This window comes from Oncorhynchus mykiss, chromosome 11 (genome assembly GCF_057628025.1).
Source record: "Oncorhynchus mykiss isolate SJ-2025 chromosome 11, ASM5762802v1, whole genome shotgun sequence".
In the NCBI taxonomy this organism is placed as follows: domain Eukaryota; kingdom Metazoa; phylum Chordata; class Actinopteri; order Salmoniformes; family Salmonidae; genus Oncorhynchus; species Oncorhynchus mykiss.
This window is the reverse complement of record NC_143032.1, coordinates 14,164,018-14,236,106: the sequence shown is the minus strand read 5'-3', so window position 1 is coordinate 14,236,106 and position 72,089 is coordinate 14,164,018. Positions and strand designations below refer to the sequence as shown.

General features: G+C 42.2%; 2 protein-coding genes and 1 long non-coding RNA gene across 4 annotated transcripts in view; 1 reads left to right on the top strand and 2 right to left on the bottom strand.

Moving 5' to 3' along the window:
• LOC110535304 (LIM zinc-binding domain-containing Nebulette) overlaps positions 1–11,832 on the bottom strand; it is a 77,847-nt gene extending 66,015 nt beyond the window's left edge. For both annotated transcript variants that reach the window (XR_016484379.1, XM_021620216.3), the window contains exons 1-2: positions 10,726–11,832; positions 9,097–9,191 (exon numbers count right to left, since the gene is read on the bottom strand). Coding sequence is in view for 1 of the 2 variants with exons in the window: in XM_021620216.3 (XP_021475891.2) it covers positions 9,097–9,191; positions 10,726–10,794 (164 nt within the window). In the remaining variant the exon portion in view is untranslated. The remainder of the gene's footprint in view (positions 1–9,096; positions 9,192–10,725) is intronic.
• Positions 11,833–19,641: 7,809 nt separating this feature from the next.
• On the bottom strand, positions 19,642–25,279 carry LOC149979499 (uncharacterized). Its single transcript, XR_016484378.1, has 2 exons — positions 25,125–25,279; positions 19,642–21,916 (listed from the first exon to the last, which is right to left on the bottom strand). It is a non-coding gene; the product is annotated as an uncharacterized LOC149979499 (long non-coding RNA).
• Positions 25,280–26,203: 924 nt separating this feature from the next.
• On the top strand, positions 26,204–61,012 carry LOC110535302 (receptor activity-modifying protein 3). The gene is made up of 4 exons (XM_021620214.3): positions 26,204–26,889; positions 51,407–51,436; positions 51,797–51,959; positions 59,638–61,012. Exons 1-4 carry the CDS (start codon positions 26,838–26,840, stop codon positions 59,891–59,893), a joined length of 501 nt encoding a protein of 166 aa, XP_021475889.3. The 5' UTR covers positions 26,204–26,837; the 3' UTR covers positions 59,894–61,012.
• The last annotated feature ends 11,077 nt before the right edge of the window (positions 61,013–72,089 follow it).

Genomic DNA, 72,089 nt, shown 5'->3' with positions numbered 1-72,089 from the left:
CAACAGAGCAGTTGAAGCTGGGCTTTATTCCCCCTGACAGGACAGGTCTACTCTGGAGCTATAGCTACTCTGTGCTGGTCCATATGTTCTACAACAGCATCTCATCCCGGCGATGACCGCCAAAACAGACACATCTCAGGACCTCCACTTATACAAATGAATAAGAAAGTTGCATACACTAATTTCTTCTTGATGTGGGTTTCTATTTGACCAAGTTGTTTGCTAAAGAGCCTTCATCAGGGTATGAACTTCCCCTTAAATATCCCTACTCCATCTATAGAGTAGATTTATGGCCATTTCAAAAACCATGTATTCCCACAGATAAAATGAGAACATGTGGTGCATAGACAGGCTCTCTTCTCGAGGCTAACCAGGTACAGTAACGTACCCAAAAGGATAAAAACAGTTGAATGTAATTACTTTACAGAAAAGCTTTGGGGAGCCAGAGAGACCTATTATTATCTACACGGCTGTCGAGGTGATTAAAAGCTGTTTTGGGATGATTTACTCTGAGATAAGAGGTTAAAATGAAGACTTTCACTGAATAATCCATCTTGCCCTTGGTGCCTGCTGAGTACATCCTTTCCCTTACAGCACATCACAACCTCAGCAGTTGCAGAGAGAGAGAGAAAGAGGGGGGGGGGTTCTAAATAGGGTTCTTATCACTTACACTGATGGAAATTATTTAAGAAATCTATTTTAAAAAGGGTCAACTTTTATTGAGTTGGTCTTTATCTGTGATTGAAATTCACTGTATACAAAATCGTGTACTGCACACGAAAAAATATATTTTCGTGTGCCTGTCACAAATTTCTAATAAGCAATTTGTGTCTATTTCACAATAATCTGTGATACTGGGTTGGCTATTCATTGTTAAGACTGCATCATCATCATCATCATTAAAGGCACCTTCGCTAATACTGTTAACTGAAACTTTGTTGATTTGAATAAATTAATATTAAACAAAAAATATGATATATACTTTCTATATGATGGGATTTAACATTCCAGATTCTGTACATGTTTGCCAGTGTTCCCCTTTGAAAGCCACAGAGAAGGATGTTTGCTATTCATATAGGCTTAGCCGAGAGGCTTATTCTAAATGACAGGCCTACTGGAGCAGCCAGTAAGGGTGGTGACATGACATTATCTTGGACATTCTGGGCCAAATCTAAAAATCAAATCAAATTTTATTGGTCACATACACATGGTTAGCAGATGTTAATGCAAGTGTAGCGAAATGCTTGTGCTTCTAGTTTCGACAGTGCAGTAATATCTAACAAGTAATCTAACACATTCAGAACGACTACCTGTAATGTAATTCTGATCACCTGTTCACACACCTGTATGTCATTATCACACACTATTTAGTTCAGTTCTTTGCACCCCATCATTGTGAGGAATTGTTTGTTTTGTGACACACTTCTATTCGGAGCTCTGGTTTCCCCGCAATTTATTCCTCCTGTGTATGATAGTTTTTGCCTGCCTCACTAACAACGCCTTTTGCCTATTTCCTGCCTGTACTTTATCAGATTTCCTGTTATCAACCTATTGCCTCCCGGATGACGTTACTAGCCTTTTCCCTGCCTCTACTGTTGCCTTTTTGGAACCCCTGTGTATGACCTTCCGCCTGCCCCTGGACCCAGCTACCTGCCTCCTCCTGTGTATGACCTTCTGCCTGCCCCTGGACCCAGCTACCTGCTTCCTCCTGTGTATGACCTTCTGCCTGCCCCTGGACCCAGCTACCTGCCTCCTCCTGTGTATGACCTTCTGCCTGCCCCTGGACCCAGCTACCTGCCTCCTCCTGTGATCCTTTACAATAAACACCTGCTGCGCCCTGTCTTGAAACCAGCTCTCTGTCTCCCATCGTGTTCATTACACTACCTTACACACACAAATGTAAAGGGATGAATAAGAATATGTACATATAAATACATGGATGAGCGATGGCCAGTGTGGCATAGGCAAGATGCAGTAGATGGTATAGAATACAATATATACTGTTGACATAAGTAATGTAGGATATGTAGACATTATTGTGGCGTTATTTAAAATGACTAGTGATAAATGTAATAAATTGATTTTAAAAAGGTATTTAAGTGGCCAGAGATTTGAATCTGCATGTTAGCAGCAGCCACTCAATGTTAGTGGTGGCTGTTTAACAGTCTGATGGCCTTGAGATAGAAGTTGTTTTTCAGTCTCTCGATCTGTGCTTTGATGCACCAGTACTGACCTTGCCTTCTGGATGATAGCGGGGTGAACAGGCAGTGGCTCGAGTGCTTGTTGTCCTTGATGATCTTTTTGGGCCTTCCTGTGACATCGGGTGCTGTGGGTGTCCTGGAGGGCAGTTAGTTTGCCCCCCCCCGGTGATGCGTTGTGCAGAACGCACAACCCTCTGGAGAGCATTGAGCTTGTGGGCGGAGCAGTTGCCGTACCAGGCGGTCATACAGCCAGACAGGATGCTCTCGATTGTGCATCTTTAAGGGTTTGTGAGTGTTTTAGGTGACAAGCCAAATTTATTCAGACTCCTGAGGTTGTCCTTCTTCATCACGCTGTCTGTGTGGGTGGACCATTACAGTTTGTCTGTGATATGTATGCTGAGGAACTTAAAACTTTCCACCTTCTTCACTACTGTCTCGTCGATGTGGATGGGGGGATGCTCCCTCTGATGTTTTCTGAAGTCCACAATCATCTCCTTTGTTTTGTTGATTTTGAGTGAGAGGTTATTTTCCTGACACCACCCTCCCCTCACCTCCTCCCTGTAGGCTGTCTCGTCGTTGTTGGTAATCAAGCCCACCACTGTAGTGTCGTCTGCAAACTCGATGATTGAGTCATCGAGTTGGAGGCGTGCATGGCCACAAAGTCATGGGTGAACAGGGAGTACAGGAGAGGGCTGAAAACACACCCTTGTGGGGTCCCAGTGTTGAGGATCAGTGGGGTGGAGATGTTGTTTCCTACCCTCACCACCTGGGGGCGGCCCGTCAGAAAGTCCAGGACCCAGTTGCATAGGGTGGGATCGAGGCCCAGGGTCTCGAGGTTAATTACGAGTTTGGAGGGTACTATGGTGTTAAATGCTGAGCTTTAGTCAATGAACAGCATTCTTACATAGTTATTCCTCTTGTCCAGATGGGATAGCGCAGTGTGCAGTGTGATGGCGATTGTGTCGTCTGTGGACCTATTGGGGCGATAATAAAATTGGAGTGGGTCTAGGGTGTCAGGTAGGGTGGAGGTGACATGGTCCTTGACTAGTCTCTCAAAGCACCTCATGATGACAGAAGTCCCTTCTACGAGGCGATAGTCATTTAGTTCAGTTACCTAAGCTATCTTGGGAATAGGAACAATGGTGGCCATCTTGAAACATGTGGGCACAGCAGACTGGGATAAGGATTGATTGAATATGTCCGTGAACACACCAGCCAGCTGGTCTGGGCATGCTCTGAGGACGCGGCCAGGGATGCCGTCTGGACCAGCAGCCTTGCGAGGGTGAGATCTGCACTTACTTAATTCATTGACACACAACTCTTACTGCCGGGGCCTCCCGAGTGGTGCAGTGGTCTAAGGCACTGCATCGCAGTGCTAACTGTGCCACTAGAGAGTTTGGGTTTGAGTCCAGGCTCTGTTGCAGCCGGCCGTGACCGGGAGACCCATGGGGCGGCACACAATTGGCCCAGCGTTGTCCGGGTTAGGGGAGGGTTTGGCTGGCAGGAATGTCCTTGTCCCATTGTGGCGGGCCGGGCACAGTGCACGCTGGCCAGGTGTAGAGAGTTTCCTCCGTCACATTGGTGCGGCTGGCTTCAGGGTTAAGTGGGCATTGTGTCAAGAAGCAGTGCGGCTTGGTTGGGTTGTGTTTTGGAGTATGCACAGCTCTCGACCTTCACCTCTCCCGAGTCCGTACGGGAGTTGCAGCAATGAGACAAGACTGTAACTATTAATTTGGATACCACGAAGTTGGGGAGAAAAGGGTAAAAAAAAAAGAAATATCATAAATAAAAACAACTCTCACTGCCATTAATGCAAGATTTACCTGCAAGTTTGACATTCGGTTCCTTCTCCCTTTTTAAGACATTAGTGTCACGGTCGTCCTCCTCTTCATCTGAAGAGGAGAGGCGAGAAGGATCGGAGGACCAAAATGTGGCATCATGTTCATCATGAATTTTAATAAAGAAAACACTGAACACTATCCAAAACAATAAACGAAATAACGACAGGGACGCTAATGAGAACTGTGCTGACACAAGCAATCACCATAGACAATCACCCACCAACAAACAGTGCAACCCAGGCTACCTAAGTATGATTCTCAATCAGAGACAACTAATGACACCTGCCTCTGATTGAGAATCATACTAGGCCGAAACATAGAAATCCCAAAATCATAGAAAAACAAACAGACTGCCCACCCCAACTCACACCCTGACCATACTAAATAATGACAAAAACAACAGAAATAAAGGCCAGAACGTGACAATTAGCTTAGACATTTAGACCAGCAGAATAAATTAACATAACATTAAATGAACTACGTAATCTTTCCCATCAGAAACAAGCTGCAATGTTAAATCCCATCATACAGTTGTAGTATCTTAATATGATCACCCTGTTGTTGAAGGAAATTTCCTGCACAGCAAGAAATGCAACCTTGTACTGTATTCAAGGTTCAAAACGGCTTCTAAATGTTTACATTTTATTTTACTAGGTAAGTCAGTTAAGAACAAATTCTTATTTTCAATGACAGCCTAGGAACAGTGGGTTAACTGGTCTAGGAACAGTGGGTTAACTGGTCTAGGAACAGTGGGTTAACTGGTCTAGGAACAGTGGGTTAACTGGTCTAGGAACAGTGGGTTAACTGGTCTAGGAACAGTGGGTTAACTGGTCTAGGAACAGTGGGTTAACTGGTCTAGGAACAGTGGGTTAACTGCCTTGTTCAGGGGTAGAACAAAATATTTTTTTTACCTTGTCAGCTCAGGGATTCAATCTTGCAACCTTCCAGTTACTAGTCCAACGCTCTAACCACTTGGCTACCTGCCGTTTGTAATTTCCACTTTTAAAATGTCAGACTTGATTTGCCCAAACAAAAAATATAATCAACCAATACAAAAATGTCCATTATTATCCACAAAATAATTCACATTTCCTGACACTGCAGGATTATTTTCATGCTGTGAGATACCGGTCAAATTAAGATTCTACATATGTAGATTAAAGAAACTCATTTTCAAACCGTTGCGGCAAAGCCCCTATGCCTTCCTTTTCAATGGCTCGCTAGTCACCTGTTTTCTCGAATTTCACACAGATAGGACAGCGCTGAGCCTGAGTCTCTGATGTTTTCTGGGCTGTTGGATGGTTTTGCGTTAGGTGTTGCTTTAATGAGCTCAGGCCTCAGTAATCCAAATGAACACGATACAGCACTCTATTATATAGACTCTCTGATCATTGAGCTCAGCCATCAAGTGAGCCACTTCACTGGTACTTCTTTTAGTCCCCAGGTGTTTCTCAATTGTCTTAAGTGGCTTTCTCTCCTCGTCTCCTTTCCTTCATCTTTGCTGATCTGAAAAGATAGTTGTATAGCAATATGGAGGATGCTAGAATGGAATGACCTGGAAATCGCTTTCACCTGTCTCATTCTTTGATGTTATAATATATAATAATAATATATATTCAATTTAGCAGCATGTTAGTTTAATAAGTAGAGGAAAAGAGATGAGGTGAGGATGACTCTTTTGACTATTGAGATGCACCCCTTGTGTAGCAGGAAAGCTTTGTAACAGAGATTGGGGGGATAATATCAAATAAATAAAGAGCAACTTGGCTGTATTTGATCAAATACCTAATTGGGTCAAAATCACATACTTTGATGCAACAAAGAACTAATGGCTTTGCTTTCATTTGTTCAACTATTCATGCATAACATTCTGGAGCGTATCTTCTCTAAAAGATACTCAGATCTCTGCCTTTTCACAGCTTTTCAGTTCTGGGTTCTCTCATAAAAGATTAGTCAGAGAGTTACATAAGTTTCCCTCATATCTCTTGTCTGCATGACAAATGGCATTGTCAACTCCTGTATGTCTGGTGAACAATGAAATTTGAAATGCTACTTTTGGGGCATTTGTCATATCCCTCAATGGCAGTAGTTGAAAATCACTAATGTCATCATCACCATTCTCATACAATTGATATTCAATTATCACTGGCTCATATGGTAGAGTTATGGTGTACTGTAGGCATTCAATAAAAATACATTATGGAAATACAATATTTGCTTTGATTTAAAAGTATAAGGCACAGTACACAAGACAGACTCGGAAATGGGATTCATCTTTCCATCCCCACTTTCTATTGAGAAGTCAGATGACATAACATGATCTAATTATTCTAACTTAAAAAGAGATGTTAATTAAATATAAATATTTTATAGAGAAATTTGCATTTAAAAGATGGAATTGGCATGACTGAACATAAGCCTTCCTCTACACTGCAATAATGCTATGCAGGAGTGGATGCTTAAATATGAATGATGAACTGGGAACTCAGTGTCACACAGCTTCATTTAAAAGAGCCAGGAATGGCAGATGATATATTTTCTCATCCCCTGACATGTAATTAACCTCGCAGTATTCCTTGACCTACGCTTAAGCGGAGGTGAACGCTGGAGTGAGTGACTCCTGGGTCTCATACCAACCCAGGACTGACTGTTAGTCACTCGGTATGAGACTAAAATATGCCGAAAATGTACATGCAATGCACAACCTGTAAGATTTGAGAGTTTATTACAACCCATCATGACCTAAAACGCGACAAACATATGCATGCATATAGGGAGATACTAGAGAAACCAAGGGCGTATAATACCTAGACACAGAGGAAGCCAGTGGGAAAAGCATCCATTCTTGCAATTTAGTAGATTATGTCCCGAGACTCTGGAAGAGAAGCTTTACCCTGGACGTCAAAGGCTAAGTAGCATTACTTTTTCCCAAAAGTTTGAGAGAGAGTGAAAGAGTGAGTAAAAGAGAAAGAGAGCGAGAGAGAGAGAGAGAGAGAGAGAGAGAGAAAGAGAGAGAGAGAGAGTCCCAAGAACCTTGGCTATTATAAGAACCTTTAAGGTACTGACCCAAGGTTTGGAAACCGTGGGGGTGATGCTTAAAAGAGTGAACCACTACAACATATTGAGTAACAGCTTCATTTCACTGACACTAATCACCATGGCAAAGTGTGTCATGCACAGACATACACAACATTTGTTTGTTTTCAGGCACAGTTCAACATCCGTTGCTATGATCTTTCTATTGGCCCTGTCACGTAAGGAATATAGTCAGAACACTAAAGGCTTCTAGAGGCTATGGTGAGGTATAGTATCATAATTAAATAGGTGGGCTTGGGTGAAACAAAGTATTAGTCTCCCCCACTGGGAGAAGAAACAGCTTTATGGCCCTAAAAGTCAGAGTCATTTTCACCCAAAGCAGCCATAAAGTAAATGCTATTGGGTGTGTGAGGAGGGTAGGACAAAGTGTGTTCTATTTGCAGACTTAGAGGCTGTGTTTCGGTACACTCACCTGTATGGCTCTATAACACAGTATTTTCTTGGGGACTTCTCTAAACAAATATGTTGAAATGACATAAAACAAGACTTTGATGAAAAACAGTTTGGGCATTTCTAATGCAGCAAATATATATTGTCTATGCCGTATATATTGTTCAAATGAAGGCTACAATGAATCTGCTCATTGGCAAGAGTGGTATGGACCACCTTTACACACAACCCTATCAATAACAATACAAGGATAGCAGATTAAATTCACTTTAAAATGTTATTATTGAAATGCTGGAGGTGTTCCTCTTGAACAAACTGCACTATACATCCACACTTCCACACTAGCACCAGAATCTGACCCTTAATCTCACCCACACTTGTTCAGCTAAGTGGGCGTGCATACTCCCCTTCCCTGCAGTTCTGAACAAGACCTTGGTAGAGGTAACCCTGCAGTTCTGAACAAGAGCTTGGTAGAGGTAACCCTGCAGTTCTGAACCACAGCTTGGTAGAGGTAACCCTGCAGTTCTGAACAAGAGCTTGGTAGAGGTAACCCTGCAGTTCTAAACCACAGCTTGGTAGAGGTAACCCTGCAGTTCTGAACCACAGCTTGGTAGAGGTTACCCTGCAGTTCTGAACAAGAGCTTGGTAGAGGTAACCAAGCACATGGGCTGTGCTTTATATAGAAAGAAGAAACAGTAATTGCACTCCTGTAATTGTGTGTATATCCATCCATCCCTTTTTCCCTCCCTACCATCCATCTATCCCTCCTTCCTTCCCTCCCTCCATCTATCCCTCCCTTTCTTGCCTCCATCCCTCCCTCCATCCTTCCATCCATCCATCCCTCTCTCCCTCCCTGTGTATGAATCGTGTGCTACAAGAGCCTGTTATAAGCCAAGGGCTGTTTTTCTGAATGGTAAAGAGAAACACAAAGCAGAAAACTAGGCAGAAGCATTGGCTCTCCATCTCCTTTCATGCTGGGGGACTGAAATAGACTTGTTGTGCTCTCTGATAGAAGGACCTAGTTTCCATGTTGTTCTATGCAACAGGCCAGTCTCCAGCCTACTCTTTTATTTCTCATCTGAGAGCTTTGCCCTAAAGAAGAGCCAGGGAAAACCAGACACATAATGTGTGTGTTTCAGATGTAACAAGCCTGAGATTACTGGTAGATCACCCAGGCTTTTGGAGACGAGGACAGGGCCTTTTCTCTCACATGCATGAACTATCTCTCCTGTACTGTAAAACTGACTTTTTTAGGAAATTCTCATCTTGACTCACCTCCATTTTCTATGTTCATGTGTAACCGGTGGGAATTGAACCTGGGTTTCAAGCTCACCAACCCAATGCCTTAACTATTAGAGGACACCCTCAGCATCTGAGGGCGACAAAGTGTCAGGCAGGCCCACCTCATTCCGAGAGCATGATTCCAAATCACCTACACTATACATGCATTGCCCATGAATTCCCATGTGTCCATACGCTACATCTACCACTTAATCAACAAAATAATTTAAGACCCCTGACAAGCCCTAAAACCAAAGCAAATAATCAGCTATAGCAACGACACTCACGCATTGCAGTAGGGCTTCTTATCGTAGCCTTTGTAGTTCTTCATGTTCAGAGTCATCTTACAAACCTCGCAGTGGAAGCATCCTTTATGCCAATTCTGGAAAAGAAAACACAAATGATATTTCAAGTCAGTTTGACCTTGCACTGGTGCTCAAATCTGATCATTGTGAATGAATAATGGCTTTTATTTTAACTAGGCAAGTCAGTTAAGAACAAATTATTATTTACAAAGACCACCTAGGAACAGTGGGTTAACTGCCTTGTTCAAGGGCAGAACGACAGATTTGTACCTTGTCAGCTCGGGATTTGATCTAGAAACCTTTTGGTTATCGGCCCAACGCTCTAACCACTAGGCTACCTGCCACCCCTCAATTAGTTGGGAGGCGCAGAGATGACCGATATTCCAGATTTCTATTATCACAACCAAGTGGTTCTAAACAGAAACGACCAGTTTGTGAATTAATAAGGTCCTCAAGAAGAAAGGTTTATTAACTAAACAAAGGTTATCTATTTCAACTAATTCTGAGGAAATTACTGATTCTAAATTGAGTAAATAATTTTACTAAGAATATATGTCTCTGATGTATAGGGTTCTGAGCTGTCGGCCTACAATAGGACATGCATTTGGTTGCAGATATACCGGTGCTACGACTGTCCACTGGCGTTTCCGCCATGGATTCGTTTGGATGGGTGCCCTACAGTATTCAGTGCCCATGATGTGTTCACGTGGATTGCATGTGCGTGATGTAATGTGTGTGTGACGTCCTCAGAAAGTGGGCCACATGGGTTCCATAGGGCCATATGGCCAGGACAAGGTAATGGTTTTAGGTAATGGGTAATGGGCAGGCCTGCGGAAAGAGTAGAGCCAAGGGTTGATGGTTTACAAAAGGGGTCAAGATAAAGGGGTTGGGTTTGACAACTTCGACATAAGACGCTCACTCCTAAAGGACCTTTTTATTATTAAACTGTAATAATAGTAGTAGTAGTATAGACCTAGGTCTGACATAGACAAAAATAATGCAAAGTGGCTATTAAATCGATCATTAACTAGTTGTAGGCCACATTCAACCATAAACCAGAATTCATATTTTGTTCAAGTGCACAAAAAGGAAGAGCAGGTACAAATAAATTAAAGGATCAGATGCAAGAAAATGCCAGTCATTCCCTATTGAGCAAATCTGAGAATATGTCCTTCGGGGGATAAAGGGTAAACTTGTAGGCTATCCCATCCCCTTGTCATGTCAATATGATGCTCAATATCCTCCAACACTCTTAGGGGGAAAAAGGTGCTATCTAGAACCTAAAATGGTTCTTCAGCTTTCCCCATAGGAGATGGAACCCTTTTTCTGAGAGTGTATACTACAATAGATATGCTATTATAATACACATATCATGAGAGTAACACAAGCTAAGCAAAACCACACTAAAAAACTTTTGGTATAGTCAAACGTAGGCTATTCTGGTTTCGTGCTTAGCAGTGCACTCGCTGTTCTGTATAATTAGACTATGTGGCCAAAGAGAAGTTTGAATCAAAGTTTGAAAAAATCCACCAACAGGCTGCTGAAATACACTGTAGTCAATTCTGATATAGACATTATCACAATTTCAATGCACTCATATGATTATCTTACCTTATCAAGGCAGTTGACTTTCTCCGTCGGATAGACAATTTTCCCACAGCGCGCACACGGAGGGTTCATTTTCAAATATGCGTCTTATTCCCCGCGACAATAAATCAAATGTATTAGTGTGAAAATAGTTATTTGAAATCTGGTAACAGTTTTACTTCACATCCCGAGGTCAAGTCGGTAGAAATAAACAAAGTAGCGCGTCTCTCAGAGTTCGCACAGTCACTATCCTGTCCTGAGTGGATGCCGCATTACAATTGAACAGACGTAAACTGTGGCTGCTTGTGTGACACAGCACCTTCCACGATCCAAGCTGCTTGATTCAGCGACAGCGCCAAGCCAGGACCACATGATGTTCCTGCGTTCCTTATGAGAGAGAGAGAGAGAGAGAGAGAGAGAGAGAGAGAGAGAGAGAGAGAGAGAGAGAGAGAGAGAGAGAGAGAGAGAGAGAGAGAGAGAGAGACCAAACTAGGCAGCAAATGAAATTCAACATAAGCCTATTCAATTTAATGTACTGTTGAAAGCTGATGGGTAGGCTAAAATTGTTGTCGTAGGCAACCAAAGATAAGCAATTTTGACTTGTTTATGTTGTGTCAATGACCAAGCATCACATGAACGGTTATCTTTACAATCCTTCATTCTATATATTTTACTTTGCAATCTTTTCATTTAAAAAAGACTCATAATTCTCTGTAGAACCATCCTTTTTTTGTTTACATCATCCATGACAATCCTAAATCTGTGGACCAGCAGCACGACTGAAAGATGAGCACAGGCAGAAAATGTCCCATGGTAATTTGTGTGAAGACAAAGAGACTGGCAGCATTACATAACAAATTCAGTGGGAAGAAGATCAAAGGATCCCATACTGAGGCTTTTGTTTGTATGAGTGCAAGTTAGTCACGAAATATACGCACGACCACATACACAACAGATCTAGAAATCCCATTCACAACAAACCACTTGAAAAAGTGGGTGTGCATCCCCATGTGCATTTGTAATTTGCAATAATTTCCCATTTTAAAAACATTTTCAGTACAATACCCATACCAAGTTACTCACTCTCTCATTATGGTCGACTGCAAACCATTTCCACCCCACAGGTCTGTCCTGAAGTGACATAACAGCAGCAGTCAATCAATGAAGTGTTATGGGAAATAGAGGTTCTTGAGGAATAGAGAGGCCCATTGATTGTAACAGGCTGACCTGTGTTTCAATCATTTGGGGAGTGCATGCCAGGCACACTGGACCCACTCCAATTTCCCTACCGCTCCAACAGATCCACGGAAGATGCCATTTCCATCACTATTCACACAGCAGTAACACATCTGGGCAAGAGGAACACCCACAGTGGCTTCGGAAAGTATTCACAACCCTTGACTTTCCCCACAATTTGTTACAGCCTTATTCTGAAATTGATTAAATTTGTTTTTTTTTGCTCATCAATCTACACACAATACCCCATAGCAAAAAAGCAAAAATAGGTTTTTAAAAATAAATCAAATAAAAATATGGAAATATTACATTTATATAAGTATTCAGACCCTTTACTCAGTACTTTGTTGAAGCACCTTTGGCAGCGATTACAGCATCAAGTCCTCTTGGGTATGACGCTACAAGCTTGGTACATGTGTATTTGGGGAGTTTCTCCCATTATTCTCTGCAAATCCTCTCAAGCTCTGTCAGGTTGGATGGGGAGTGTTGCTGCACATCCAACCTTGGTTTCATCAGGCCAGAGAATCTTGTTTCTCATGGTCTGAGAGTCTTTAGGTGCCTTGGTGGTTCCAAACTTTTTCCATTTAAGAATGATGGAGGCCCCTGTGTTCTTGAGGACCTTCAATGCTGCAGAAATGTTTTGGTACCCTTCCCCAGATCTGTGACTCGACACAATCATGTCCAATCAATTGAATTTACCCCAGGTGGACTCCAATCAAGTTGGAGTCCACCTGTGCACATGAGCTCAATTTCGAGTCTCATAGCAAAGCATCTGAATACTATCAGTACCAGTCAAAAGTTTGGACACACCTACTCATTCAAGGGTTTTTCTTTATTTTACTATTTTCTACATTGTATAATAATAGTGAAGACATCAAAACTATGAAATAACAGAATCACGAAGTACCAAAAAAAGTGTTAAACAAATCAAAAAAATATTATATATGAGATTCTTCTAAGCAGCCACCTTTTGCCTTGATGACAGCTTTGCACACTATTGGCATTCTCTCAACCAGCTTCTTGAGGTAGTCGCCAGGAATGGATTTCAATGCACAGGTGTGCCTTGTTAAAAATTAATTTGTGGAATTTCTTTCCTTCTTAATGCATTTGAGCCAATGGGTTGTGTTGTGACAAGGTAGGGGTGGTATACACACACACACACAAACTGCAGCAAAAAAAGAAACGTCTTCTCACTGTCAACTGCGTTTATTTTCAGGAAACTTAACATGTGTAAATATTTGTATGAACATAACAAGATTCAACAACTGAGACATAAACTGAACAAGTTCCACAGACATGTGACTAACAGAAATGGAATAATGTGTCCCTGAACAAACGGGGGGGGGGGGGGGGGGGTCAAAATCAAAAGTAACAGTCAGTATCTGGTGTAACCACCAGCTGCATTAAGTACTGCAGTGCATCTCCTCCTCATGGACTGCACCAGATCTTGCTGTGAGATGTTACCCCACTCTTCCACCAAGGCACCTGCAAGTTCCTGGACATTTCTGGGGGGGGGGGGGTGGCCCTCACCCTCTGATCCAACAGGTCCCAGACGTGCTCAATGGGATTGAGATCCGGGTTCTTCGCTGGCCATGGCAGAACACTGACATTCCTGTCTTGCAGGAAATCACACACAGAACGAGCAGTATGGCAGGTAGCATTATGCTGGAGGGTCATGTCAGGATGAGCCTGCAGGAAGGGTACCACATGAGGAAGGAGGATGTCTTCCCTATAATGCACAGCGTTGAGATTGCCTGCAATGACAACACGTTCAGTCAGATGATGCTGTTACACACCACCCCAGACCATGACGGACCCTCCACCTCCAAATCAAACCCTCTCCAGAGTACAGGCCTCAGTGTAATGCTCATTCCTTCGATGATAAACGCGAATCCGACCATCACCCCTGGTGAGACAAATCTGCGACTCGTCAGTAAAGAGCACTTTTTGCCAGTCCTGTCTGGTCCAGCGAAGGTGGGTTTGTGCCCATAGGCGACGTTGTTTGCCAGTGATGTCTGGTGAGGACCTGCCTTCCAACAGGCCCACAAGCCCTCAGTCCAGCCTTTCTCAGCCTATTGTGGACAGTCTGAGCACTGATGGATGGATTGTGCGTTCCTGATGTAACTCGGGCAGTTGTTGTTACCATCCTGTACCTGTCCCGCAGGTGTGACGTTCAGATGTACCGATCCTGTGCAGGTGTTGATCAGCTGTTCGTCCTGTCTCCCTGTAGCGCTGTCTCACAGTACGGACATTGTAATTTATTGCCCTGGCCACATCTGCAGTCCTCATGCCTCCTTGCAGCATGCCTAAGGCATGTTCAAGCAGATGAGCAGGGACCCTGGGCATCTTTCTTTTGGTGTTTTTCAGAGTCAGTAGAAAGGGCTCTTTAGTGTCCTAAGTTTTCATAACTGTGACCTTAATCGCCTACCATCTGTAAGCAGTTAGTGTCTTAATGAGCGTTCCAAAGGTGAATGTTCTTTAATTGTTTATGGTTCATTGAACAAGCATGGGAAACAGTGTTTAAACCCTTTACAATGAAGAAATGTGAAGTTATTTGGATTTTTACAAATTATCTTTGAAAGACAGGGTCCTGAAAACGGGACGTTTCTTTTTTTTACTGACTTTTTTTTATATATATATCCCTATTTGGTAAAAGACCAATTCCATATTATGGTAAGAACAGCTCAAATAAGCAAAGAGAAATGACAGTCCATTATTAGTTTAAGACATAGAAGCTCAGTCAATCCAGAAAATGTTATGAACTTTGAAAGTTTCTTCAAGTGCAGTCACAAAACCAAAAGGTGTTAGTTATGATGAAACTGGCTCTCATGAGGACCGCCACAGGAAAGGAAGACCCAGAGTTACCTCTGATGCAGAGGAGAAGTTCATTAGAGTTACCAGCCTCAGACATCACCAATTAACTGCAACTCAGATTGCAGCCCAAATAAATGCTTCACAGAGTAACTGAACAGTTGATGTTGCAATGTGTCTGAGGAGACCCCGTGAAATCAGGCCTTCATGGTCGAATTGTTACAAAAAGGACATCAATTAGAAGAAGAGACGAGCTTGGGTCAAGAAACAGGAGCAATGGACATTAGACCGGTGGAAATCTGTCCTTTGGTCTGATGAGTCCAAATTTGAGACAGCCATGTCTTTCTGAGACGTAGAGTAGGTGAACGAACGGATGATCTCCGCATGTGTGGTTCCCAGCGTGAAGCATGGAGGAGGTGGTGTGATGGTGTAAGGGGTGCTTTGCTGGTGACACTGTCAGTGATTTATTTAGAATTCAAGGCACACTTAACAAGCATGGCTACCACAGAATGCTGCAGCAATATGCCATCCGATCTGATTTGTGATTAGTGGGACTATCACTTGTTTTCAACAGGAAAATGACCCAAAACATACCTCCGGGCTGTGTAAGGACTATTTGACCAAGAAGGAGAGTGATTGAGTGCTGGCCTCCACAATCACCCAACCTCAACCCAATTGAGATGGTTTGGGATGACTTGGACCGCAGAGTGAAGGAAAAGCAGCCAACAAGTGCTCAGCATATGTGGGAACTCCTTCAAGACTGTTGGAAAAGCATTCCAGGTGACTAACTCATGAAGATGGTTGAGAGAATACCAAGAGTGTGCAAAGCTGTCATCAAGGCAAAGGGTGGCTACTTTGAAAAATCTCAAATATAAAATATATTTTGATTAGCTTTTTTCCCCCATAGTTTTGATGTCTTCACTATTATTATACAATGTAGAAAATAGTAAAAATAAAGAAAAACCCTAGAATAAGTAGGTGCATCCACACATTTGACTGGTACTGTGTATGTATATAAATAAAATAAAAATCTATACATGTATAAAAATGATTCTAATAGCAAAGGTATAGTTTGGCAGTTGAAAACATCATTGGCATTGTTGAATTTTATTTTTATAACGGGTTTGTTAGCTAAACTAGCAAGTCTATTTCTTGGGGCCCTGTGCGTTATTTGGAAAATAATGTAACTCTGTGGAAGGTCAGTTCCACTCCGCTAGCAAGTCGTGGGGCACACCTTCCACGTTGTTCATTATTTTCCATAGAACGAATAGCCCCTCGTTGATTATCCCTTATCATAACGCACTAGACATATAGGGAGGTGTTATTTAAGCTTGTCTAAAGTGTCATTTTCCTTCAATCTCCCTCCTCTATTGCCATATACATTGACTTGTTTAACCAATTTTTCACTAGAAATCACACAAGATATCTACAAGGAGAATATATATTTTTTATAGCCTATATCTGGAGAAAAGTTATTGTCAAATGAAAACAACGTACTGTGTGTACAAAGGCAGGGCATGAAGCTAGCTACATCTCGAGTGGAATTATTAAACTATGTATCCTACAGCAAAACAGCAATAGAGTAGCAACGTACATAGAAGTTTATAACCATATTAAATAAAAGAGTAAACTATAAAGAATATACAAACTTTGTTCCAGGTCTAAATTCCACGTTCACGTGTTATCGGAAGCTCGTAGTTCACTGGGATGTCTCAACTCCAACCCTAAACCTAACCTTAATCATAACCCGTACTTAACCATTTTCAATTTCTACTTCAATGGGGTAGGGATGTCCCAAGAATCCCAGATAGCAAGGACTGTTCCCAGCGGATAATTTCACTTGAACGACCCTCCAAGTGAGAACCTCTGAGAAAATGTTGTTACCCTGCTTAAGTTGCAGAGTTGTGTTACCCTTTAAACCAAAAGATGACAACAAATCATTTTTTTGACAATTGCAACCTTATCAATGTGGAGAATGTTGCTAGTTTAAGCAAGATAGCTAACTTTAGTATTAGCTATCTAGCTACAATCTTATTTTTCGGACTTCAATGGAAGGTGAACACATTCATGTCGGACTTCCCACTTCCCCATTTCCCACGAGCAGATGAAGTCACCCTTATCTTTAAGCATGAAATTCATTAGCTTCCACTGAGAAAATAAATCACAGTGATTAGTTAGGACTTGCATGAAAGTGGTGTCGATTTATAAGATTTGAACACCTTTTCATATAATCTTAATAAGCCTACACCACAACTTCTCAGATGAAGGAAATGTGTAGTCTAGGTTTACCCATCCCTCCTTCTGAAGAGGTACCCTCCTGCAAGCTTTCTCCCCAACCCTTAGCAAGGACACATGATTCTACTGCTCATTAGAACCTTGATTAACATTAACGAGGTGTGTAATGATGGGGTTGAAGCAAAAGCTTACCTACCCAGTAGCTCTCCAGCAGGATCCAAAAGAAAAACAAACTCCATCGCTGGGATGAAGCATTGCAGGGACACGTCTTCGTGCAGCAGAATCAAATTAATGATCCTTTTGTGGACAGTGTCTGGTGGGGATAATAAAATGCTCATCAGTGATCTGCAATCATGGAATTTACATTGGATCTTTCTTATGACACTAGTCCAACCATACAATGTCACACAACTCCAATTTATGTCCACGTCACAGCTCATAATATAGTGATGCATCCAATAAAGCATCACAGAAGATGAGGTCACCGTAACTCACTGGTACAGTAAAAGCTCGCTGTTTGTCATCAGATGGTATAATCCAGTCTTCTCCAACCCTGGTCCTACAGAAATATGTGACATGCAGGCCTTTTTGCGGAAAATCAGTTATTTTAGGGCTGGAAAAAAAAGCCTTCAACACCTTGTGGGTCTCTGGGACCAGAGCTGATTGATTGGTCAACATGGTTAATAGTAGTGGAGAAACCAGACAGTTCGACAGAGAGAGCTGTACGAGATTAATCCTGTGAGGTCCTAAAGTGATATAAGAGCAGAAGTCAACCAATGAAGTGTTATGGTAAATAGAGGTTATTGAGGAATAGATAGGCCTATTGATTGTAACAGGCAGCAGGATCCAAGCCATGGAAGAGGATGCAGCATGGCAAGGGCCTACTAAGATGTTATATTATAACCTATTGAAAATCAAGGCAAAGCAAAGTCTATCCCTATATTATTTTAAGCCACCTGTTCCTAAAATGTTAATTTGTAATTTGACTCATCACTCACGACACAGCACTGTTGCCCATGATAGTGAAATGCCAGAGACGCTAGAAACCAGTGTTCTCAGAAATAACACAGTAATGGTGCGCTCCCGAGTGGCTGATAATGGTAAAATAATTGAGTCTGATACATCGTATACGTCAGTCGGTTACATTATCCGTTTCGTTCAACAACTCAAATACGGCACCTTCTTATTTATATATCTCGGGAAAACTGCAATAAAAAAGTTGAGAATTCATTGTGATAGTTCACGAAGTCTGTTCTGCTATTATATTCAACGTGTGCCTTGTGATGTCTCGGCTGTCTATGGTAGGGGCTTATTTCTAATGCACTGCCAAGTTCTCCAAATAATAGATCACAAATATTTCAAAACAATATTGTATCAATTTCAGCTAGCAATAATTGTGCTAAATGCAATGGTGGAACAAATATGTAGTTTCCATACTGGTTTTTACAATTTCACCAACCATGACGAAAAACGAACTATATGCGTCCCATGTCCATTTATAAATATGCATGGCAAAGCATTGGACTCTCAACTGGTCAGGTTGCAGTGGGTTCATACGATTGATAATTGTCAGTCAGGAGTGCTTGATAGTGACCCCAATCCGCTCTCTACAGAATTTGATTTGGTCTTTTGGAAAATAGAAGTAACCGGTTTCACGTAACTTGCATAGACGGATATGTATATTATCACACACCTTGTAATACTTAATAGTTGTAACCTCAGAAAACAATATATACTCAAATATTTGCCTGCATTAAATCTCCCAAAAACTAACTAAACCCAGAACCATATGTATAGGTCAAGCCGTCAATTTATCCCCACTAACAACGAAACCGAATTTGTATTTCGTTACTTTACTAGCCAATACAAACGCTTGTATTTTTTCAGCTCATGAATATTCAACTTCATTCCCAGCATGCAACGCGGCTGTATGGTTGTGTTTGCAAACGCATTCCTAACATGCAGTTAACCATAAATTACGTAAGAGCGTAAAAATAAAATGTGAAAATATCCAATTCTACACACAATGTGCGAAATGTACAGTCCCTACCCATTATCCAAAACGTGAACGCTGTAGAACGGTATAAATAGCATAAGATGACACCTATATCCTGGCTGGTCCGAACGCAGTGGGTATTACACTTGATTGGTTCAGTCAGTTACAGAAATCCTTGTTTCTTCTCTGCCCCCTCCCACTGTAGACCTTGACTAGCCTTTTGCTTGGGCAATAATTATTGTTACATTACCACTATAAAAACACATTAAATAGCGTATGAAAAGCATATTTAAGCATATTTACTCATACTAGGAGCATTCCAATATTTTGCCTTCTTTGTCTCTTCTTCTATATCTAAGGTCCTTTGGTCTGTTCAGCACCAACTGTGCATACTAATTAAAAAGGATGTCTTTGCTATTACAAGATAACATGCATTTGACGGACAGGTAGCTCATCTTTTACAGGCGGCAAAGTGTCCTTATCCCCCAATCTCCCTCTATTACCATATATAATGAGTTGAACCAATGTTTCACTACATTTAACACAACAAGTGATCAACAATACATACATAACAAGACAAAAGTTATTGTCAAATGAAAAACAACGTACTGTGTGTACAAAGGCGAAGCATGTACAGTGCCTTGCAAATGTATTCATAACACTTGGATTGTCACATTTTATTGTTACAAAGCGGGATTAAACTTTATTTAATTGTCAACAATCTTCATAAAATACTCTTTAATGTTAAAGTGGAAGACTTTTTTTAAATTTATTTTTTAAAAGATGAATAGAATTAAATAACTAACATATAGTTAGTTGAATAAGTCGTTGAATAAGTAATCAGGTCCCTGAGTCAATACATGTCAGAAACATCTTTGGCAGCAATTACAGCTGTGAGCCTTCTTAGGCAAATCTCTAAGGGTGGGTTGCACCAACATGGATTAACTCTTAAACTAGGTTAAATCAAGGTTAATCTATTAATCATGTTGCACCAAATGTTAAACTTAGTTTTAAATTAATCATAGTTAAATTAAATCCTTCCTCTAATATAAGTTGTTTTCACTTTAAACCTAGATAGATTTTACACCTAATGTTCAATAAAAAAAAAATGAATATACATTTAGAATGGAGATGAATTCTAAACTGCCACTTGATATGGTTTAACTGCTAAAATGGCAGCATATCTACTGCAGAGAGACCAAAACGACAGAGTTCCTCAGAGAATATTTAGAAACAAGTTCAATCCTGTTGAATTTTATGATAATGATGAGTTTTCAAGGAGATACTGCTTCTCCAAGGACTCTGTAATGCAACTGGAGAGAAAGGTTGGATCAACCATTAAGCATGGGAGTGATAGGAACGCAGCTGTACCCCCACTACTTCAGCTCTTGGTGACCCTACGGTTCTATACAACTGGATGTTTCCAGATGGTGGATGTCGACCTTTTTGGATTCCACAAGTCAACTGTCTGGAGGATTGTAATCAGTGTCCAGTGCTATTGCCAGTCTGAAGAATCAGTATATACGGTTCAATCCTACAGAGAAAACAGCAGCTGGATTTTACAAGACAGCTAGATTCCCAGGTGTACTAGAGGCAATAGACTCTACACACATTCCTATTCCCAATCCTGGTGGCGAGAATGGAGAACTATTCCGTGACAATGGATATGCCTGTCGTGTGGTACATTTTTAAACCGCCAGACATCTGAAGAGAGAGAATACAACACATCTCATATCCTGGCAAGATGTCTCAGAGTTTTTGGAGTGTGGAATTTTTTTTCTTTATTACAGTGCCTACGGGAGGGGCTCCACACGAAGATGGACACTACACTGACAATCATTATTGCAGTAGCAGTTCTGTATAACTTTGGCAGGAGACTGAGGAGGACATACCTGAGGAATTTAAATTCATAAAAATTAAGTGGTACAACAAATCTCTGCTTAATTCTAAACCTAGATTTACAAAACCTACATTAGCTCTAATCATAGATTAATTTAAACCATGTGGGTGCAACCCACCCTAAAAGCTTTATACAACTGTGTTGTGCAACATTAGTTCATTACAGAAATATGTAACATGTAAAATGTTGGTCCCATGTTTCATGAGCTAAATTAAAAGATCCCAGAAATGTTCCATATGCACAAATATCTTATTTCTCAAAAATGTTGTGCATAAATGTGTTTACAACCCTGTTAGTGAGCATTTTACCTTTGCCAAGATAATCCATCCACCTGACAGGTGTGGCATATCAAGAAGCTGATTAAACAGCATGATCATTACAGAGGTGCACCTTGTGCTGGGGACAATAAAAGACCACTCTAAAATGTGCAGTTTTATCACACAACACACAATGCCACAGATATCTCAATTTATAAGGGAGTGTGAAATTGGCATGCTGTTGCCAGAGAATTTAATGTTAATTTATCTACCATAAACCGCCTCCAACGTCATTTTAGGCACAGTGTAACCACGACAGCCTAGGACCTCCACATCCAGCTTCCTCCCCTGCTGGATTGTCTGAGACCAGCCACCCAGACAGCTGATGAAACTGTGGGTTTGCACAACCAAATACTTTCTGCAGAAACTGTCAGAAACTGTCATAGAGAGACCGTTACAAGACCATGAGGCCCATTGTCATGCCATTCATCCATCACCAACACCTCACTTTTCAGCATGATAATGCAAGGCCCCATGTCACAAGGATCTGTCCACAATTCCTTGAAGCTAAAAATGTCCCAGCTCTTTCATGGCCTGCATACTCACCAGACATGTCACCCATTGAGCACGTTTGGGATGCTTTGGTTCGACGTGTACGACAGCGTGTTCCAGTTCCTACCAATATCCAGCAACTCCGCACAGCCATTGAAGAGGGGTGAGACAACATTCCACAGGCCACAATCAACAGCCTGATCAACTCTATGCGAAGGAGATGTCACACTGCAAAAGTCAAATTGTGGTCAAGTTTCAAGTTATATCACATGCACAAGTACAGTGAAATGCCTTTCTTGCAAACTCAAAACCCAACAATTCAATAATCAATAACGTAATACTAGAAGAAGAAAAAAAACACGAGAAATAAGAACACAATATGTAAGTAAGCATACTATATACAGGGTCAGTTCCAATACAATATTTACAATGTGCAGGGATACTGGAGTGATGGAGGTGGATATGTATAGGGGTAAGGTGACTAGGCAACAGGATTTAAGATAAACAGAGTGGCAGCAGCTTGAGTGTGTGTGTGTGTGTGTGTGTACAGTCGGTATAAATGTATGTGCATATTATGTGTGAGTGATCAGATGATTGTGTGTGTGCATAGAGACAGTGCAAAAAATAAAAAGGTCAATAAAGTTACAAGGTTAACACAGTCCATGTAGCTATTTTGTTAGCTATTAATCTGTCTCATTGCTGCTCAAGAGCCTGTTGGTGCCAGACTTGATGCACTGATATCGCTTGCCGTGCGGAAGCAGAGAGAAAAAAGTCTATGGCTTGGCTGGTTGGAGTCTTTAACGATTTTCCTACCACACCACCTCATATAGATGTCCTGGATGGCAGGGAGCTCAGCCCCAGTGATGTACTGAGCTGTCCGCACCACCCTCCGTAGCACCATGTGATCGAGGGCCATACCAGGCACTGATGTAGCCAGTCAAATTGCTCTCAATGGTACAGTTGTAGAACTTTGAGGATTTTTTATTTCACCTTTATTTAACCAGGTAGGCCAGTTGAGAACAAGTTCTCATTTACAACTGCGACCTGGCCAAGATAAAACATAGCAGTGCGACAAAAACAACACAGAGTTACACATGGGATAAACAAAAGGTATTTGAGGGCCCATGCCACACTTTTTTCCAACTTTTTCAGATTTTTTTTTTTTAAGGTATCTTTGCATATCTGCATTCCCAGTCATGTGAAATCCATAGATTTGGGCCTAATGGATTTATTTCAATTGACTGATTTCCTTATATGAACTGTAACTCAGTAAAATCTTTGACATTTTTGCATGTTGTGTTTATATTTTTGTTCAATGTATTTTCATAATTCTTCAAGCTCTGTCAAGGTGTTGGGGATCATGGTTAGATAATTTTCAAGTGTTTCCATGGATATTCAAGCAGATTTAAGTCAAAACTGTGACTTGGCCACTGAGGAACATTCACTGTCTTCTTGGTAAACAACTCCAGTGTAGATTTGGCCTTGTGTTGTAGGTTTTTGTCCTGCTGAAAGGTCAATTAATCTCCTAGTGTCTGGTGTAAAGCACACTGAAGAAAGGAATTCCTCTAGGATTTTGCCTGTGCTTATCTCCACCCCGTTTCTTTTTATCCTGAAAAAACTTCCCAGTATTTGCCGATGTCAAGCATACCCATACCATGATGCAACCATGACAAAGCCCCGCCTCATCTCAGCTCACTGGTCACCATAGCAGCACCCACCCGTAGCACGCGCTCCAGCAGGTATATTTCACTGGTCACCCCCAAAGCCAATTCCTCCTTTGGCCGCCTTTCCTTCCAGTTCTCTGCTGCCAATGACTGGAATGAATTGCAAAAATCGCTGAAGCTGGAGACTCATATCTCATTCACTAACTTTAAGCACCAGCTGTCAGAGCAGCTCACAAATCACTGCACCTCTACATAGCCCATCCCCCTAGCCCATCCCTATACAGTTATTTATTTTGTATTTATTTTTGCTCCTTTGCACCCTAGTATCTCTACCTGCACATTCATCATTCATCCATTGAACTCTGTAACTGTTTTAAAAATCACCAATGGCCTCATGGTAACATCTCTGAGCAGTTTCATTCCTGTCCTGCAGCTCAGTTCAGAAGGACGTCTATTGATGCAAAAGCCTGCCGGCTCACAATAATTGAACATTAATTAACATAAACACGTTTAGCATCTCCAGGCTCCAGGTATACAAGCCACATAGAAATCTCTGATGTGCACCTTTGGAACATCTACATTTACAAAAGTCTAATAAATCAATTGAATATACAACATCACAATAAATCCATTATTTATTTTAGGCAGGTCTAAAGAAACATGATATGAAGAACATGTATTTCTGAAGAACAGAATATGAGTTGGCCTACTGTATGTTATCTGGCTATGCGCCATGCCATAAGTTTGCTAATTTAGCGGAAAATATACCGTATCCTTGAGTGTCACATCTGTTCCTGCAACGCCCTCTACTGCTCATCCTGTGTCTCCTTGACCTGCCGCCACTCCCCCAGTACGCTCTCCCTCTCTCTCTGTGTGTGTGATTGTGTGGGTGGAGACAGGTGTACTGGAGTCAGAGCAGATCCCCACCAGCTGCAACCTGTTCCATAATCAAGACCTCTACAAATACTCAGCCCTGCCACTTCCACACTGCCAGATTGTAATCGCTGCTCAGTCAGTCTACGTGTCTAGCCGTTTGTTACGATTAGATCCTGTTATCCTTGCCTGATGCTGTTTTCCTCTCCGCTACAGTTCCGGCAGCTCTAGTAGGGCTGAAATTTTATGAACTGACTTGTTGGAAAGGTGGCATCCTATGACAGTGCCATGTTGAAAGTCATTGAGCTCTTCAGTAAGGCCATTATACTCCCAATGTTTGTTTATGGAGATTGCCTGGCTGTGTGCTTGATTTCATATACCTGTCAGCAACGGGTGTGGCTGAAATAGCCGAATCCACTCATTTGAATGGGTGTCCAAATACGTTTGTGTATATATAGTGTATATGGCCTGCATGATGTGACTATAGGCTATTGATGACTTGATAAAAGTCACAAAAAAGCTTGTGCTCTTAGTTTTAAATTTTGTAGAATCAATAGAAAAACAAAGGTGTATTCTGAATCAGCTGAGGATGGAGAACAATACACACTTTTATTTAAAAACAAATTGAAGATAGAAAAAAATTTGAAATTCACACAAAAAAAAGTGTGAATATTTTCCATCCTCCTCTGATTCAGAATATACACACTTGTTGTACAACCGACTAGGTATTCCCCTTTCCCTGTTTTGTTATGGAAGAGAGAAATCTGAATATCCAATATAAAATTAACTTTACCTTGGTGCCGAACCGAACCATATTTTGGGGGTGGATTATCCGTTTAACTATCTAGTTAGCTACACAAAAACAACCACATACAATAGCAACATTACAAATTACTTACGTGTGAAATGATTAAAGCAACCAAAATCATTCATTTTTGCTCGGAATCTCATCTTCAATGTTATTCTAACTGTCATAAATATTTAGCTGCGACGTTCAATTTGGCCCGCCAAACCGATGGTTCGTCTTCGTTATACGTCCCCTGAGAAACAAGTATTTAGCCTTTTTAGTTCTGCTTTCATTTGGCAGCACTGACATTCTCAGTAAATCCTCAAGATAGCGCCCGGGTTTGTTTTTCTTCCAGAAAGGAATCCATGAGTCAAATAAAGCATCTGCATGAAAAGGAATATATAAAATGTATACAATTTGATACCGTTCAGAGTACTTTTTTGGATATTCCAAATATGGATTTTATTTTGCACGCATTTCTTTGAATTGCAGCATTTGACAGGTTAAAATGTTTGGATAATAATGTAGAGAATGGCCTAGATTGAATACAATTTTGCTAGGCCTAAAATTTGTATCTATCCTACTTGTGGCTTGCCCACTTTTCCTCTGTCATGTTTTAGGTAGGTGGTAACACTTTATAATAACTTTCATGAAAAATCTAGGCATATTTATAGCCTAGAGTAGGCTTACATAATAGGCCTATTAATAAACAAGTATTTCATTCTTTGTTACAATTTATGGATATGTATAGGAATATTAAACCATTCAAAAATATTGCATAAGAATGAATAGTCCAACATAAAATGTAATAATCTATAACACATTTATAACATTTTACAATGGCTTATTCTTGAAAGCTGTTTAAAAAATGTAACAAATAGTTCTAGGTTATTTAGATTGTTTAATGCAAAATCTGTAAAGTAGACAGCTAAACAAATAGTCTAGTAGACATGTTAAGGACCAGTGCAAAAAAATAACGTGATTTTCCTTTATTATATATATATTTCCACACTATGAGGTTGAAATAACACTGAGACATTTAGAAAATGATGAAAATGCCCTTTTAGTGTAAGAGCTGTTTGAAAAGACCACCTGAAATTTCAGCCTGTTTGGGTGGGATGGAGTATTGGCCTGCCTGGTGACATCACCTGGTAGTAAATTAGTTAAGAGAACAATAAGAAAGAGAGTTCCAAACCTCTCTGCCAATATCAGCAAGTTTTCAGTCTTCCCCTCCCTACTCCCTGACTAGCACAATTCTTGCTTGAGAAATTGCTCTTTACTAAGATGCTACTTTTGGTTCTTTTTGGCAATTTGAATAGAAAACAATCACAGTAAGGTACTTAATTGTTACCCAGATATTATTTTATATTTTGATAAAAACGACTGCATTGGACCTTTAATATGCACGTGTCATTCAATAAAATTGTTATCATTCATATTAAATTGTCCATTTCATAATGGTTTCCTGCATATGGAAGGAGATAGGAACGAAGACGAAGGGGACGATCTATCTCCCCTCCTTTCTCCCCCCTCTGATAGGATGCTAGAGCGCAGAAGTCATTTTAGCAACGAGATGTGCAGGCAAGCTTGCACAAGGACAGTGAGGCAAGAACACCGAGGACGCGCATCCAATGTGGAGGTTCAGTGCCTGATTTGAGGACGTATTGCGGAGTTCTAAATTTGACTCATGAACTATGAAAGAAGTTGCGCGCGCGCGTGCTTTCATTGAGTTTGGATAATAATGGTTTGCTACAGACATTTATCACCCAGTTGAGATTTCATTGAAAGAATCCGAATCGTGTGGGGGATTGTTATTCTCAACGTGATGGATACAAATGTGTTGGCTGTGTTTAAACTTTTAGTGGTTGGAATTTTGGGTGAGTATTTTAGTGTTTTATTGTATAGGCTATTAGTTGTCGATTGGATAGTGTTCTAGATTATTCAAATATATTATTTATTCATGATTTAATAGCTATTTTTTGTGTTGCCACTGTCTGAAATTGAATCTTATAATCGAAAAAATGCATAACAACATATTAATAACACTCTCAATAATTCTCAGATCCTTTTGCTTCAAAACTGCTTTCAGTGTTTATTCCATAGCCAATAAGATATTTAAGTTGCATGGCCTATCATCTTTAAAAAGGCTTATAAAAAATATGAAATCAAATCCATCTTGATCAATGACTTCCACAATTTGATATGATTTCATAATATATTTGATAACATATAGTCAATCGCCAAATTAACACCACTGTCTCTTGACCCTGGTGGCTATGTAAAAGACTGTATGGTAAAATACCATAAGAATTCATAAAACAATGTAAGAATCTCCATACCAGTATGCTTTTCAGGTAAATTCATGAAAACATGGGTCTTTAAGGGATGATGATGTTGGATGTCCATTGAAATTAAATGTATTTACATTTTTATGTTTTATTTAACCTTTAACTAGGCAAGTCAGTTAAAAACAAATTCTTATTTACAATGATGGCCTACCTGTCATTGTAAGGGGGTATTCAGCGTTATGATTGTCTATAATGATATGCAATCGTTAGCATTTTTTATGATCTTTTCTAAATGATATCTTCACTCATCCCAAGTTCATATTTATTTTTGGTAACATATCATCTACATGGACTTGGACCCTATAGAAAGTGCAATGAAAAATCTGACTTTATTGTCCCGGACCCAAGATGATTTCTCTTTAGGGAGGATTTTTTCTGGTTCTCTCATCAGGAAGAGACAGGAACCCATCTCAGAATACCCAAGAGATTAAGAGAGAGCTGAGGCCCAAAGATTATGGATCAGGGATATACTTAAGTCCCCAAAACTGTCCAGAACTCTCCTGGATAACTGCCATGTAGGCTATGTGCCAGCGAAATAGCCAGTGGCCAGTGGAAAATGCAAAGGTTCTGAGATTTACAACCCAAATGGAACATCTTACATGCACACATAATATCCTCAACAACTGTCTGGAGCACAGGGGGGGGGGGGGGGGGGGGCTATGATTTATTTGTTGTAAAATGTATTTTAGGAAGATTATGTAATTAGATCAGAGCTGAAGCACAAGCAGCACTGCTCCACTGAGTAAGGTCGGTCTACTTGAATTAGTAGATAATAATGGTGATAAAGGGGCATCGGAATTCCATAACCAAGGAAAATGCCTTGGGCTCATCAGCCACAGCTGCTTCCAGTATAGTGCTCAAAAACATCTCTGTAATACAATTATACTGCTATACGTCTACATTTGGTTGGTACTAGCAACCAGACCAGTGGTAATAAAGACTTGCTAGTAGTTATATGTTTCAGAAGTCTTGTAAGTTTCCTTATGTGGATTCACTAAAAGGCCTCTTCTTTTAGCTGCCCTCTCAACAGCTGTGAAAACCCTGTACAAAGCTGTATTAATCTTTCAATGACCTCGTAACATTTTCATACACTCCGTGGGCTCATGAACTTGGCCCCTGGAAAGTTATGAAGTCCCCAGCTGGAGCTGTATATAGACTCATGCCTGTACTGAGGCAAAGTACCACATTGTCAACGTACTCTACCTAACTCTCAGTTCTGCAGGTTGTCCAGGTTTTCAAAATGGCTCCTGTATTTGCATGAGCAGTGTCTTCCATCTTGAGAAGGCACTCAATCAATATCATGCTCTGTTAGTGGGTCACTGCCTCCGATAATGTAATAGTGCTGAGATCGTGCATTGTTAATGGGTCACCGCCTCCGAGATAATGTAATAGTGCTGATGAGTGAAACCCCCAGTTGGAACTCAGGCCTCTGGCTTGGCTTCCCACTGTCACAGCAAGAGGGCAGAGTAGGAACCCAGGCCTCTGGCTTGGCTTCCCACTGTCACTGCAAGAGGGCAGAGTAGGAACCCAGGCCTCTGGCTTGGCTTCCCACTGTCACTGCAAGAGGGCAGAGTTTGAACAGTGTTGTAGATCAGCCAAGGATAGTGTAGAAAGCTGTGTGTGTGTGTGTGTTTTTGCCTACCTGCCTGTCTACGTGTGTGTGTGTATTTTTGCCTACATGCCTGTCTGCGTGTGTGTGTGTGTTTTTGCCTACCTACCTGCGTGTGTGTGTGTGTTTTTGCCTACCTGCCTGCGTGTGTGTGTGTGTTTTTGCCTACCTACCTGCGTGTGTGTGTGTGTTTTTGCCTACCTGCGTGTGTGTGTGTGTGTTTTTGCCTACCTACCTGCGTGTGTGTGTGTGTTTTTGCCTACCTGCGTGTGTGTGTGTGTTTTTGCCTACCTACCTGCGTGTATGTGTGTGTTTTTGCCTACCTGCGTGTGTGTGTGTGCGCAATAGCTCCGCCGTGGCTTTACTCTCGCACTCCTGAAAATAAGCAAGGAACACATACTGTTCTCATATCTCTCAATAAGCAGACATGTTTAGCATTATTGTTGTCTGCTTACTGATACAGTAGTTTAAATATGTAGGCCAGGAATAAATCCAGGTTTTGCTTAAATGGAGTGTGTCTGTGTAATGTGGTAGTGGGGTATGCTTTCTTGGATTGTGTGGGTGTCTGGAAGAGTACTGTCAGTGTGATTTGAAACTGAGGTGAACCCTCAATGCCATCTTTCACACCTCCAAATGGGTTTTAAGTACTTAAATGGGGTGCTGTGTTGAGTACGTTTTCATGCAAGCTGAACGTTAAGTTCCTATGGAAAGGCATGCAGTGTTTTCTCTGCCTGATTTCAAACTCTTCTCTCACGTTATCTCTCTGTCTCTCACTCTCTCACACACACACACACGCACACACTTCTATCTGTTTCTCTGCCTACACACAGCAGGTCACAGAGCCACTTTGGCAGTGGTCTTCCCTTCTGCATGGCAACGGTCATATTTGGCAGTGGGCTGCTCTCCTGCATGGCAAAGGTCATCTTTGGCAGTGGGCTGCTCTCCTGCATGGCAAAGGTCATCTTTGGCAGTGGGCTTCTCTCCTGCATGGCAAAGGTCATCTTTGGCAGTGGGCTTCTCTCCTGCATGGCAAAGGTCATCTTTGGCAGTGGGCTTCTCTCCTGCATGGCAAAGGTCATCTTTGGCAGTGGGCTTCTCTCCTGCATGGCAAAGGTCATCTTTGGCAGTGGGCTGCTCTCCTGCATGGCAAAGGTCATCTTTGGCAGTGGGCTTCTCTCCTGCATGGCAAAGGTCATCTTTGGCAGTGGGCTTCTCTCCTGCATGGCAAAGGTCATCTTTGGCAGTGGGCTGCTCTCCTGCATGGCAAAGGTCATCTTTGGCAGTGGGCTGCTCTCCTGCATGGCAAAGGTAATATTTGGCAGTGTGTCGCCCTCCTGTATGGCAAGGGTAATTGGCACTGAGACAGATTTGGCAAATGAGCAAGGTTGACAGAATCATGACTTTCCATTACTTAACTCTTGTGCTGTGATTTACTAGTTTCAAGTTCAAGTTTTAATGCCACGTGCTCAAATACAGTGAAATTCCTTTATTACAAGCTCCGCACCATGCCCTAATCAATAACAACGTAAAACAAAAAATAACAAGGTAGAACAAAATTATAAATAATAATATGTTTCTGGAATTGAATGTCTTAGAAATAAGATTGGGAGAAAATCAAAATAAAACCTTAATTTAACAAGAAATCCTAGCAACTTCAATTTGACACTACCCTAACAACAAATCCTATGAAACTGGTGTGAATGAATGCTTTTCACAGTCAGTGAAGCTTTATCCATGACTCTCCCCTCTTCTGAACTTATCCCAGATGCATTGCGAAAAGTAAGTATGAAAGCAGAAGTGCTGTGTTGACGATAGGTAGGCACTCAGCAATATGATGTCATCATTGACAGTGGGATGACTTCCTGCTCACAGAAACCAAGAACAACATTCAAATCAACCAGGATTTCCGCCTTCTTAATGTAGGCAATGCTAGGCATACCTCAAGTGCTGTTGTTGATGTTTGTAAGCAGGAAGTCAGTCACACCCTGATCTGGTTCACCTGTCCTTGTGATTGTCTCCACCCTCTCCAGGTGTCGCTTATTATCCCCGGTGTATATATCCCTGTTTCCTGTCTCTCTGTTCCAGTTCGTCTTGTTCGCCAAGTCAGCCAGCGTTTTTTCATTCTCCTATCTTTCCCAGTTTGTTTCTAGTACTCTGGTACTGTTTGGACTCTGACCTGGTTTATGCTGCCCGGGAGGGAGGCGGCTCAAACTACTGCAGGTACATCAGAACTCCCGTACTGTGGCACACTACACAGTAGATTTCCGCACATTGACCGCCGAGAGTTCCTGGAATCCGGGGGCTCTGTTCGACACCTTCCTCCATGGATTGTCGGAGGTGATAATGGACGAGCTCACTGCTCGGGAAATACTACTGGATCTCGATTCCCTTATCGCCCTTTCGATTAGGAGTGATGGCCGCTTACATGAACGCCGGTGTGAGAGGAGGTCGGGCCTTGGGAAAACTCGTTCGTCTGATGATGGCAGCCGTCCTAAGGAATACAGAAATTCCCGAAATGTGTATTTCTGAGGAGAGCCGAAACACCCGAGGTTCCCCGAGAATCATCAACGACGGGTGAGTTGAATACTCCTGAGCCTATGCAACTGGGAAGAGCTAGTTTATCGGTTGGGGAACGCTCACGTAAGCGGAGTTCAAACTGTTGTCTGTACTGTGGATGGGCAGGACATTATATAGCTACCTGCCCTGGTAGGAAAGCCTTATGGGTACACGTACTCTGGTGAGCCAGACTGGGAGTTCCCTAATTCCCATCACCCGCTTTTTTTGTGCTTTTGCTGTGGGGAGACCAATCTAAGTCTCTTCGAGTGCTCATTGACTCTGGGGCTGAAAGTTTTATGGATGCTACTATTGATCCTGAACTTAGCATTCCCACTCAACCCCTCTCTGTCCCCATGGATGCAGGGGCAGTGGACGGCCGTTCAATTGGAAGAGTCACCTATAGTACAGTGCCCGTTCATATATGGATTTCAGGAAACCACAGTGAGACCATACAGTTCCTCCTCATTGCATCTCCCCATGTTCCTGATGTCATGGGATTTTCCTGGCTCAAAAACACAACCCTGTTATTGACTGGACCATGAGCTCCATCCTGGGTTTGAGCCCATTTTGCCATTCCCACTGTCTTAAAGCAGCACAGCCGTCCCAGACGTCATCCTCAGGGCAGTAGCAAGGCTTTGGATGTCTCTGCCATTCCCACTGAATACCATGACCTCCTGGAAGTTTTCAGTAAGGCACATGCTACTTCTCTTCCCCCGCACCGTCCTTATGATTGGGCCATTGATCTACTCCCAGGCACCACACCACCTCATGGTCGGCTGTATTCTCTATCTGGGCCGGAGAACGAAGACCAAGGCCATGGAGGAGTACATTGAGGATTCTCTGGCTACTGGAGGCGTCTGTCCGTCTGCATCTCCTACCGGCGCAGGGTTTTTCTTTGTGGAGAAGGACAAGACCCTGCATCCATGCATTGACTACCGAGGTCTGAATGACCCCCTACCTCTCCTCAGCATTTGAACCTCTCCAGGGGCCACCATTTTTTACAAGCTGGATCTCCGGAATGCCTATCATCTGGTTCGGATACACGAACGAGATGAGTGGAAGACAGCATTCAGCACAGCCAGCGCACATTATGAGTACCAGGTCATGCCGTTTGGGCTCACCAACGCCCCTGCTGTCTTCCAGGCTCTGGTAAACAATGTGTTCCGAGGCATGCTAAACCGTTTTGTGTTTGTCTACCTTGACGACATCCTGTTTGTTTTCCCGGTCTGCCCAAGAACATGTTCTTCATGTCAGACAGGTCCTTCAGAACCTCCTGGAGAACCAATTGTTCATGAAAGCTGAGAAGTGTGAGTTCCACCGCTCGACAATCTCCTTTCTGGGATATGTCATCGCTGAGGGAAATGTCCAAATGATCCTGGAAAAGTGAAAGCAGTGGTAGATTGGCCTCAATCTATGTCCAGTGTGCAGTTACAATGTTTCCTGGGTTTCACTAACTTCTACTGCTGTTTCATTTGGGGCCCTGGTGACCCCTCTCTCTGCACTCACCTCTCCCAAAGTACCATTCACGTGGTCTCCAGCTGTCAACAGAGCCTTTCTGAAGCATCGGTTCACCACAGTACCCACCCTCATCCATCCGGACCTGTTCCGTCAATTTGTGATATAGGTTGACTCTTCTGACATTGGAGTGGGGGCCATCCTGTCCCAGCGATCTGCCCAGGACCAAAAGCTTCATCCATGTGCCTTCCTGCCCCATCGTCTAAATCCTGCAGAGAGGAACTACAACGTAGACAACCGAGAACTCCTGGTGGTCAAGATGGTGTTGGAAGAGTGGAGGCACTGGCTGGAAGGAGTAGAACAGCCATTCTTAGTCTGGATCAACCATAAAAATGTGGAATATCTCCGTCACCCTCTCCCGCCTATACAGTTCCTCTGCCACACCCTCGGTCTCCAAAAGCATTATCCCTACCTCATGCCTTGCAGCCTCAGTGAGACCCTGGTTTGCAAGGCACAATGTTCCCAGCATGGACCTGAAGGGGGCCCGACTAACCAGCTATTTGTCCCTAACTCGGTTCGTCCCCGGGTCCTGGAATGGGCTCATTCATCCAGGCTGACCTGTCATCCAGGTTCCCGCTGGACCCTAGCATTCCTCTGACAACGTTTCTGGTGGCCCACAATGGTTCCTGACGTCTCTGCCTTCATCACCGCGTGCACAGCGTGTGCTCAGAACAAGACTCCAAGGCAAGCTCTTTCTGGCCTTCTTCAGCCACTACCGGTACCTCATCGTCCCTGGTCCCATATATCTCTGGACTTTGTCACTCGGCTTCCACCGTCTGATGGCATCGATGGATCGGTTCACAAAGGTCGCTCATTTCATCCCTCTCCCCAAACTTCCCTCTGCCAAGAAAATTGCCCAGCTTATGGTGCAGCACGTCTTCTGGATCCTTGGACTCCCAGTGGATATGGTTTCTGACCGGGGTTCTCAGTTCTCGTCTCAGTTCTGGAAGATGTTCTGCACCCTTATTGGGGCGTCAGCCAGCCTATCCTATGGATTCCAACCCCAACTAACGGCCAGTCGAAGCGAGCTAACCAGGACCTGGAGACCACCCTAAGATGCCTGACCTCAACCAACCCTACTACCTGGAGCCGACAACTGGTCTGGGCGGAGTATGCCCGGAACACCCTTCCCTGTTCAGCCACGGGACTCTCCCCTTTTGAGTGCTCCATGGGGTACCAGCCTCCACTTTTCCCAGAACAAGAACCGGAAGTCAACGTACCCTCGGCCCAGATGTTCATCCGTCTTCATCCGGCCCAGATGTTCACTTCTTAAGACCAACTCTAGGTATCGTCAACAAGGGGACCGCCGCCGGACTCCAGCTCCCCGCTACCTCATTGGCTGTCCACACGGGACCTGCCCCTTTGGGTAGAATCACGCAAACTGTCCCCCTGTTTCATTGGTCCTTTTCCCAACTCTAGAGTCCTTAGTTCTACTGCTGTCCATCTCACTTTACACCGTACCCTCCGTATCCACCTTACTTTCCATGTGTCTAAGATTAAGCCCGTGTCTCACAGTCCTTTGTCTTCTGTCCCACTTTCCCTCCCCGTGTCATTGATGGCCATCCGGCATACACGGTAAAATGCCTCCTGGGTGTTCGACCATTGGGCAGGGGGGAGGGTTACTGCCCGGAGGAGAGGTGCTGGGTTCCCGCTTGAGACATCCTGGATCTAGCCCTCATCGCCGACTTCCACCGCCAACACCCCGGGGCGCCCCTGGGGGGGGGGGGGGGGGGGGGTTACTGTCACACCCTGATCTGGTTCACCTGTCCTTGTGATTGTCTCCACCCCCTCCAGGTGCCACCCCCTCCTGCCTCTCTGTGCCAGTTTGTCTTGTTTGACAAGTCAACCAGCGTTTTTCCTTGTGCCTATCTTTCCCAGTCTCCATTTGTTTCTAGTCCTCCTGGTTTTGACCCTGGCCTGTCCTGATTCCGAACCCGCCTGCCTGACCACTCTGCCTGTTCTGACTACCAACCTGCCTATCCCCTTGTACTGTTTTGGACTTGGATCTGGTTTCTGACCCCTGCCTGGCCTGATCTCGAGACTGCCTATCATCTGGTACTGTTTGGACTGGCCTGGTTTATGAATAATGAACTCTTGCCTGTCCCCGACCTGCCTTTGCCTACTCCGTTTGTTATAATAAATATTGGTGCTCTATCTGCCTCCTGTGTCTGCATTTGGGTCTCGCCTTGTGCCCTTATAAAGTCACCCTGTTATGTGTGATGATTTCATATAGGTGAGTCTACCCTTAGAACAAGGTTTGTGCAGAAGTTACTCCCTCATAGTTATCAACAATATAATGTAAGTCATGTAAGATGTTGCATTATTTTGATTTGTGCTTACAAAGTAGTGATTACTTCGCTTATGTATGGGGTGTTCGGTATTGTTTTTAAAGCCACCGTTGTATGTGACCTCATAAAATGGTTATTAGGTACACCCATCTAGTACCGGTCGGATCCCCTTGGCCTCCAGAACAGCCTGAATTCTCTGGGGAATGGAAACGTTGCTCAGTTGGTATCAAGGGACCTAACGTGTGCCAGGAAAACATTCCCCACACCATTACAGCACCGCCACCAACCTGTACCGTTGACTCCAGGCAGGGTGGGGACATGGACTCGCTTCTTGTTTCTAGCTGATAGGAGTGGAACCTGGTGTGGTCGTCTGCTGCAATAGACATCCGTGACCAAAACCGCAGAGTTGTGCGTTCCGAGATGTTGATCTGCACACCACTGTTGTACTGCGCTGTTTGTGGTCCGCCTGTTAGCTTGCACCATTCTTGCCATTCTCCTTTGACCTCTCATCAACGAGCTGTTTTTTCCCACAGAACTGCCGCTGATGTGATGTTTTTTGGTTGTCGCTCCATTCTCGGTAAACCCTAGACAATGTCCTGTATGAAAATCCCAGAGGCCGGCCGTTTCTGAGATACTGGAACCGGCGCGCCTGGCACCGACAATCATACCACGCTCAAAGTCGCTTAGGTCCATCGTTTTTCCCATTCTAACGTTCAATCGAATAGTAACTGAATCTTTCGATGCCTGTCCGCCTGCTTTATATTGCAAGCCACGGCCACGTGACTCACTGTCTGTAGGAGCTAACCATTTTTGTGAACTGGGTGGCGTACCTAATCAACTGCACAATGAGTGTATATTGATGCTGGTTCTCAGGGAAACCATAGCCTTGCCAAGCTAAACTGTTTTAATTATTAGTAGTTTCTTTCGGCCCCTTGTTGCTGGATTTAATGCAACTGCTAGAATGCCAATGGTATTAAATGTATTAATCAACTTACTGAAGATCATGTGCTAATAGACTGCCATGCCAGTGTTTGTAAAAATATCTGTCCTAAATTTTATGTGTTTTGAAAGAACTGAAGGAAGAAAGAGGCTGGAGGACATTCTTTCATTTTTTTTCATGAATTAAATAGTTGGCTTGAAGTTGTGAACAGCAGGGACAATCAACTAAGCCTCAGTGACTTTTCCCCACTGTTTTTTTTTCTTTCCCCCGTATTGGAATTTCATGGCTCAGACGCTTCAGCTCCAGCCAATTCACCATGTCGTCATCTTAAGATTCGTTATCTGTAACTAACAGTCTGCATTGGTAATATTGACTGATCCTAGTGATGACACATGCCCATTGTATCTTCAGCAGTGATTGTCCAGTATCATGTTCCAGAAATATCCTCATCACGTTCAAGCAACTTTGACAAATGCAACATTCTCAGAACACTTCCAACCTAGACAAGTACTAGATGTTAGAGGGAAATTATCATTATGAGAATCAAAACATGCTTTTAAGCTAAAATAGAGAAAAAACACATCAAATATTTTGTCAGATTTAGATTGAGACATCTGTTTAGACGTGTCCCGTTGTCCACACTCCCCACAGTAACTTTCCTCTCCGAACCGTTGGAATGGGTTAATGCTATAGCCTCTTTGGAAAGTCCCTCCATGGAGTGACCGTCCCTCACATGGTTTAATTCAGGTTCTCTCTTTCCTCAGGCTATGCAGCATTTATTTCTGTCTCTCTTCATCTTGGCCACCCATGACAACCCCTTCCTGCTTTTGTTTGCCAAGTGCAGAGTGCCTTGTCCGCTTTTCCTCAGTCGCCTTTTCCCCTGCTTTTTTTGTCCAATCCCCCAGGGCCAGTGTCACAATCCCACATGGAACCTTCCCCTCAGACCTCGGATTGAGAGTGTTGTGCCAAGTCACCACAACATCAATGTAATCTTGAGCTTTTGTCCATTGGTCCACTTAGTGTTTCATCCCCCCCAGTCTAAGCTGAAGTCAGGCACAAGGTGGGCAAATATTTCAGAGCTTCTGGGATAAATGGGATGTATGTATTAGCAGTTAGCAATTAAGAATTATATTTTAAAAATGTAATTCTTTTCATTATTTAGGTGACTGAGTTTTAGGCAAATGACTGGGGGCCTTCAAGGGAATTTGGTGTTAAGTCATTTCATGTGGTCACGTCTGCCCTGTTTCATTTCAGCAAATTTGATTGAGTTGACTTCAAAGATCACGCCCACTATGCTCAGAGGTACATTTTCTATTTGGGCTGATGCCTGTCTTCCCCCATATGAATTATGTTGTCGAAGGGATTTGTTGTGTCTGAGAAAAATAATCAAAGTGCTTTGATCCAATCCTGTTTTAGGTGTAAGATCATCTAAGAAGATGATGATCACATTGCCTGTTGGAGATTTTGTTTTACTGTTTGTCTTTAATTAGTTATATAATCTTTTGCAGCAATGGCTTTTGTATCTAATCAGTGGGCAAAACTGGTTGCAATTATGTATTTTCTGATGTCTTTTAAGGTCAGGTTATATACTGCTTGTATAAGGATAAAACAACATATGTATTTACCATGATGTCTTGATCTCACCATGGGTAAAGCATCTTTACCTGGTTGTAACAGAGACCAGTTTGTTCTAATCTAGTTATTGGGCATATAACCCGCAATTTAAAAAAACATCTTAGCATTTCAACGTTCTCTTGATAGACTAAATGACGGGATCCAGCCCTCATTCTCCCAAGTGCAATAACTAAGACAGGCCTGGTAACATTGCCACACCACTCTGGTAGCTTATTCTTTTTTTTTAATACTCCCCCATTAGGGCTCTGTACACAATACCGTGGCAACGAAAATGTATTGCTTTTTAAAGTACGTGACTTTAGACACAGAAAAGTACCTAAAGGGCAACTCCACCACTTTTCAATCTCATTTTCATTATCTCCAGCACAATACCAGTGTCACAATACCAGTGTCACAATACCAGTGTCTACATACAGATGTAGGATCTTAATTTGATCACCTTGCTGCAGGATATCTGTAGTGTATTTGAGTTTTAAAAAAGGCTTCTGAAGTTTGTAATTTCCACTTTGAAAATGTTCGACTTCAAAAATGTATCAACCTCATGATGATGATGATAATAATATTGTATGACACTTTAGCAGACCCTTTTATCCAAAGTATTCATCTTAGTAAGGCAACAGAAAGCTAAGTACCTAACAGAAATAAAATGTATTGCAATATTGGGCGAAAATATCAGAATTGGGCTGCCTGTGTAAACTGCCCACACGCAGTTTTACATGTGACCCTTATCAGATTTGCTTGACCACACTGATATAGCCTCTAAAATAGCCACACACAAAAAAAAACACTTCAGGATGGAGAACCACATGAGAAGAAAATTGGAACTTGCTTACATATTCTGGAAAAATCTGATAGGTATCAGATATGCCAAACGCAAGCTAGTGCCATTTGTTTTTTTCCCCCATCAGATCCCCCCTCATTCTCAGTAATGATTGATATATGGATTGCAAGAGATTCCAATCCTGATCCACAAAGGGTGCATTTACACAAGCAGCCCAATTCAGACTTTTTGCCACTAACTGGTATTTTGACCAATTAGATCAGATCTTTTGACAATAATTAATCAAAAGATCAGAATTGGGCTGCCTGTGTAAACACAGCAATATAGAGTTTCTCTATCTATCCCAACATGGCCAGCACTAGATGACTGCCTTTTTAACCTTTAGAGTACAGCTTTAGCAGGAAGTGGTTTGTACTTTAAGAAGTGACAGACAAGCTTCAAATAGATAGTGAAAGAACCTTGGGGAACCTTGGCCAGTTGTTAGTATCACACTTACATTCTCCAATTGCCGCTGTGACAAGTGGAAGATGCTTATTTCTGCCCTTGTGGTGAGAGTCAATTTATAAAATCACAGTTAATGACAGATATTTGGACAATAGCAATGTTGAGATCAGACTACTTCAGTTTTTCCTGCAGTAATGGCTTCTATGCTTTGGGTGAAGGATTTGAGGGCCACAATGTCAATATTACCAACCAAAATAAATCGCTAGACGTACCCTTTAATTATTATATACCCGGACCATCTGCATTCTAATATATCTGTTTAAATAAAGGCTCCCGTTTGAAATGGACTTCAATGAGCTCATTCTACTGCCCTCGTGTATTCATTGTGGAACCAGAAGACTGGTTTGAATGTGAAGGATTGTTAAAGAGAGAAGATTATAACCATGTAGTCCTACTATACACTCACATCTATCTTAAGAAAATAGGTCTACAGTATATGTCTCTCTTTCTCACACACACTCTCTCTCTCTCTCTCTCACTATGACATCTACCCATGTATCCCAGTAGACAATTTGTATTCATTGATCTTTAGATTTGTTGTTCAGCCGCAGAGCTTGAGCAAAAACAAATGCACAATTCTCCAGCTCAACTTCAGAGTAATAGAAAAGCGATAGGTCAACATTAGCAGTGATGTCGTTAAGCACCAACAGAAGCATACAGTGAGTTGAGATGGAGCCAAAGAGCCTTCCTCTCTGCAGACAAACAGCCATACAGCCAAGGGAAGGGGGAGCAGTGGTGTTGTCCTTTTTTTTAAAACAGCCGGAGCTGTACTTGGCAGGGTGAGTAAGTGTCCTCGACTCCAGGGCCCAGCGAAGAATGACGTCTTGACCCGTACAGATACAGTAGATGGCAGAATACAGACGGGTACTTTTCTGATTACATTCGGGGTCTGGCCCTGTGTTAACCTCAAGCAGCCTCAAGGAAGTGGCTGGGAGATTAGAACTATCACATTTGAGAAATTAGCACTTTTAATTAAGCCTGGTCATGGTCTCTGAGAAATGTCTCCAATTTAACGTTCCTCGGCTTTTAACAAGGAAGCTAATCAAGAAGGATGGAGACAAACATACCATAATGACGTCATGTCATGTCACAACCCCCCCCCCCCCCCCCCCTCCATCTGTAATGTGCCCATTACTGTTTTTCTAGATGTATAGTGTATTAGTGGTAACAAGGCAGGCAAATATTATGAGGTATTTCTAATGGGAACCCCTCTGGTTTGTCAGTCAACGTGAATGTGCTAGAATCTACAGTATCTGTTCTTTCCTTGCCTCCCATTTTCCGATCACAGACCCATTACATCATATTACTTCACATAAAGATGATCGGAAGCTCAAACAGTTAGCCTGCCTAAGCCCCACTACAGTGCGTACTCAATTTTTGCAGTAGCTACATTTTTCACCCCACTTCATCACACTCGTACACTCAGCTTTAAGTGGATATCTGTGTAAAGAATATGAATATGTATATGCCAGACAAGTTTGCCAAAGTTTGACAAATTCAGGAACATGGCAATGCGACAAGGTGAAGCCTTTGTATTTCCTGCTTTAGTCGACATTCTCTACCTTCAAGGTCTTAAGTGTTTCAACCACAGGACTATATTAGGCACACGGAGGGGTGAGGTGTAGGGAGGTGTTGACAAGACGTCGGAGTCTCAACAATGTCCCCATGAAGATGAAACCTAATGGGAAGTGTTATGCTTGATGGCCCTGCACTTGGCAGAATGCTGTATTCTATTTTTATTATCTGAGGTGTGGCTTCTATGGCTTCTCTTAGACTGCTGGTACTGTAAATGGATTATGTGGTTGCTAGGAAGAAACTAATTACGATACTGTTTCTACAATTTGAAAACAGCCTCTTCTTTTATAGCCCATATCTATTTTAGTTTTTCCTGCCCTAGAATAATGTTTATTTTCTTTCGAGACAGGATGCAAATGAATTTCTCAGCTTTCTGATATCCTTGTAGTGTGGAAGAGAGACAGACACGGCTTGCTAGCTGGAGGCTTATAAAAGCTGCATTTCTCCATTAATTAATGGATGTATTTGGCACTGTGACTGCTGTGGAAATGTAAACCATGAATATCAAGAGACGCCTATTATTTAGTGTGAGACTTCAGCTTTCTAGCTGCTGCTTCTCATAAACCATGTCATCCTATTGCCAAGTGAGACGATACAAGGCTACAGTAAAGATGAAGGCAGCCAAAGTAGCAAAAGGGTTATGCCACATTTGGAAAACACTAGACGTAAGGACCTTATATATCACCCTTTATGTAGTATGACTTGTCCTAATGTGAAACATCTATTTAATGGTCATGAAGTGCTTATGAATGCTCTATAAAGACTTTATAACTTGTTGGTTTAAAGTGGCACCATACGACTGTTTTTCTACTTTCCACAAGAACAGCCGTCAACGATTCAGTGTGGCAGTGTAGGTTTATCAGAGAGACTTCCTTTTCATGGTGTGTACTCAGAGCTACCTCGTACTGGATCGACTGTTGGATTGTATTTTGGTCCTGGCGTATCTTTGCAAAACCATCACTGAAGTGTGACACAGGAGAGAAAGAGTGAAATAGCACATCAATTCGGAAGGGTCTCGCTTTCCCAACCTTTAGGGATACAGTGGTTTCCATGACATTGAGTGTCATTCGTGTTTCCCTTCCAGACATTTCAGGTGAGGTGCAAAGGCCCCCAAAGCAATTTCCAGACCAATTGGAAACCAAATCTGTCAATTGAAATTCTTTCAGGTAGGGGAAAGAGAGCCGTGAGCCACCTATACAATGGTGGGGGGAGCACTGTGTAAGGGATGCACTGTGTAAGGGATGCCGAGTGCCCTTTTGTCTTTAGATGCCAACCTGGTCTCATGGGCAATTTGTATTATTCTGTAGGTAAATCTATACACTCCATTAGTATGATATGTTCCGTTCCGTTACGTTAGGCTACATTATGAGTGGAATAGTGGTCGTACAATATCATACGAATTAGAGGACATATAGTATCAAATAAAATTTCAAATCAAATGTTATTTGTGACAAACTTCATAAACTGACAGTTAAATGCTTACTTACAGGCCCTTTCCAACAATGCAGAAAGAAAGAAAATAGAGAAATAATAGAAAAGTAATAACATGTAATGATAATAAAGTAGTAATAAATAACTAATAACTGCACAATGAGTAATGATAACTTGGCTATATACACGGTGTACTTGTACCCCCTTGTGCAGGGGTACAAGGTAATTGAGGTACTGTAGATATGTACATACTGTATGCAGTGCATTCAGAAAGTATTCACACCCCTTGACTTCTTCCACATTTTGTTGTGTTACAGCTTGAATTTAAAATGGATCCAATTTAGTTTTTTTTATCACTGGCCTGCACACAATATCCCATAATGTCAAAGTGGAATCATGATTTTGAAATGTTTGCAAATGAATTAAACATTTAAAGCTGAAATGTCTTGTCAATAAGTATTCAACCCCTTTGTTATTGCAAGCCTAAATAAGTTCAGGAGTAAAGATTTGCTTAACAAGTCACATTAATAATAGTGTTTAGTATGATTTTTGAATGACTACCCCATCTCTGTAACCCACACATACAATTATCTGGCAGGTCCCTCAGTCAAGCACTGAATTTCTAACACAGATTCAACCACAAAGACCATGGAGGTTTTCCAATTCCTTGCACCTATTGGTAGATGGGTAAAAATAAAAAAAAGCATACATTGAATATCCCTTTGAGCATGGTGAAGTTATTACCTACACTTTGAATGGTGTATCAATACACCCAGCCACTACAAAGATACAGGCGTCCTTTCTCACTCAGTTGTCAGAGAAGAAGGAAACCACTCAGTGATTTCACCACGAGGTCAATGGTGACTTTAAAACAGTTACAGAGTTTAATTGCTGTGATAGGAGAAAACTGAGGATGGATCAACAACATTGCAGATACTCCAATACTAACCTAAATGACAGAGTGAAAAGAAGGAAACCTGTACAGAATAAAATATTTAAAAAAACATGCATCCGGTTTGCAGTAAGGCACTAAAGCAATACTGCAAAAAAAATGTGGCAAAGCAATTCCCTTTTTGTTCTGAATACAAAGTGTTATGTTTGGGGCAAATTCAATACAACACATTGCTGAGTATCACTCTCCATATTTTCAAGCACACTGGTAGCTGCATCATGTTATGGGTCTGCTTATAATTGTTAAGGACTGGGGAGTTTTTCAGCATAAAAATGAAACTGACTGGCGCTAAGCACAGGCAAAATCCTAGAGGAAAACAGGGTTCAGCTTTCCACCACTGGGAGATTAATGGGAGATTAATTTACCTTTCAGAAGGATAATAACCTAAAACACAAGGCCAAATCTACACTGGAGTTGCTTACCAAGAAGACAGTGAATATTCCTGAGTGGCCGAATTATAGTTTTGACTTAAATCTACTTGAAAATCTATGGCAAGACTTGAAAATGTTTGTCTAGCAATGCTCAACAACCAATTTGACAGATCTTGAAGAATTTTGAAAAGTATAATGGGCAAATGTTGCACAATCCAGGTGTGGAAGCTCTTAGACTTACCGAGAAAGACCCAATACTGTAATCACTGCCAAAGGTGCTTCTACAAATGACTGACTCAGGGTTGTGAATACTTATATTTCTGTACTTAAGTTTCAATAAATGCCCAACATTTTCTTTAAACATGTTTTCACCTTATCATTATGCGGTATTGTGCATAGATGGGTGAGAAAAAAACTATATTTAATCAATTTTGAATTCAGGCTGTAACAACAAAATGTGGAATAAGTCAAGGGGTATGAATACTTTATAAAGGCACTCTAACTAGGTATAATAAACAGTAGCAGCAGCGTATGTAATGAGTGCAAAAACGGTCAATGCAGATTGCTAAATAGTTAGTCGGGGTAGCTATTTAACTGTCTTATGGCTTGTGGGTAGAAGCTGTTCAGGGTCCTGTTGGTTCCAGACTTGGTCCATCGGTACAACTTGCCGTGCGGTAGCAGAGAGAAAAGTATATGATACGCCTTACCTGGTTGTACAATAGCATACGAATTGGATGAAATCATTTTTCATACGTTTTGGAGGCCTTCTTTGCGGACGTATAGTAGTGCACGTATTTATCTCAGACCAGGTTGACTCTTGCAGGAGAATTAAGGGGATAATTTACGGTGGCGGTTAGGGAAACTAACGACAAATGTTAGAAGATCTTAAACTACAAATGGTTAGATGACTTTATGTAGCAGGTTAGGTGAATTGGGTAATGTTTAGAATAATGGTTAGGGAAGGTAAGCTAAAATGCTACAGTTGTCCCCGACGCGACACGAAAAGCCTTTGGATTTCTAGATTGTTGCGGATTAGACCATGATGCGTCTTGGAGGTGCTCAGAAATACCGAAAGTATATTTAGCATGGCGTTGATGACAGGCTGGGAATGCAAATAGTATTAAAGGTTTGGCAGGGGGAAGGGGAAGGGAGGGGGGGGGGGGGGGGTAACATTGAAGGTTTGGCATTAAAAACAAATGTGACGCAACCCTGTATTCGCGTCATGCCCTGCTACTGTTTGAAGTTATCAGGCTTAGCAATCACAGACCTTTATGCTTTGAACACATATCCTGCAGGAAGAAATGGCTAAATTTAACTTGGCTGCTCAACAACAGTTATCCCCTGGTTGAGACTGAACTGAACAGGATGGTTTTCGTAATCACATATGAAGGAAAAATCAAAACTGTGTGTTCACTCAGAATACTTAGACTGTTTCTTATTAAGGACAGTTGTGGTTACGATTCAATATAGAACAATGACAAAGTCTACGAAGATATCTGTTTTAATGTGCTTAGCAGCTCTGGTACAACATAGATATTCTAAGTGAACCTGCAGTGAGGTTTACCATTATCTGTGATTGTTTGAATTGGGGCTTAAGACTGGAAAAAAACAAGGACAAACATTTTACTGCCTGGTATCATGAAGGTACTGTAATTATAATAGGGAGATAATGGTGGGAGAGTGAGACAAGGAAAGACTGAGGTGAAAATTAAACGAATGAGCGAGAGTGTGAGTGTGTGTGTGTTTACGTGTGTATTCTCTAGTAGGTCCTTCAGTGGTGCTTCAGTTTTGGACAGCTGTCCCACTTAACAGGATTGCTACACAGGCTTATTGAAGCAAACAAGCAGCTGGGTCAGTGCGGAGGATGGAAGATTGATTATGTGTGTCCCACACTTGGCAGTGCCAGCACCAGCGCCAAACAACAGACACTGCATGGTGTCGGACTGGGGATTTCACGCTGCGCCATATCGACTTGCCTCCCTCTCTGTCTCTCTGTGCTGTGCTGTGGTAGAAAGCAGCATTTCTCAAACCTCTCCTCAGGGATTCCCGCCACATGTATTTGATCTATTCCCAGAGCTAGTGTAGAGGATGGCTAAGGGAAACGCTATGTCTTCCTGAGTCCTACAAGTACCATCTCCCCACAACCAGAAGGTGCTTCTGAAGTATGTTGTCTGATGATGCAGAGGGTTGTGGATTTCCACTTTGTCACCTAATTAAACTTGTCAGCTAATCATCAAGCCCTTGTCTAGTTAAATCATGTGGGCTAGTTCAGGGTTACAACAGAATTGTGAAATATCTGGGGCTCCCCAAGGAGAGGTTTGAGTAACACTGCACTAAAAGCTCAGAGAAAAGTTCCACCTTCTATCCTGTCCTATCCTGTCCAATGGTGCCCTGCAGTGTTTGTTTGTTCCTTGTTCTCTGTTTAAACTCGTCCGTTTTTGTTGCTTTGCTTTTAGTAGTTTAATAATGTTTCATGTTGCATCGGATTACCGATTAGGCGACGGTAGAGCGACATGAAGTGCGTACAGAGGATTATTCTCCTACTTCGATTCCCTTTGCTGGTACCTGAAACAGGATGCGAATCTATGAGAAAGTCGGCGGCACCACACATCCGCTACAGCAGAAACTCTTACAATGTAATAACTCACACTGGGGAGAACAGATCAAAGGGGACATACCTGCAGAGATCGTGAGACAAAACAACCTGGGTGAAGGACTATTAAGTAGGAAGAGGGGCAGGAAAGGCGAGGTGCGGCAGAGGTTGAGAAGGAAAAAAACAAAGATTCCGCTTCTAACTATCCTGCTCTCCAATGTCCAATCGCTTAAGGGGAAAATTGCCGAATTGTGGGCAAACTCACAGTATATATATGAAATCTAGGGAGGCCTGTGTGATGGCCTTTTCTGAAACTTGGCTGTCGGAGGCGGTGCCAGACTGAAGTCAACCCTAACGTATTCACCTTCACTCGTATGGACAGAGACAGTGAAGCTATTGGTAAGGAGCACGGAGGCAGAGTCTGTGTTCTGATAAATTATAGATGGTGTAAAACTACGATTGTCAGGAAAACACTCTGCACTCCTAATACAGAGCTACTATAAGCGTCACTACGCCCCTTCTACCTCCCCGTGAACCATGCTTTTTCTGACAGTTGTTTATATCCATCCAAGAGCAAACAGTGTCAATGCAGCTGACATCATGTTTAACCTCACTCAATTCTTAACCTCACTCAAGAGCTTGATGTGATTTTCCCCGATGCGCCCAAATTCATCATGGAGGATTTCAATGACTGTACTCTTAAGCGCAATTTGAGGACTTACAGTATGTGACTTGTCTAACAAGGAAAACATAAGATCATTGACTTGTGTTACGGCTCGGTCCCCAAAGCGTATTCATCCTTAGCCAGACCTCCACTGGCTGGATCAGATCATAATACTAGTCTTCTACAATCAACTTATAGACAGTTAATCAAAAGGGAGAAGGTGGTGGAAAACCAAATACAGGTGTGGGACAATGACAGTATTGATCAATTGCAGGGATGCTTTGATTGTACCACCTGGAGTGTATTTGAAGAATCATCAGCTGACTTGAACGAGTTGACTAATGTAATACCTGGCTATATTGAATTCTGTGTTGATTTGGTGATCTCCAAAAAAAAAACATGTAAGATATTTCCTAACAACAAACCATGGGTGACCAAAGAATTGAAAGTGGTGCTTAACAAGAAGAAACAAGTGTTTGCCTCCGGGAATCCACTCGAAATAAAAGAGGTACAGAGAGAGGTGAAGAAATAGATAAAAAAGTTCAGATTCCAGTAAAGGGACAAGGTGCAACAGATAATATTACAGGGAGACTCAGTCAGCCTGATAGAGCATTAAGAATATATCAAACTCCCCATTCAAAAAGGAGGCAATGTATTGATCCCTGCCTTGATGAGAGGGTGTGCCTCTCTACAGCCAATGAACTAAACAAGTTCTTCACCCGCTTTGAAACAGGGGTCGCCCCCGCTGCCCTGGCTCATCTGGAGGAGGATGTCATGGCAACCAAGAGCGCGCGTGTCATCGATGAGGAAGTCGTACAACGAGTGTTCAAAAGCAAAGGAGCACGAAAGAGCCCGGGGCCTGATAACATAAGTGGTCGTGTCTTCCAACACTGTTCCACTCAAGACACTGTCTTCTGCTCTCTCTTTCAGCGGTCCCCGGTGCATCGGAAATTCCATCTTCATGGAATAAATCTGCTGTTGTACCTGTCCCAAAAACCTCTCATCCATCTGCATCAAATGATTACAGACCTGTCGCTCTGATCTCTCTTAAATCTCTTGAAAAGATCATCAAGACATACAGTTGAAGTCGGAAGTTTACATACACCTTAGCCAAATACATTTAAACTCAGTTTTTCACAATTCCTGACATTTAATCCTAGTAAAAATTCCTGCCTTAGGTCAGTTAGGATCAGCACTTTATTTTAAGAATGTGAAATATCAGAATAATAGTAGAGAGAATGACTTGTTTCAGCTTTTATTTCTTTCATCACATTCCCAGTGGGTCAGAAGTGTGCATACATTCAATTAGTATTTGGTAGCATTGCCTTTAAAATGTTCAACTTGGGTCAAATGTTTTGGGTAGCCTTCCACAAGCTTCCCACAATAAGTTGGGTGAATTTTGGCACATTCCTCCTGACAGAGCTGGTGTAACTGAGTCAGGTTTGTAGGCCTCCTTGCTCGCACATGCTTTTTCAGTTCTGCCCACATATTTTCTATAGGATTAAGGTCAGGGCTTTGTGATGGCTACTCCAATACCTTGACTTTGTTGTCCTTAAGCTATTTTGCCACAACTTTGGAAGTATGCTTGGGGACATTGTCCATTTGGAAGACCCATTTGCGAACAAGCTTTAACTTCCTGACTCATGTCTTGAGATGTTGCTTCAATATATCCACATAATTTTCCTGCCATATATTTTGTGAAGTGCACCAGTCCCTCCTGCAGCAAAGCACCCACACAACATGATGCTGCCACTCCCGTCCTTCACGGTTGGGATGGTGTTCTTTGGCTTGCAAGCCTCCCCATTTTTCCTCCAAACATAACAATGGTCATTATGGCCAAAGAGTTCTATTTTTGTTTCATCAGACCAGAGGACATTTCTCCAAAAAGTATGATCTTTGTCCCCATGTGCAGTTGCAAACCGTAGTATGGATTTTTTTTGTGGCAATTTTGGAGCAGTGGCTTCTTCCTTGCTGAGCGGCCTTTCAGGTTATGTCGATATAGGACTCGTTTTACTGTGGATATAGATACTCTTGTACCCGTTTCCTCCAGCATCTTCACAAGGTCCTTTGCTGTTGTTCTGGGATTGATTTGCACTTTTCGCACCAAAGTACGTTAATCTCTAGGAGACAGAACGCATCTCCTTCCTGAGCGGTATGACGGCTGTTTGGTCCCATGGTGTTTATACTTGCGTACTATTGTTTGTATCGATGAACGTGGTACCTTCAGGCATTTGAAAATTGCTCCCAAGGATGAACCAGACTTGCGGAGGTCTACAATTTATTTTCTGAGGTCTTGGCTGATTTCCTTTGATTTTCCACAATGTCAAGCAAAGAGCCACTGAGTTTGAAGGTAGGCCTTGAAATACATCCACAGGTACACCTCCAATTGACTCAAATGATGTCAATTAGCCTATCGGAAGCTTCTAAAGCCATGACATCATTTTCTGGAATTTTCCAAGCTGTTTATCGGCACAGTCAACTTAGTGTATGTAAACTTCTGACCCACTGGAATTGTGATACAGTGAATTATAAGTGAAATAATCTGTTTGTAAACAGTTGTTGGAAAAATTACTTGTGTCATGTACAAAGTAGATGTTCTAACTGACTTGCCAAAACTATAGTTTGTTAACAAGAAATTTGTGGAGAGGTTGAAACGAGCTTTAATGACTCCAACTTAAGTGTATGTAAACTTCCGACTTAAACTGTATTTAGATTTGTGTAACAATTTGTTGGTTACTATACAGTGCCTTGCGAAAGTATTCGGCCCCCTTGAACTTTGCGACCTTTTGCCACATTTCAGGCTTCAAACATAAAGATATAAAACTGTATTTTTTTGTGAAGAATCAACAACAAGTGGGACACAATCATGAAGTGGAACGACATTTATTGGATATTTCAAACTTTTTTAACAAATCAAAAACTGAAAAATTGGGCGTGCAAAATTATTCAGCCCCCTTAAGTTAATACTTTGTAGCGCCACCTTTTGCTGCGATTACAGCTGTAAGTCGCTTGGGGTATGTCTATCAGTTTTGCACATCGAGAGACAGTTTTCAGTTCTTTCCACAGATTCTCGATTGGATTCAGGTCTGGACTTTGACTTGGCCATTCTAACACCTGGATATGTTTATTTTTGAACCATTCCATTGTAGATTTTGCTTTATGTTTGGATCATTGTCTTGTTGGAAGACAAATCTCCGTCCCAGTCTCAGGTCTTTTGCAGACTCCATCAGGTTTTCTTCCAGAATGGTCCTGTATTTGGCTCCATCCATCTTCCCATCAATTTGAACCATCTTCCCTGTCCCTGCTGAAGAAAAGCAGGCCCAAACCATGGTGCATCTCTGATCAGTCTTCTCCTTGTATGAGCTGAAAGTTTAGAGGGACGGCCAGGTCTTGGTAGATTTGCAGTGGTCTGATACTCCTTCCATTTCAATATTATCGCTTGCACAGTGCTCCTTGGGATGTTTAAAGCTTGGGAAATCTTTTTGTATCCAAATCCGGCTTTAAAACTTCTTCACAACAGTATCCCGGACCTGCCTGGTGTGTTCCTTGTTCTTCATGATGCTCTCTGCGCTTTTAACGGACCTCTGAAACTATCACAGTGCAGGTGCATTTATACGGAGACTTGATTACACACAGGTGGATTGTATTTATCATCATTAGTCATTTAGGTCAACATTGGATCATTCAGAGATCCTCACTGAACTTCTGGAGAGAGTTTGCTGCACTGAAAGTAAAGGGGCTGAATAATTTTGCACGCCCAATTTTTCAGTTTTTGATTTGTTAAAAAAGTTTGAAATATCCAATAAATGTCGTTCCACTTCATGATTGTGTCCCACTTGTTGTTGATTCTTCACAAAAAAATACAGTTTTATATCTTTATGTTTGAAGCCTGAAATGTGGCAAAATGTCGCAAAGTTCAAGGGGGCGAATACTTTCGCAAGGCACTGTATGATTCAATATGGGCTATTTCATAGTTTTGATGTCTTCACTATTATTCTACAATGTCGAAAATAGTAAAAATAAAGAAAAACCCTTGAATGAGTAGGTGTGTGCAAACTTTTGACTGGTACTGTATATATAGTTAAGTTAAGAGTTTTTCACAATACTGAGCCGAAACCAAGCAGAGCAAACCGAACTGCACTGAGCTGTCCTTGGTTACGCATCCACGTTAGTTGCTGGAATCCTGCTGAAGAGGACAATGTGAAAGTAAATATCTTTGCCAACACGGTTTGGTTCAGGTCGACACGATAATATGAAAAGAGTACTAGCTATTGACCTCTCCTCAGCTTCAACATTATAATAACCCAGTAGCAACAACATCTGACAGCTTGGCATTTGTACCAGAAAACTCCTTAATGACTGTTATTCTAATTATCATTTAGTCAGCCATGCTCAAACCACTGTTACATGAACTGAGGATTCATTTATTTTTTTGTTGCCAGGATGTGTTTGGAATTGTACATTTAATGACCACCTGGTCAAAATGGTAAGTTTTATGTTAAAAGTTCCACATAGGTTTCAGTTGTGTTTTGTCAACAGCATTTAATGATGGTTCTAAATGTAATCAAGTTTCACTGAGACTTGTCATGACTAGTAACTCTGTTTCATGTTTCTGTGTGTTGTCTTTGACAGTGAACTCTTGGATGACAAGAGGATTGTCAGGTAAGGAAGTTTAGCTTACATCTCCTTCTGAAGACATGAAACACTGTGCAGCACAGCTTACAAATGCTCTACTTTTTACAATGTCATTTTTAACCTTGTGCCAAATAATAATAGGCAAAATTGGTCAAATGTAAATTCCTTACTTCTGACTTACCCTGTGCCAGAAGTTATAGCCACTATTTGTAATAACAATAGATTCAGTTACAGTATGTTCATTAGGCTCCCATTAAGAAACACCCCATTTTCAGTTGTAGTACTTTTTCCTGTTGCTTTCCCTAATTAAGACAGCCCTAATACTACTGTGGAACATTAAAGGTGGTGTTTTTTTTCTTCTAATTTTGACCTTTTTATGTCTTGCAGCCACAGAGAATATCAATGTTGAGTCTATACCACGAAGGCCTAGTGTGGCTCTGTGCAACGAGACCCAGCTACTGTGGGAGATGGAGGTGTGTGGGGAGGAATTCAAGCGAAAGATGGACCACGTGGATCCCCAGAACTGGTGCAACTTAACACACTTCATCAGGTAAAAGCCCTTTCAGTCTTATCAGAACAAGCCAAAGAGTCCGTCTATCAATGCACTGCCCCAGTTCTTAAGGGCACACAGTATAACTGTTATATTAATCCATGTCAGAATGCAAAGGTAGGATTACTTCCAGCAAGCAAAGCCTGTGTAATCCCACTACACCAGTTGGTCAACGTTTAGCTTTTGGATGCAGTCTAAGATTTGGAACTTGAAGCCAAAATAAAACACATTTCCATTAAAATGATGAAATGCACTAACATTGTTGTACAACATTTTGGGGAAGTTCAGAACATAAATTGCTAAAAGTATTTTTTTAAATAGATTAAGACACACAGTAGGAGGAATCAAGGAATACTGTATTGCAGTGTAGGCAGTCTAGTAAAAAAATAAATAAAACGTGCCAATATTCTGAACCCACTATCTGGCTGTTTGTGTGTGAACAGGCGATTGGAATCCAGATGCCTGTTGGCACAGTAGATCCAGGGGGCCATTTGCCTGGCTGGACCTGCTCAGTGTTAATTCCCCCCTGGCCAATGAGCGGCACCTGCACCTGCTGGCTGACCCAGCATGCTTCTCTAACACCCTTCAACCGTTAACACACGCAAACACACATACACAGGCAAATCAACACTAGAAAAATGTCCCTCTGTAAATGTCAGTGTTGTGTAAATAATTGTGCTGGGGATTCAGAAGCCTGACATGGATTTTTCCCCTATTTGATTCGATTAAGCCTCAATAGAATTCAGCATGAATGACAGAGTGTAATAGGGATGAAACGGACATTTCTAAGAACCCTTCCCTCTTTCCCCTAGTGTCAGCAAAGCCTGCTCCCTTCCTAGAATGAATGTGTTCATGGACATTGTTCATTAGCCCATCAAAACATTGCGAGTAGCTTTGTGGGCATCTCACACATGGTTTCTGGGGAAATTCACTTTCTCTATTACTTCTCCGTGGGGAGTCCCGATCGGGAGATCAACATTCCATGTTGTAGTCAGACAAGACATTTACAAATATTGGATCTAAGGAAAACATACATGTAAACCCCATCTTCCACAGACAGGGTTTCGACAGAAGTTGAACAATAAGGCATTTTGTAATAACCAGCCAATGAAAGTTCCAATCTGTTTATTTCAAAAGGGCACAAGCTTTATTTGATGCTAAGTTTACACTGTGCTTTATCTGTGAAGAATACAACATGATACACTTGAAGCTTTAGAGAAGTAATTCTCGGAAGAATACACGTATATTGTACAATACCTCTTATAATATTGTCCAGTAGCTTTATATTGTCAAGACATTTCTCTCTCCGCAAACCAGCCATTACCATACATACCAGCTTTTTCACAAGGAGCATTTGAGAATGATGTTTACAGTATTTGTTAATGTGTTATTCATGAGATACGTATTCTCATGGACATCTCCAGGGAGCCTGTGGCACTCTGATGAAAGAGAGCGAGAGAAACACAGACATTGAAAAAGGGAGAAAGTGAAGGACCTTTATGTAAACCAACACACTATCAAGTTAGGGGTTAAGGTTAGGTTTAGGGTTAAAGTTAGGGTTAGCTAACATGCTAGCTCAGGAGGTAAAGGGTTAAGGTTAGGGTTAGGGGAAGGGTTAGCTAACATGCTAAGTAGCTAAAAAGTAGGAAGTAGTTGCAAAGTTGTTAATTAGCTAAAATGCTAAAGTCATCAGTGATGAGATTCGAACATGCAATATTTGGGTTGCTAGATGTTATATGCCCATCCATCTATTAATCTTCGTCCACCAACCTCCCTCGTATTGTTTCTGTCTTAAGTAACCTACTGTCTTTATCTGTGATTAAAATTCACTGAAAACAAAAAATATATATTTTTTTGTGTGCCTTTCATGAATTTCCAATAAGATATGTGTCTATTTCACAATAATCTGTGATTCTGGATTGATGTAAACAGTGGTCCTCGTTTATGTTCTGTGCAGTAGTGGTGCGTGGGTAAAACGTTTATTTTTTATATAAATCACCGGTGAAGCCAAGCCCCCCCCCCCCCCCCAAAAAAAGAGACATATTACAACCTATGTGTTGTAATATTTGCGTCGTTTGCTCTATAACCTGTTAATTAATATGCCTTGCAACCTTGATATGTAGGCCTAAGGCTGAGACAATAAGAAGACACAGTGGTAGAATAACTTAAACCTCACCTTTGTTTCATTACAAAACCGGAGAGCAACCTGTCGGTGAAGTCCACAAAGCATATTGCATATAACAGTTACATGACCTACAGCATGGTCAAGCAAGTTAATGTTTCCGCCATTGTCGGACTACTAAACAACTATTGATTTAGAACCATGGAGACTTACCGCAAGTCTCAAAGAAAACAGGAGCTGCCTCCACTATTCCAGCACCATCTCAACATCACCTATGCTCAGTCTAATACGGTGAAAACTAAAAGATAAATATTTTTTAATTGTCCAATCAACGTAAACTAAATATGTTGTGGCTGTCCATGGTTGTGATTTCTGTGAGCGTGCGTGTGCATTCATGCAAGTAGAAAAAACATGTTGACTTACGCTACTTGTAGAGAAATCCAATGCCATCCTCTCATGTTGACGAAACGGACTATGACTGTCATACAGTACACGCTTTTATTTTTTGTTGTCCTAGGCTACCTGGCTAAAATGCTTGCTTGCTAGCCTAACTTGCTTTCATGGGCAACAATGAGCGAGCTAGTTAGCGTTAGCCTTCTACATCTAGCTAAATTTGAACTTCCTTCCTCTCAGGCCAGGGGCACAATGTATGAATTCATGGTTGGATCAGAATCACCGTTAATCATTGGCCAATACTGAGAATTAAGTAAAACCACAAGTCCAAATCCCTATCTCCATCCATGGGTAATTTAGGAAAGGGCCCATTTTAGCTAGCTAGTCACCGGAGGACAACAACACAATGAGAGGCAACAATTTCAGTTGTTTCTGTCAATGACTTTTGGCTCTCGATGTGATTGAAGCCAATTCCCCTGACACTGTTTTTTTGGTGCGACAGGACCATTCACAGTTGAGCTCAATGCTAATTGGCTATTATTTTATACTTTTTATCAAGTGAGGCCAAATTCTCACTGGTTTCCATTGCATTCAATGCTACAGGTGGCAACAATGTTATACTCTTTATGACCAGACAGCATCAGATATATGGCCTACACATACAGAGACAGAGGGGAGCTGTTTCGCTCGCTTGGATGCTTTCTCCGGTGAGATACATTCAGCATCTTGCAAATTGAAGGGGAAGCTTGGCATCCCTTGGCATCCATGACTAAACGCCAGTGCTTCCGCCCTGAGAGAAACAAAGCATGTGGCCATGTCAGTGAGGGAACTCTCTAAAATGTATGGCCAGTTATATTGATTCAAATGAGCAAATTTGAACCACGGGTACACATTCAAGCAAATGGGACAGCTGAGCAGGCTAGGGACAACTGCAGAACACCCACAGAGACTGAATGCCATTGCCAGGTACGGTGCCATCCCCTCCTAATGAATATTAACACAGGGACATTATCATCAGCAGGCCTGGTCTGTCTTCCAACTAACAGATGCTCCAAGGTCATCAATGCATGTTAGAGTGGCCTTAAATGGCATCCTGGCAGCCATTTGCAAACACAATGAGAATTTACTGTCTGTGTGATTTAGTAAAACATTTAATGAAGTCAGTACAGAACCAGTCAGAGAGGACAGATGGGGAGAGGAAATAAATTAAATGTATCACTTGAAGAGAACAGTTTCCCCCCCATGCCCCAGGTTGATCTCCTGGGATAAAACATTGGCCTAAACAACCATAATCCAAAACAATCTTGCAATAATCCATCTAAAATGTGAGTGATAAAGTCTGTCTTGTCCTCCATCAAGTATCCCTCTCTAAACATGTAGTTTAAAAAAAATTAAGGGCAAATGCAGACTATGATAAATCTTTCAGCAGCACAGATTATTCTGACAACCTGATTGACTCTACACAATCAGACAATTATGTTTGGTTATGTATTTTACAAGCTGGACTCAACACTTCATAACAGGGTCTCATTTGAAACACTTTATCAAGGCTTTCTACAGAAGAACATGCATAAAGACGTCATCGATTTCTGAAGCATCTTTCTAGACCTTATAAAGAGGATATTATATGGCTTCAGCAAAGAATATCTTCACTTGCAGGTGTTTGTACACATGCATATGCACTCTCATTCAAATAATCACATACAAGAACACACACACATACATGTAATAGTGCCAGACATACACACAAACATATCAAGTAGGCATTGCTGTTATGATTTCAGTTGTCCATGATGTCCTTTGTTTTAAATGTATTATTATATATATTTTTTAATTGCATTGTTGTTTGCTGTTTTCTTCTGTCTTTTCCTTTTTTCTCTTTAGTTAATTCTCTTGGTTGTTGGTGCATTGGGGGGGTTCTTGGGGGTGGGGAATGGAATTAATTGTATTTTTTATTTTATTTTCTTTGGGGGGAGATTGTGGGAGGGGATCTTGCTATTGGGGAACTGTGAGGGGATCTTGGAGGGTTCTGGTTTCACAAGATTGTGATCATGAAAAAGGAAACTATGATATATATTTTATATCACTATCATGCACACGCACCCTCAAACATAAGGATGGCTCTGTTGCGGAAACTGATACATGTTTGATAGTGTCTTGATGCTGTATTGTTTGTCCTTCATGTTCTAATACATTAATGTTACCCCTTCCTTGTGTTTTTTGTAATAAATTATTTAAAAAATTATTTTAAAAATAATATTTTCACTTTCCAATATTTTTTACTTACCCTGTATCAGGGATCAAGGTAAGACCCAGATGCAGACTGTCGAAGTAACAATGTTTATTATAGCAACGGGGCAGTCAACAACAGGTCAAGGCAGGCAACAATAGGTCAAGGCAGGCAACAACAGGTCAAGGCAGGCTACAACAGGTCAAGGCAGGCTACAACAGGTCAAGGCAGGCAACAACAGTCAAGGCAGGCAGGGGTCAATAATCCAGAGTAAATGGGCAAAGATACAGGATGGCAGGCAGGGTCAGGTCAGGCAGAAGTCAGTAATTCAGAGGTGGGGTAAAGGTACAGGACGGCAGGCGCACTCAGAGTCAGGCAGAGTAGTCGGGCAGGCGGCCTCAGAGACAGGACAGGCAAGGGTCAAAACCAGGGGGGCGAGAAATGCGAGACTGGGAAAAAGTGGGAGCTGATAAAAACGCTGGTTGACTTGACAAACAAGATGAACTGGCAACGGTCAAACAGAGAACACAGGTATAAATACACAGGGGATAAATGGGGAAGATGGGCGACACCTGGAGGGGGGTGGAGACAATCATAAGGACAGGTGAAACAGATCACAGTGTGACACCCTGAAAGTATTCTATGTGGCCAGGGGAGACTGTGCTCCATATCTTCAAAATATAACTTTGCGCTGTGCTTCTCTGATCATGCACTTCCTAGCTTATAGTCTATAGGCTATGGATCATTTGATTGAGGCCACACTAAATAGCCTATAGGTACACTTGATATTACGCGCTCAGCTGAGAATTAGAGATGGGGGCGGCATCAGGTACACATTGATATATAGCCAAATAAGCAACAAATTCTGAGAAATATAGAAATGTAATCAATTACAAATCGCATGACCCTCCCCTGCAATAGACTGAAATTGAAAAAGCATGAGACTTCCTCATTTTCCTCCAGGTAACCATCCTGTACATTTCGATCCATTCCTTAATGAGTTGCCTCTTGAATGCTCCTTGTGGATGGAAAAACGACATTCTTTCAAAATGTGACCCTTGTCGGGCTCCCCGAGTGGCGCAGCAGTCTAAGGCACTGCATCTCAGTGCTAGAGGCTTCACTACAGACCCTGGTTCAATTCCAGGCTGTATCACAACCGGCCGTGATTGGGAGTACCATAGGGCGGTGCACAATTGACCCAGCGTCGTCCGGGTTAGAGTTTGGCCGGGGTAGGCTGTCATTGTAAATAAGAATTTGTGACTTGTCTACTTAAATAAAAGGTACAATAAATACAAATACAATTGTTACGAAAGAGTCAATATCAGCTTTTATAAGAATTCATTGGTTTTTCTAATGATAGGTAAGATTTTGCCGGTTTTAAATGATAAAAGACAACACAGCACACAGCCTCAAATTCTTGGTAAACATAAATCCTAATTTGACATATTCCATCACTTTTCAGTCTGTGGTCAATGTGTTTTACCATAGTTTTTTTTACAATAATATCCAAGCCAAAAAGCTATTCCAGAGTTACCATGCAACCAATCCATTGACTTTACAGCAGCCTCCCTTATCTCGGCAATCAGGTAGCTTATGTCCATATGGAGACACAATTTATACGCTTGATCGAGGCTCATTCGATTTGCAGCACTTAGGTGGAGGTCGTCTGAAAGCAATGACGGGGATTGGCTGACGTCAAACCACACCGCTAGCGTGAAAGGCATTGGAGGGGAAACCGAAGATAAATATAGAACTAACCACTTGTCTTGACTAGTTTCATCGAACAGGGGCTGATATGATCTGTTTTGCTAGGTGAGCATCATGGCTGGGACCCCATGTCACCTAGATGGCTATTATCTCGGCTCAAATCACCCATTTAGCTCCTAAACCTGTACTATACCAAGCCTTGAAAGTGCAGCTCATTTGTGTCATGTTTATGTTCGAATGGGTTGCTTTTAGTGCACTTTGTAAGACACACAGAAATGGACCCTAATGATGCAGCCTGGGTACAACTAGTAGCTAATGAAGTAAACAATGAGGAGGACACACATCTGGCCACAGGGTCTGTGTCATTAGTTTCCTAGGCATATGGCTACTCCATAATTTTCCACAGTGAAATAAACACATTTGTCCCATTTAAAAACAAACAAAGTTACAAGGGCTTTATAACATAATCTTAAAGGCTTCATAAGCACTACAAAGATTCTTCACAAATCATCTATTGGCTTGTGTCATACTCTATAACGGAGGACATACTTATGGGTATATGACGTAGTGGACTATGTCTCATGTATCTAAGTAGTGCTTATGAAGGCTTTATGAATGCTCTATATGTTGTTCATTTAAAGTGGGACCAGTCTATTTGTCTGTTGACCAGATTGATGTAACGATCACGTGAGACCACAAACCAGTCTCCGATAGAGTATTATGAAACAAGATGCAGGACTTTAGCGTCTATCTATAGAGAGAACTTTTTTTGCAGAGTAAGAATTTGAGGGATAAACCCTCCCTATTTCTCAGTTGAAACACATCCTACCTAAGTAGCTGAGCATATCGTAACAGCTATACTGCTAAATAGACCTCTTAACTCTTCTTATCCCCTGAAATGGAGAATACATTTTGAGATACAGAGAACATGATTTTCAGTCTAATCCATGACCCCAGATTCCCCTCACCCTGCCTTCTGATTGGCTAATCACTTTGTGTTCCTCTGCCCTATGATCGACTAAACAGTTTGTGTTCCTTAGCCCTTTGGACCAGGGATTGGCCAACCACCCTCCTGGAGAGCTACTAGGAGGGCAAGCTTTTGTTCCAGCCCTGCCTTAACACACCTGAATCTACTGATCAGCTGCTCATAGGCTGTTAGAGCAAGGCTGGAAAGCCTGTATTCCCATTTTGTTTTAACCCTTTGTGTTCCTCTGCTCTCTCTGTAGTGAGTACCACCTTTTCTCGCTGTGCACGGAGACCAACGCCGGGCGCATCAACTGCTACTGGCCCAACCCACTGGTGGAGAGCTACATCATCCGGATCCACAAGCACTTCTTCTCCAACTGCACCCTGGAGAGGGTGATCCTGGTGGACCCACCGGACGACACACTCACCATCCTCATCCTCATTCCTGTCTTCCTCACCCTGGCCATGATCGCGCTGGTGGTGTGGTGCAGCAAGCGCAGCGACATCCTGGCTTAGGATCTTGGTTGGTTTGGTTCCCATGTGACTGTCCAGCATGTCCAGAGACCCATAAACGTCTTTATTGAGCCCTAGATGAGGAATTGGGTTAGGGAACCTACAGAGGGAACTTTTGTTTGTTCATTGTGTCATTTCAGGATTATGGTGGATTGAAGGGATTAAAGAAGCCACTTAACACCTTTGAAGGAGATGCATCCAAACTCAATTTTTCGAGCTCGGGACTGTCCAAGGCCTTTTGATAGATATACTGTACCCAAGGACCCAAGACACATACGAGACATTTAGGATTGTTGATCCTTTGTATGAAATGGGACTGAGGCCCAGGGACTGCTTAAATATGATAATTTATAAGACATGGTTAAACTTTTAAATATATTCTCATGAAGATGTCTACTCAATAGGACAATATGGACAAGCTGAGACCTGAATATGTACAGTACTTTTCTGTACCAGTGCCGTCTACTGTATAGAAACTACATTTTGGTCCCGTATTGCCGCCATGCTTTCTGTACAGTACTGTTTCTTCCTCACCTGTTATGTGTTGTCACTATCGGGTCAAGCTGCACAGATGGCTAAAATTAAAAAACAAAAAAGGGATTTTTACCCTATCCCTGATTTTATTTTGCCCAAAACTTAAACAACATCCCTAACCCAAAGCTTAAATTCAGACAACAAAAAAAAGTATATTTTCATGTTCATACATGTTCGTGATATACGGAAATTGAGTGTGAACTTGGCCATCGAGTGTGAACAAGCCCTATATGTGTACCTTATAATAGAGCAGTTGTTCTCTTGCAGTGTTTGTGGGGCGCCAGCGAGCACACACTGAATCTACCTTCATTATTTCTCGTCTCTAGGTTGTCGTGGCAGTACCGCAGAAGTTATCACTGAATGCACTGCTTAGTTGGTGTAACATCAGCAGGAATTCTGCTCACGCTAATTTGTATTTAATTCTGCTGTTTAATCATTCCGGTGAGGTAGGAACGTAAATCACTGTCAAGATTAGGATCTCATTTTGAGAATTTCATTTTGCCAGAAGTAAACTTTTGGTATTGAGGAGCTATTGGATTGTTTACTGTACTGCTATTTAATGTTTTAATTAAATGACTTAGAATAGGACCCTGCTTTGGTTATTAATCAACATGTCCATGGTGAAATGTTCTGCCTCTTTCTTTCCAAACAATTCCTACTTCACCAAATTGCATTCATCTTTGAGATGTAGTACATGTCTTTACCGGTTCGAAGCAAAACTCCTATGCAACTCTGAAAATGTATTAGAAAGGTTTCTAGCGGTCATAAAAATAATATTGTTTTGACATTTCAAGTGTAAACACGATCAATTACGCTTAAAACTACACTTTACAGTGCCGTCAAAGTATTCAGACACCTTGACTTTTTCCACATTTTGTTTGTTCCCCCTCAATCTACACACAATCCCCATAATGACAAAGCAAAAACAGGTTTAGATTATTTCCCCCCCCAAAAAAACAAGACTTATTACATTTACATACGTATTCAGACCCTTAGTACTTTGCTGAAGCACCTTTGGCAGCGATTACAGCGTCAAGTGATGCAGTTCCTTAGACTGCTGTGCCACTTGGGAGCCCAAAGCTATTTTCAGGTCTCCCCAGAGACGTTAGATCGGGTTCAAGTCCAGGCTCTGGCTTTGCCACTCAAGGACATTCAGAAACTTGTCGCTAAGCCACTCCTGCATTGTCTTGGCTGTGTGCTTAGGGTCGTTGTCCTGTTGGAAGGTGAACATTCACCCCAGTCTGAGGTCCTGAGAGCTCTGAGCTGGTTTTCATGAAGGATCTCTGTACTTTGCTCTGTTCATCTTTGCCTCAATCCTGAATAGTCTCCCAGTCCCTGCTGCTGAAAAACATCCCCAGAGCATGGTGGTGGCAGGTTTCCTCCACATGTGACATTTGCCATTGAGGCCAAAGAGTTCAATCTTGGTTTCATCAGACCAGAGAACCTTGTTTCTCATGGTTGGAGAGTCCTTAGGTGCCTTTTGGCAAACTCCAAGCGGGCTGTCATGTGCCTTTTACTGAGGAGTGGCTTTTGTCCAGCAACTACCATAAAGGCCAGATTGGTGGCGTGCTGCAGAGATTGTTGTCCTTCTGAAAGGTTCTCCCATCTCCACCGAGGAACTCTAGAGCTCTGTCAGAGTGACCATCAGGTTCTTGGTCACCTCCCTGACCAAGGCCATTCTCCCCCTATTGCTCAGTTTAGGAAGAGTCTTGGTGATTCCAAATTTCTTCCATTTAAGAATGATAGTGGCCACTGTGTTCTTGGGGACCTTCAATCCTGCAGAAATTGTTTGATGCCCTTCTCCAGATCTGTACCTCAACACAATCCCTTCTCCGAGCACTACAAACAATTCCTTTGACCTCATTACTTGGTTTTTGCTCTGGTATCCACTGTGGGATCTTACAGGTGTGTGCCTTTCAAAATCATGTCCAATCAATTGAATTTACCACAGGTGGACTCCAATCAAGTTTTAGAAACTCAATGATGATCAATGGAAACAGGATGCACTTTTTTTTTTTTTTACTAAATTCACAAAACGTAAAATAAAAAAACACTTGCTTTGTCATTATGCGTTAGTGTGTAGATGGCTGAGGAACTTTTATTATTTAATCCATCATAAGATGCCACCTTTCCAACAAGTCAGTTTGTCAAATTCATCCCCTGCTAGAGCCAGTAAGTGCCGTAAGTGCTGTTGTGAAGTGAAAACGTCTAGGAGCAACAACGGCTCAGCTTTGAAGTGGCAGGCCACACAAGCTCACAGAACGAGAACGCCGAGTGCTGAAGCACGTAAAAAGCATCTCTCCTCGGTTGCAACACTCAATACCCAGTTCCAAACCATCTCTGGAAGCAACGTCAGTACAAGAACTGTTTGTCGGGAGCTTAATGAAATGGGCTGCCATGGCTGAGTAGCCGCACACAAGCCTAAAATCACCATGTGCAATGCCAAGCATCGGCTTGAGTGGTGTAAAGCTCGCCGCCATTGGACTCTGGAGCAGTGGAAACATGTTCTCTGGAGTGATGAATCACGCTTCACCATCTGGCAGTCCGACAGGCAAATCCGGATGCCAGGAGAACGCTACCTGCCCCAATGCATAGTGCCAACCGTAAAGATTGGAGGAGGAATAATGCCCCTTAGGCCCCTTAGTTCGAGTGAAGGGAAATCTTAACGCTACAGCGTACAATGACATTCTAGACCACTGGTTCCTGTCACGAACCGGCCAGTAACAAAAGGGAGACAACGTGGAGATAAAGAATAACTAAATATATTTATTAACTAAGGTAACCTATATACAAATCAACAATAGTGTGACTGCATGGAGAGAGTCTCCCAATGAATGTGGAAGAGGTCTATTTATCCTGGGACATACCCGGGCGCAGGTGTTTCCCATGTCGCTGACGACCCTCCCGGCTCCGCCCACCAGCATCCTAATAAGGAAACAAAAGCAAAGAGAATACGGCAGAAAGAGTGGGAGGGTCGTCACCCCTCCCCCATAAAACCAGGGACCAACAAGGACCCCGGAACAACGTACTGGCCTCTGCGCCCCAAATTTACACAGCCTCTGCGCCCCAAATTGACGAGGGTTTACGTGTTCACACTTCCACTTGCCCCAGCCAACCTCCTTCTCCCCAGACCTCAGCAACCTTTGCGCACAGGAAGCAACATTTAAGAGGAAAGAAGAAAACAAGACCAGGAGGGAACAGACAGGAGAGATAGAACCTGACAATACCAAACAATGGTCAGTCACGTAAACATTCAGGAACAGGGCACACAAGAGACCACGTCAGCTACAAGCTCCAATGAAAATAACATCTCAGGTTCCTTCCTACTCATTACATTTTCTCATTAAATTTTTGGCAACATCAACATAATTTACTAATTTCAATCATAATGTTCAACAACTGTTCTTCAGAACATAATTCTTAATTGCTCTGGAAAGTGTACAAGCTCATCTACATTAGACGCCATAGTCAGAAGTAAATACAAAAAAAGAATCTTGCTCAACCCCTCTGCTGAGAACACCAGACCACAACCAGAGAAATGACAATCACACAGGGCACCACAGAAGAGATAAGGAGCTTCCCCAAAACCTACAGAAACTCAACCCTAGTCTTCGTGCAGATTTGCGGTGGGTAATTACGCACTGTAGCTCGCTGGCAAGGAAATAAACCACCCAGCACGCTGGCAGATTCCCCCAAGCCAGGGATGTGCCCCGAGACAATTGCTCAATCCACAGACACCACACAAACAACAATGCCCAACATATTCCAAAGTGAAACACGTTGCTAAGCCTAACAGGGGAAAAAGGCTATAGCTCCAGATAGCAAGTTTCACTGCCCTACCCAAATCTCCCACTGAGGTACACAGCCGATTGTACCCACCTCAGACCGATGTCCCAACAGTGAGTAGAGCAAGAGTTTCCAGGCTGGGCATGGGCCTGGAAACTAACCAATGTACTCTCCCCAACTATCCACCGCAGTGGCAAGTTTACCAAACAAACAAAGGCAACCAATACTGGGCCTACCAAACTCAAACTAACAAAAGATGCAAAGCACCTACAGAATTTAACATTAACTCCACGTTCTCTCCCAAACACAACACACATACTAGTAAGCCCAACAACACTAGTATTATATTTATTAACTACGGTACCCTATATACAAATAAACAATAGTTTGTCTGCATGGAGAGAGTCTCCCAATGAATGTGGAAGAGAAGAGGTCTATTTATCCTGGGACACACCCGGGCCCAGGTGTTTCCCATGTCGCTGACGACCCTCCCGGCTCCGCCCTCCGGCATCCTAATAGGGAAACAAGAGCAAAGAGAGAGAGAATACGGCAGTCAGAGTGGGAGGGTCGTCACATTCCCAAACTTTTTATAGTCCCGTACCCCTTCAAACACCAGGGCATCACACTCTCAAATGTTGTTTTTTGCCATCATTGCATGCCTACCACACACTACACGATACATTTATTCAACATAAGAATGAGTGTGAGTTTTTTGGGAAGTGACAAAGAGCTCTCATAGGACCAGGGCACAAATAATAATCTAATGATAATAATCAACAATTTTGCTCTTTATTTAGCCATCTTACATATGAAACCTTATTTGTTCATCAAAAATTGTGAATAACTCACCACAGGGTAATGAGAAGGGTTTGCTTGAAAAGATGCACATAATTCATTGTTTTGTTGTATTGGAGATAGTCTCAGTCTTATATAAATTTTCCATACACAGTCTGTGCCTGTATTTAGTTTTCATGCTAGTGAAGGCTGAGAATCCAATCTCACATAGGTATGTGGTTTAAAAGGCCATCTTAACAGTGTGATTTGCCAAGGCAGGAGCGCAGCACTATCCAGAAATCTGTCAGTGGCTTCTGATTTTTAATTTTTTATTCACAGAACCGCTTGATGCAATTTTGATGAGGCTCTCTTGTTCAGATATCGGACTGGAAGCAGGGCATGAAAGGTATAACGTAACGAATCTAGTTGTTTGTGTCGTCCATTTCGGGAAAGTACCTGCTTAATTGCGCACCCAACTCACTCAGGTACTTCACTATTTCACATTTGACATTGTCCGTAAGCTTGAGTTCATTTACACACAAAAAAAAAATCATACAGTGATGGATGTGTTGTCCTTGTTAATGCAGACAGAGAGGAGTTCCAACTTCTTAATCATAGCCTCAATTTTGTACTGCACATTGAATATAGTTGCAGAGTCTCTGTAATCCTAGATTCAGATCATTCAAGCGACAAAATACATCACCCAGACAGGCCAGTCGTGTGAGAAACTCGTCATCATGAAAGCGGTCAGACATGAAAATGATGGTCAGTAAAGAAAACTTTAAGCTCGTCTCTCAATTTTAAAAAATGTGTCAATACTTTGCCCCTTGATAACCAGTGTATTGCTGTATGTTGTAAAAACGTTACATGGTCACTGCCCATATCATTGCATAATGCAGAAAATACACAAGATTTCAGGGGCCCTGCTTTCTAAGTTAACCATTTTCACTGTAGTGTCCAAAACGTATTTCAAGCTGTCAGGCATTCCCTTGGCAGATGCTGCAGTGTACCTAAGTGGCGTCGGGAGCAACTGCTTGCATGTGCGTTACCACTCCACTATGTTTCCTTGTCATGGCTTTTGCGCTATCAGTACAGATACCAACGCATCTTGACCACCAAAGTCCATTTAATGTCACAAAGCTGTCCAGTACTTAAAAAAAATATCCTCTCCTGTTGTCCTGGTTTCCAGTGATTTGCAGAGGAGGATGTCTTCCTTAATTGACTCCCCATAAACATAAGACATATACCAGGAGCTGTGCCAGGCCCGCCATGTCTGTTGACTCATCCAGCTGTAACACATAGAATTCACTGGCTTTTATGCGAAACTGTAATTGTTTAAAATAATCTCCTGCCATGTCACTGATGCGTCGTGAAACAGTGTTGTTTGATGAAGACATTGTCTGTATAGTTTTTTGTCCTTTTCCCCCCAGCATTGTTCCAGCAATATCCGCGGCAGCAGGAAGAATTAAGTCCTCCACAATAGTATGGGGTTTGCCTGTCCTAGCCACTCGGTAGCTCACCATATAAGACGCTTCTAGCCCCTTCTTATTAACGGAATCTGTTGCTTTTATACTCTTAATTCTCGCTCAAAATGCTCCAGTGGCTTATTTTTCAAATTGGCATGTTTGCCCAAGAGTGAAGGTTTCATCGAGTTGTGATATAGTACTATGGCACATATAACACACTACTTCCAATATAAGTGAACCCAAATCAATGTAGTTCTCATCATATTTACACCTCTTCCATGGTCCAACATCCCTGTCTGTTGTTCGGTGTTTTCCCGGGTAAGGGGGCAGTAGCTCTTCAGCTGCATCAGATTCACAGCTGTCAGTGTCCATGCTAGCTGGGCTAACAACAAATGTAGAATTACTGATGTTAGCATTGGATGTGCTCCTTGAAGCAGGACAACTTGTGTCGTCGGCAGGTGCAGTACTGCTGGTAGTAGCAGCACTACCAGTACATGTTCTATTTTAAGAACTATTGCAAGACAGTTAAGAACAAATTCTTATTTACAATGACCCCAGCCAAACACAGCCAGACGATGCTGGGGCCAATTATGCACAGCCCTATGGGACTCTGAATCACGGCGGGATGTGAAGCAGCCTGGACTCGAACCAGGAACTGCAGTGACACCTCTTGCACTGAGAGGTGCCTCAGACCCCTGTGCCACTCGGGAGCCCAGTTAAGCTGATGTGTGTCTCTATGGACACGTGCCTTACTTTTTTAACCATTTATCAATTTTCGAGCAAATGGAATGAGCAGCAGCTACGTTTGGCTACATATGGACCGTTAGTGGAATTCCAGCGAGAGAGTAACTGTTAATGTGATTGAATGTTAATTATTTGACTAGGCTACCTCTATTTGATATTGTGTTGTAATTTCGCTGAACACAAGATGGTTTCATTTAATTTTTGGCAGTGAAATGAGGCTACTCAGGTGAGAAAAAAAATGTCACCAAAATGTATAGCCCCGTTGGAAAATCTAAATGGACTGGCATTGCGCGTACCCCTGACCTCAACCCCATAGAAAACCTTGGGGATGAATTGGAATGCCGCCTGCGAGCCAGGCCAAATCGCCCAACATCAGTGTCTGACCTCAGTAATGCTCTTGTGGCTGAATGGAAGCAAGTCCCTGCAGCAATGTTCCAACATCTAGTGGAAAGCCTTCCCAGAAGAGTGGAGGCTGTTATAGCAGCAAAGGGGGGACCAAGACCCATGATTTTGGAATAAGATGTTCAACAAACAGGTGTCCACATACTTTTAGTTATGCAGTGTATGTTGTTCTGAAAATGAGGTTAATTTCAAGGTAAAACTCAACATTGTTGATTGACACAGTCACCATATGGGCATTGATACTAACTAGGCCTTATGAATGAGTTCATATTCCTCTGTGCAAATCAGTAAAGACAAAACAGAGTCACTTTTGAAAATTGGGAGCATTTGCCATTATTATGAAATGAAAACAAACGTATGAAAAGACAAGAGAATTGATGTTGACAATGCGACTCTGCTCTGATCATCAGGATGGCAAACGGAGTGATATACAGCGAGAAGTGATTATTGTTAGTATTGTTTTCGGGTATAAACAAAGAAGAGCAAGACAACGGGCGTTATTTACACTACAAGAAACATCTCGGCATTGTATTAAGGGTTTAAAACACAAACAAAAAGACAATAGTTCATTCTGAGAAGCCGTCTTGCATTATGCCCTCAAGGATGACTTCCCAGTGCCTCCGCAGCACAAAAGTTGGACTGCAGGAAGGATATAAAATTGTTTCCCAGAGTAGGCAAAGAATTAAAGGAAATGGGCTGGCTATGATTTTAACCAAAAGAGGTACAGGAACTACAAAGAGTGCCATACTTCCCCATACATGCATTGTTATGACTGGGTCTGCCAACGGCACTGTTCAGCTCAGAGAGTTTAACGGTCTCCAGCAACACCCCCCCCCCACACACACACACTCCACCCCCCAATCCTTGTTTATAATGTGTAGAATATGAATTACTAAATGTTACGGTCATGATTCACGGAAATGTCAAGTGTGTTCCATGAGAGAGAAAAAAGGGGAGAGAGAAAGAGAGAAATAGAGAGGGAAAGAGAGAGAGAGTGAACCAGAGGGAGGAAGAGAGCCCAAAAGCTGCCAACTGCAGGAAAATATGCATGCATGTGTGTGCTTAAGTTCCCTTTTCTCACGGAGTCCCCATAACATTCAAAACTCCCTGAGTCCTCCAACAGACTCAGTCACAACAGTGAGGCCTTGCTTCTCGGTCTCTTTCTCTCCCTTCACCCGAACCACTGAGGCGCTCCCCTTTCCCACACTAACGTGCTCCAGTGCACATGACCTAAACAGGACATCCCCTCCCCTCACTCCTCTCTCAGCCGCTCACCCTCACCCATCCTTCTGCAGCCCCCCAGGAGGACTGTAGTATTTCATCTGTCACTGATAAGTTGGCTACAGATACTAACATGGCTTACAAAGCTCAAAATCATCCTCAGAGACATACTGGCCAGTCCACAGGAAGTCTCCAGAGCTCATTTCATAATGAAATTCATGAGCCGTTTTTTGGGGGGTTGGTTTGTTACCACAGCTTGCTCTGCTAGGCAGCTGGGCTTTTTTGGGGATTTGGGGATTTTGCAATGACTTGCTTCATTTTGTGATTGTGTTCCTAATGGCATTGTGTAGTGATTGAAAAGTCCTGAAGTTTGAGTTGCAGAGCTTTTCCTCCTTCTGGGTGATTTATACACACACGCACACACTCACGTGATTGTGGGAGTATTTACATAATTTATTGAGTGTGAAATCCTCCCAATGATTTATGCAATTAATTTCAACAGTACTGGATTGTAGTCTCTGGATTGCTTTCATCATTATCAAGCTTTACATGAAATTTGCCCTCATGCCATGCAATTACTTTAATTTCATATACCTACATAGATCTCAGAAAACAATGACTCAACTGCATATAAAATGACGACAACTGTAGATAAGGTGATGATTAAATTGGGTAGTGAGAGAAAAACTGACCGAATATCATGAGTTACTAGTATAGTTTAGTTATTTCATGAAGCTGCATGGAATATTGTATGTGGACGACTTGTGACCAACTGTGGTGTCCATTTGTATTTTCGGTGTTTCAATCCAAGTAGCCCACAAAAGGGGCGAGATTCAAATTAGCATTTTCTAAAAGCAGAATGTCCTCGAGCACTAATGTTACCATCCTGTTTACCCAGCCTGTCCCACATTTCTGCATGTGAGTTCACACTGACGCTAAGCCCACGTTGATTTTTACAAGCATGGACACAGAGAAAACAGCTTTCCTTAACAGATCACAATGCAGATTTGATATTTGGTGTTGTGGTAAAAGATGCAGTAGCTTGTATGCACTGAGATCTGTGAAAGATTAATGTAGTCAGGTGTTATTGCAAAATGTGTGACTCAACCCACTCAAGTGACGCACCCTTCCTAGGGACGGCATGAAAGAGCACCAGTAAGCCAGTGAATCAGCCCCTGTAATAGGGTTAGCGGCAGAGAATCCCAGTGGAGAGAGGGGAACCGGCCAGGCAGAGACAGCAAGGGCGGTTCGTTGCTCCAGAGCCTTTCCGTTCACCTTCACACCCCTGGGCCAGACTACACACAATCATATGACCCACTGAAGAGATGAGTCTTCAGTAAAGACTTAAAGGTTGAGACCGAATCTGCGTCTCTCACATGGGTAGGCAGACCATATCATAAAAATGGAGCTCTATAGGAGAAAGCCCTGCCTCCAGCTGTTGTCTAGGGACAATTAGGAGGCCTGCGTCTTGTGATCGTAGCGTGCGTGTAGGTATGTACGGCAGGACCAAATCGTAAAGATAGGTAGGAGCAAGCCCATGTAATGCTTTGCAGGTTAGCAGTACAACCTTGATATCAGCCCTTGCCTTAACAGGAAGCCAGTGTTGGGAGGCTAGCACTGGAGTAATATGATCACATTTTTTGGTTCTAGTCAGGATTCTAGCAGCCGTATTTAGCACTAACGGAAGTTTATTTAGTGCTTTATCCGGGTAGCCGGAAAGTAGAGCATTGCAGTAATCTAACCTAGAAGTAACAAAAGCATGGATTCATTTTTCTGCATCATTTTTGGACAGAAAGTTTCTGATTTTTGCAATGTTACGTAGATGGAAAAAAGCTGTCCTTGATACAGTCTTGATATGTTCGTCAAAAGAGAGATCAGGGTCCATAGTAACGCCGAGATCCTTCAGTTTTATTTGTGATGACTGTGCAACCATCAAGATTAATTGTCAGATTCAACAGAAGATCTTTGTTTCTTGGGACCTAGAACAAGCATCTCTGTTTTGTCCGAGTTTAAAAGTAGGAAGTTTGCAGCCATCCACTTCCTTATGTCTGAAACACGGGCTTCTAGCGAGGGCAATTTTGGGGCTTCACCATGTTTCATTGAAGTGTACAGCTGTGTGTCGTCCGCATAGCAGTGAAAGTTAACATTATGTTTTCGAATGACATCCCCAAGAGGTAAAATATATAGTGAAAACAATAGTGGTCCTAAACCAGGACCTTGAGGAACACCGAAATGTACAGTTGATTTGTCAGAGCACAAACCATTCAGAGACAAACTGATATCTGTCCGACAGATAAGATCTAAACCAGGCCAGAACTTGTCCGTGTAGACCAATTTGGGTTTCCAATCTCTCCAAAAGAATGTGGTGATCGATGGTATCAAAAGCAGCACTAAGGTCTAGGAGCACGAGGACAGATGCAGAGCCTCGGTCTGACGCCATTTAAAGGTCATTTACCACCTTCACAAGTGTAGTCTCAGTGCTATGATGATTTTCTCTGTCAAGGTTTGTTTTTTTCAAGGGAGACTTTATTACTGCCACTTTTAGTGAGTTTGGTACACATCCGGTGGATAGAGAGACGTTTATTGTTCAACATAGGTGGGCCAAGCACAGGAAGCTGCTCTTTCAGTAGTTTAGTTGGAATAGGGTCCAGTATGCAGCTTGAAGGTTTAAAGGCCATGATTATTTTCATCATTGTGTCAAGAGATATTGTACTAAAACACTTGAGTGTCTCTCTTGATCCTAGGTCCTGGCATAGTTGTGCAGACTCAGGACAACTGAGCTTTGGAGGAATACGTAGATTTAAAGAGGAGTCCGTAATTTGCTTTCTAATGATCATGATCTTTTCCTCACAGAAGTTCATGAATTTATTACTGCTGAAGTGAAAGCCATCCTCACTTGGGGAATACTGCTTTTTAGTTAGCTTTGCAACAGTATCAAAAATAAATTTTGGATTGTTCTTATTTTCTTCAATTAAGTTGGAAAAATAGGATGATCGTGCAACAGTGAGGGCTCTTCGATACTGCACGGTACTGTCTTTCCAAGCTAGTCGGAAGACTTCCAGTTTGGTGTGGCGCCATCTCCGTTCCAATTTTCTGGAAGCTTGAATCAGAGCTCGGGTATTTTCTGTATACCAGGGAGCTAGATTCTTATGACAAATGTCTTTAGTTTTTAGGGGTGCAACTGCATCTAGGATATTGCGCAAGGTTAAATTGAGTTCCTTAGGTAGGTGGTTAACTGATTTTTGTCCTCTGATGTCCTTGGGTAGGCAGGG

What these genes read in the sequence shown, in the direction of transcription:
- LOC110535302 (XM_021620214.3), top strand. Translation starts at nt 26,838, where the DNA reads ATGGATACAAATGTGTTGGCTGTGTTTAAACTTTTAGTGGTTGGAATT. An exon ending in TTTAGTGGTTGGAATTTTGG is followed by an intron (nt 26,890 to 51,406) that starts GTGAGTATTTTA and finishes TGTCTTTGACAG; the next exon opens with TGAACTCTTGGATGACAAGA. An exon ending in GATGACAAGAGGATTGTCAG is followed by an intron (nt 51,437 to 51,796) that starts GTAAGGAAGTTT and finishes TATGTCTTGCAG; the next exon opens with CCACAGAGAATATCAATGTT.